Source organism: Pelophylax lessonae, assembly GCF_965119305.1.
Source record: "Pelophylax lessonae genome assembly, chromosome: 10".
NCBI classification, from domain to species: domain Eukaryota; kingdom Metazoa; phylum Chordata; class Amphibia; order Anura; family Ranidae; genus Pelophylax; species Pelophylax lessonae.
The window spans coordinates 161,115,213-161,187,301 of NC_138777.1; the positions used below are offsets into that span (position 1 = coordinate 161,115,213).

Here is a 72,089-nt window from a genome sequence, read left to right on the forward strand (position 1 = left end):
AAAGCAGCTCAGCACCTTGAAGTCCAGAGTTGGACGCACCTGCCTTTCCTCCCAGGGACTGTAAACTGGTTTGAGTAGAACACTTGAAAACGTTCCGAACTCCGAACCGGGACTATCACCCGTAAAGAAAAGGTCTTGCACCGCCCCAAAAAGAGCCTGTAAGCAGACGAGGGACAGTCACACGTCGGAAGGAAGAACCTTACCGGAGGGTAAGACCGAAACTTTAGCCGGACCGAAAGACCTCATGGACCCGCTTGTTCTCACACCAGGGTAGTCCAGGTGTTCAGGAACCAGTGAAGACACCCCCCCCCCACCCCAGATAAAAGTGAGAGCACACTTTCCTGCTGAAGGGGCCTTGTTCGCGGATCTGGAGAAGCCAGCACTTGACTTTCCAGACGAAGTTCGCTTGGATCCTCCAGAGGCGGCACCCAAATGGCTCCAATCCCTTGTCAGTCGACCCTAAGGGACCAAACAACTTCCTATGAGCCGAGAAGAAGGGCCCATGTCTACAACGAAGGTCCTTGCCCTCAGCAGCCTGCGGTAGAAAGGTACTCCTCCCCTCCTCTGTGAGAACTTTAAGGATGTCATCCAGGGTAGCACCAAACAGGCGATCTCCTCGAAAGGAAAGATCAGTCAAGGCCTTGTTAGAAGTCTGGTCCGCAGACATTTGAGCCAAAAAATACACCAAAGGACCACTGCCGAAACACAGATCCTAGCAACTAGGGGAGCCACATCCAAAAAAGGCATCACAGATAAACTGCAGCTCCTGGACCAACTGGTTCGCCAGGTCAGCAAAGGCAGGGGGGAGCTGCTCCCTCTATAGGTCACAGCATAAAAGCTTAGCTCACTCTTTCAGTGTCTGCGACACCAGGACAATGGTGAATATTGGCCCCCGCAGCCGCCAATGGTGAATATTGGCCTCAGTGCCGAACCAGCCAGGGTGTAAATAGTGCAGGCCACAGCCTCCGCCTTCCTGTCACCGGGATCCTTAAAAGCCAGGGACTCTTGAACAGGAATCATGGTTGCCTTGTTTAATCTGGAAACCGGAGGGTCCACCACCAGTGGAACAGTCCACTTCTTAAGAAGAGACTCCTCATAGGGGTATCACCTAGCAACTCACTTAGGGACCCCAAGGGAATGCTTTGTTCGTCCCCACTCTTCAGTGACAATTCTGCCAAAATAGGAGGGGAAAGGGAATTCCTTTGCCGCTCTGGATGGCTTGTAAGTGCCAAAGGGAACCTGCGTCCTCCAACTTAAAAGAAGTCTCAAGCACAGATACAATCAGTGCATCCACCAGCACCTTTTCCTCACTATCTGAGGATTCAGGCCGTGTGGTAGCAGACCCAGCAGGGTGACCCATGTCCGCGGCGGCCAAATCAGATACAGGATCTGACAAGACCGATGAGGCAGGGGAAGGCGGGGGCGCTTTTATGCCAGCCTGTCGCCCAAAAACCACCTTCACTCGGGACACAAGGGACTCCAGGATCATCATCAGTGCATCGATAGATGGATGGGACCCGGAGGGCCCCGCAGCTCCAGAGAGGGGATCAGGTGGGGAGATGTGCTCCAAAGACTCAATGAGTCACCAGGGGGACCCCCACAAAAAAAGTTTAAACACACTGCTTAGGGACAACCCCCACCGCTCTGGCATCTTTACTTAGTTGCCAGTCACAGAGCACCAATCGATCCTCAGCAGAGAGGGAGAGGACCCCAAAAACAATATCTCTCCTGCGCTCAAGTGGTATGCGGGAAGGTAAATCTAGGCGGTTTTATGACACAAAAGAAGTGGTCTTGCTGCCCCCCTAAGGACCAAGGGTATCCAAAAGGCACTACAAGAAAACAACAAGAGAAGGGCGCACCGACCTTGTGCATTACCACTTAAAAGTTTATTAAAATCAAAGGAGGGTAGCGTACAATATACTCACAAACGTAGCATATGAACAAGCATATAGGAAATGGGCACCGCTCGCTTCCAGGACACTTCTCTACTGCTGGATAGCGTGATGGCGTCCTCAAAACCTGCTCAGGTTTTGAGGACGCCATCACGCTATCCAGCAGTAGAGAAGTGTCCTGGAAGCGAGCGGTGCCCATTCCCTTTATGCTTGTTCATATGCTACGTTTGTGTGTATATTGTACGCTACCCTTCTTTGATTTTAATAAACTTTTAAAGTGGTAATGCACAAGGTCGGTGCGCCCTTCTCTTGTTGTTTTCAGGGAGAGGACCCCACCAGACTCACCACCCCACAAAAACCAGGCACCGCAGCCACCAGGAGAATCTGCACTTCACAAGCGGCGATCAGGAAATGAAGGGGTCCAGGAATCCGCACCAGGGGATGAGGAGGAGCTCCCAAATCGCTGCCCAGAGGGCTCCACTGTCATGGCTGTTGCTATTTTCAATGGCAAACCACTGCAAAATGGCCACCCGACTACATAAACATGGCCACCATGCATTGAAGCACACAGGCTACAAAAAAATAGCGGCACCACAAGGCTCCCAGGAGGGATTCCTAGGCCTCAAGGACAGGCCCAGGTGGGACAGGGGGCCCTGGTAGGAGCCCCCCCCCCATACAACCCCCCCCCGCACAGCTGCTCGTCTGGAGGCGGCCAGACCACCTAAACAGACCCAGCCTAAGTAGAAGGGGGGGGGGGGGGAGGGAGAGGGAGAGATAAAAGGGGGTTGCCTGACAGGAAGGAGGAGAACCCGGGGGTCCAACCGTCCCAAGGAGAAACAAAAAACTGAGTACATATAGCAGAGAGTGAGTATACCCTCTGGGACTGCCCATAGGCATAGCCGGATTCTACCTAGTGTCCTACTCCTGTAGTGGGCATTATAACCCAATGGTTATGAAGCTCAGTAGCGGTGTCCCTCAATGAACAAAAAGAGAAATTGAAGTTTTGTTCTGGCAAGATGGAACAAAATGCTATCTCCATAGTTTATTTCATGCTGTAAACTTATTGGGGGTGATTTACTAAAACTGGAGTGTGTAAAATCTGGTGTAGCTCTATATGGTAGACAATCAGCTTCTAACTTCAGCTTGTTCAATTAAGCTTTGACAATACAAATTGAAAGCCCGGCTGGTTTCAATGGAGAGTTGCACCAGATTTTTGCACTCCTAGTAAAATCAACCCCACTGTTTACAACTGTACCACTTGCAGCTAACATCATGGATGTAACAGAATGTTTTGAATGTCAAAATCAACAAGCTAGGACAACAAACAGAAAATATTCAAATGCCATGTATATTAAAAAAAAAAAATAAAAAAAAAAAATAAACACAGCAAGAAGAAATTAATACTGTTATTACAGACAAGAAAATGCACAACACTTCAATGCAATAAATATGCATATTGTATGCATGTTTTTCCTTTGCTGAGACATGCGCCATTTCAGCAGACCTATTTAAAAGTGGACTTCTGCAGAATTAAAAAAATAAATAAATAAAAGCTGCTGCTGCGGCTTTGTCTTTTCATAGTTTGGGGGGGAAATATTGCGAGATTGAGTTGTATTGTATGGAGTCATTGACCCATCTGTACAATGGGGGTGTTTAAATTACAAGAGTTACAGAAAATTAACTCAAGGCAAAAAAGGAAATAAAAGCATAAAGGAAAAGGAAGAAAAAAAAAAAAAAACCGGAGTAGCAGCACAAATGAGGTCATTACTCCTTCTGTCAGCATATTCTTTGTCAGCAAAGCTGGATTGGCTCAGGGTACTAACCCTCTCTCCTAGTTAGTGCTGCTGCACAGGATATTAAACTAAGCGGATATCAATGTCTCAGGTATTTACATTAGCTGTATTTAGAAATACATTTATGGATTTTGATTAGGAAAAACTACATAAAATCCTGTTTTGTTAGAACTGCACAGAGAACAGCTTTAAAATAGGCATCTGCCCACACCAAGGGTCCTTTCACGCGGGCTTTCCGCCCGGCCAACTCAGGTTTGCTCAGCGGGGGAATCGATCCGCCGATCCCCGCTGAGTAGGCGGATGACCGGTCCGTCTCTGCTTACTTTGCAGAGACAGACCTGTCAGATCCCCCGCTCTCCTCTATGGGAGATCAGATGATCACGAACCGCCTGTACGCTTTCATCTGATCAGATCCAATCCGATCCTCCAGACGCATAGAAAATAGGGTTTCCGTCCGTCTGGATTTCATGAACTGATTAGGATCAGATAGCAGCGGGTGTCAGTGGACATATCACTGCTGACATCCGCTGCTCCATAGGGGTGCATGGAGCATCCGATCAGGTCTTAAAAACTGACAGGCGGACCTGATCGGAAAGCCCGTGTGAAAGGGGCCTTAAGAACTGCGTTTTCCAGTGCCAAGATGCAGTGCAACTAAAAATGACAAAATAATGAATCACTTTGACTGTATTAACAGAAGATCATAATAACTGGCCAAAAAGGCAGAACTTTTAATATTAAATTTAAAGAAGGATCAGTGGTTAAATTTTTTTTTTTTTATATAGCCAAAACACCTCATGATTTCGATTTTATATTCTACTCTCTTTAAAGATTCCTTTTAAAAAAATAGAGAACTATAACAATATGGAGCACATGCCTGACAGGGCAGGCTGTTCCAGGAATCATTCCACTGGATTAGCTAAGATCTAAGACCACTGCAGGCCCAACTGTATTCTCTGTTTTGACTTCCTTAGAGAATATCATTAGAAAACCATGAAGATTGCCATTACTATCCTTTTTTTTTTTTTATAAAACTTTCTAGTTGCTGGACTTCTGAATCTGCAGACATGCATACCCTTCTCTGGTTCAGATACTCAGAAATAATTGATGCCAGCAGGACTCTTATGACGTTATACCTTTAATGTTACAAGCTTGTTGTGAAGCTTAGCTTGTACTTGCTTTTCAACATAAAAGTCATACACAGCCTGTAGCAAAATTACAGCAGCCTGTAGCACTCTTGTGAGTACAGTATAGGTCTTCAGAAATAGACCTGTACAAAACTTACACTACCATTTTACTGAAAGGGTCTAGAAATCTCATTACCTTTACTAACCAAATAAATAACCAGTGTATTGTCCACAAAAAACTAAAACACACACAGTGTGGGCTGATCCAACAACTGACTAGATAGACCTAGGAGAATGGAATATGAATATGCTATTAGAGTAGATCATATACTAAAATGTAATATAGCAAAAATAAATAAAACCTTCCCTTTGAACATTCTACAAATACAAAAACTTAACAATTCCTTTCGACTGCATGTACCTGTATATCCAATGCCTCTGTATATATTGTTCAGCCAAAAAAAAAAAATAAAAAGTGTTACATCTATTGATGACCAAACAGGTATCCATATGATCATTCAATATAAAATTGCAAACTGTAAGCCCCGGTTCACACTTCTGCGTGTGCGGGGTTCGCATGTAATGTCGGAGCGCACTGCTCCGACATTACATGCGATCAGCTGTGCGGTGCGAGTTTAGCCATACAGTTTGTATGGCTAAATTCGCATCGCACCCGCAGCAAACACGCACAGGAGGCATTTTTGCTGCCGCATCAGGATCGGATCGCACAGCGGTTCACACTTGTGCGATCCGATCCTGTGCGAACTGCACGATCGCACTGCGATATGCGATCAAACTGGGGGTGTCGTTAAGATTACATTGACACCCCCAGCGTATCGCATATGGCAGTGTGAACTGCCGGGGGTGCGTGTGCGATGCGGGAAAAGGCTGCGAATTCGCAGCCTTCCCGCATCGCATATATGTGAACCGAGCCTAAAACCTGCATTTGATTAAGTTAGTAAGCTTTTGATGGATTTGGATTGCAGAACTGTGTTACATTGTTCAATAGTTTAATCAATGAGAAGACTCGCTTGTTTCTAATTATTCATACTTTGATCAAGCACAGATCCTTACGTGTATGACCACATTATCCATTCCCTTTAAAATCCTAAAAAAGATTTTTGGAAAAAAAGTCACCAGTCCGGAGCAACTAGTTTTGTCACTACAAAAACATTGTTAAGCGAAAATAATAAATATGGTTTTATTAGGATTACACTTTGCTTGATAAAAACAACTTGACAGGGAATTTTAGTTGATATGGAAATGGGTTTGGGAAAATTTTGTTTAGATGCTTGGAAGGGTGCCTACCCTCCAAGCTCCCATTGTTAAAAGGCCAGATTAGAGTGCCTGACTATAACAAAAATTGTTCTCTTCTTTTATCAGTCTGGTCCCAAAAGAGCACACTTAGAAACTTAAACGTAAAATCTGGAACCAAAAACTCCAAAAGAACCTGAGAACAGGAGGGGGACTGTGTTGTATTTACCTCCTTTTAATTTGAATGCCTAGTCACATAACATTATGGCTATTTATCCAAGTGCTAACATACAATAAAGGACAATTAGCATTGTTAAAGTGTATTTCCAACCATTTTCTTTTTTTTGTTTGTCTTGGAGTGTATGGGAAATGGTTATAGGCTGTCAAATGTAGGTTTTTTGTTTATATGGTCTTCATTGGGGATATTTAATATCACTTCCTGTGCTATTGAAGGGGAATCTCTTAAATGGTGATGCCTGTTGCGATCAAGATACTAAAAACGTTTTCCACTTAACTAAAAGAATATAATCTGTTTACCGGATAAAAAAAAAAAAAAAAAAACTAAAAAAAAAAAAAGGTGGATTATATTGCTGTATTAAGGCCTGTTAAGAGGGATTTCCTCTTGCTTCCTTTCCCAGTGAGGACACAGACAGCAGAATATTCTAGCTTTTCTATCCAAAACTTGCTAGTTTTACTTTATTATTAACCATCTACATAGTGTTCCAGCCTAGGCCTGCCTCTCTAGGATAGTCTTGTATGCTCTCCACAACCTTTGCTGAAAAGTAGGCATTCAATTTGGAATGGCCGAACAAAGCCAAATACAGCCACTTCCAATATATTTTCGCATAGATTTTGCATGTAAAATCGAATCTAACCTATTGTACTGTATGGGCAAAATCACGTGTAAACAAATGTGCTAATATAGTATGCCTATTTGATAGATGTAGTTCCTATATACATAAATCCTATTTGTAGAAAGATCCTTAGATAAAATACTTAGTCCTAAATATGATACAGACTGTTCTATGCTATACACTACCTGTATAAAAACAATCCATTTTTTTACAGTTAAAATTACAAGCATATAAAAGCAAAAATAAAGGCAGCTTAACCAAGTAAACATTAAAATATGTGAATATCATCAGTAGTAGTTTCAGCTGGTGGCTCTTGACTGTATAAAATATAAGAGGCAAAACAGAAACCAAGCAGAATACTCTGGATAATAGGAGGAGTATAGACTGGTAAACACAGGCTGCAGCATTAGCTCATCACCCTTTTATAAAAGTTCTTTGAAGCCAAAGGATAAACCTGCTCCAAGTGAAAGTCCCAAAGCAAGGAAGAATGTCATGAGAGCACCCGTGGTCTCACTTTCATGTGGCAATACTTTCCTGGAACAGATAAAAAAAAATAAAAAAGTTACAGGATAGGTAAATTTGGTTAGGATCACTAAGCAACATCTTAATAGTGCAACAGGGTTATAGAGTAGATAAAAAAAAGGACTAAAAACACAGCCAATGCAGCACTGTCTCTAATAGGACTTGTTCAAGTGAAGCATATGCCCATGGAGAGAAGTGCTTACCCATACGGAATTGCACAGGTGTTCCATGCAGGCAGTCTCGATGTAAAATCAGGATGCAGCAGCTGAACAAACACAGCCGCTGCTCTAAGTTTATGGGTGTGTGTCCCAGAACGCACACGGTGGGTGCAGCAGCTGTATCTGTTCAACTGCTGCATCCCAATTGACATCAATGAGACTGCCTCCACAGGGAAACACAGACACCTGTGATCACCTGTATGCTTTAGTAGACCCCGTGGGAGGGGACCTGAACAGTTTACTATTATAGAAAACAACATTTTACTTACTTAGGAGCTAAGCACATGGGTAGGGATACAAAGTATCCATTGCTGATAGAAAAGAGGATCATGAAGATGATAAACCAAGCATCATTGTAGAAGAAGGTGGTAAGATACTGACGATCATCAATGTTACAGAACATGAAGAGAGGTACGAAGATAAAGCGGCTGGCAGCCAGCAGAGGTGTGTACATGCAGTCAGGACCAGGCTATATACAAAACACAATGTCATTAAGATGTTGTTGGTTACTGAGATAGTAAAAGCAACAGATTGATTTTTTTTACGTTGAAACCGATGAAATTACGTATTAAACAAAGCAGTAAAAAAATAAGAGTCTGAACCTCCTGCTCTAGAATTGTGGGTCGGCAAGCTCAGACCATGGAATGCCGACCCACAATCCCAGAGCATCTGTACAGATCTGTGGATGAAGCCAGTGCTGGAGGAAGTAAGTGTCTGTAGAGGGAGCAGGAGCCATATAAGCTGATGCTTCCTTTATAGTGCTGGCTCCTATGCCAGATGGAGGGATAACAAATGCACTCCACCTAGGGCAGCAACATTTCCTAAAGTCAGAGATGCCTGCAGCAAGTGCAGGATAAAAAAGGTCAGTTTATGAATATGACAGTAGTAATGGGCATATTATTATAGGTTTGCAATGGGCCTATATGAACAATGGACAAACTATTAGGCTGCTTTCACAACGATTTGCAGGTGCGGCGCAGTGCACCTGTGGCTTTCCTGTGGGTTACCTGCACTGAGCCACAGACTTCTATTCTATCTTGCAGATGTGGTGCACCTTCTGAAAGCGCACCAAAAACTCCTCAATGTGGGTGTTTTGGTGCGCCTTCAGAAAGTGCACCACATCTGCAAGATAGAATAGAATTCTATGGCAAAGTACAGCTAACCTACAGGTGCACTGTGCTGCACCCAAGGTGCGGGTAATCCGCAGTGCATCAGTGTGAAAGCAGCCTTACGTCTGGGCAGATAGGATCGAAGGGCCCATAGAGCAAAGTGGGCTGTGTCCACCCTACATATGGGTAGCGGACACGTATTGGTTATCTGCCCACTCCACTGACCCCGGTGAGAAAGGGGGCTCAGGACAGTTAAGGCATGTTTAATTTTGCGGCGGGGGGGGGGGGGGTCACTAAAGCTATTGGAGACGTGTTTTTACCACCATCACCCAAACTACTGGTGTTAAGTCAGGGGCTCATGTGGCTCCCCTGTCACATTCGGTTTTATACTTTAACAGGATGGGTGCCATATACAGGAACCAATCTGCTCTATTTTCCTCCTGCAATTGCTGAAAGACTGCTTCTTTTCCCCCTCCCTCCTGCTGGCATTCAGTGGCTGGAGGAGGAAAATCTTCATTACGCAATTTAAAAACAATTCGAAATTATGAACCTTTCATTTCATTACGGCACGTGTCTGTTTATCAAATCACTTAAGTGGCCCTTGCTCTGCAAAACGTTAGACACCCCTGTCCTTGTAACAGGTCTTTGGATGAAAGTCTCTGAAAACCCATCATCATAAACTGCAAAATTTGGTTGGCATGATCAGCTTTATTCAAAAAATGTATTTGTTCAGTTCTGGTTTGTACATGTGGCAACCATTCAGCATTTATACTTACTTGAGTCAGACCAGTACACAAGAGTCAGACCAGTACACAAGGTGGATTCTGATTGGTTTCTATGGATTACTATATTTAAGACACTGTCACCTTGCCTAGTTAAAGACAGATCCGTAAAGTATTACACCCAACTAGTTGCTATAGGTTACTCCTCCCTTTTTAAATTATTAAATAAGGACATGCAAATGGATACAGAATAGGCAGGAAGAACTTACCCACAGAGTTTTAGAAGTAATGCTACGCCCAATCCAGTCCATCACATTAAAAATCAAAAAGCAGCAAACTGGATTAAAAAATTTGCCTAAAAGAGGAAAACATGAATTCAAGAACAAATATTACATGGTTAGTCAGGTTGAAAAAAGAGCATCTGGCTCAACCAATAAAAAACAGTAAAGAAAACCCAACCATACAATCCCATATACACAATAATATAACTGCAGTTGATCCAGAGGAAGGCAAAAAAAACCAGAGCAAAGCATGATCCAATTTGCTACAGCAGGGGAAAAAAAATATTTCCTGATCCCACGAGAGGCAATCGGATATTCCCTGGATCAACTTTATCTAAAAAAAAAAAAAAATGCTAGTACCCATTTATATTATGTACACCTTGGTGCCCAAAACTGAACTGCATATTCCAGATGAGGTCTTACTAATGATCTGTACAGGGGCAAAAAGATATCTCTCCCTCTGGAGTCCATGTGTCTGTTAATACAAGAAGAGACTTTGCTTGCTATGGAAACCGCAGCTTGGCATTGCATGCTATTAAGCTTATGATCTACCAGAACACCCAGATCCACTGTGGATTCCCCCAGTTCTACTCCACTTAGTATGTAGGATGCATGCATATGCTTAGCCCCAAAATGCATAACTTTACATTTATCAACATTAAACCTCATTTGCCACATGGTTGCCTAATAAAACCGTGCATTAAGGTTGGCTTGTAAATTGGAGAGATCCTGTAAAGAAGTTATTCCACTGCAAAGCTTGGTGTCATCTGCAAAGACTGAAATGGTACTTTTTATCCCAGACCCTATATCATTTATAAAGGTATTAAAGTAAGGATCCCAACACTGAACCTTGGGGTACGCTATTGATAACCTTAGACCATTCAGAGTAGAAATCATTAACCACTACTCTCTGAATTCTATCTTTTAGCCAATTTTCTATCCATTTAGAAACTGATCTTTCCAAGCCAGTAGACTTTACCTTACACATTAGCCGTGTGTGGGGAACTGTGTCAAACGCTTTTGCAAAATCAAAGTGTACTAAGTCCACAGCCACCCCTCTCATCTGTCCAAGGTTTACATGCCTCCTCCTAAAATATTTTTTTCCAGCAAGAACTCATCTATGTGGTCTTTTATTAAACTCTCCAGTGTCTTCCCAACTATAGAAGTTAAACTAACAGGTCTATAGTTACTTGGCAAAGACTTTGATCCCTTTTTAAATTTAGGCACCACATTGTCCATACGCCAATCCAGTGGTACTATTCCAGTCCTTAATGAGTCCCTAAAAATTAGAAACTAAGGATTTGAAATTACAGCGGCGCTCAATTCTTTTAGGATGCGTGGGTGGATGCCATCTGGTCCAGGCGCTTTATCCACCCTTATTCTGTCTAAATATTTCTGGACCATATCACTTTTGAGCAATTGTGGATCATTTGGGACCGTTTCAATACCATCCTCATTATGGTCATGAGCTCCCCCATGCTCCTTTGTATACACAGAGCTAAATATTACAAAATGTGCTAAATGTGCAAAATATTAAAATAAATTCTGTTCTTGGAGAAAAAGTATAACAAGTGGAAACTTACTCCAGCTTTCATTGTCTTGTATATTCGTGCTAACTTTGGCAGTGATTGCTGGAAACACTGACAACGTCACTCCAAACGTAAGTACTATGGTCACAGCCATCACCCAGATCTAGAAGGAAGCGAAAAAGGAAAAAAAGATCAAACAATCATTATACATCATTACTGATTTACCAAGTATATTTTCACTTAAGATTCAGCTGTGCCGGTTCACACACATCCAATGTCAGACATCGCAGGTGATTCGCAGCGCACTGCTCTGCAAATCACATGCAATGTCTGTGCGTTGCACATTCAGCCATACACATTGTACAAAAACAAAAACGTAGGCAGAGGAATCTCCCAAATGCTTTCAAAAGGAGGTTTTTGAAGAACCGACAGCACCAATCAAGGTCCCATGGTGGTGATCGAGGTCGCACTGGAGGTACCAAGTGTCGAACTCCCTAGATGCCTTCAAGGGGACCCCTCCAGACTTCACCACGCAATCGATCAGCAGGTAGGCCCTGGAAGTACAGGCCCCCCTGCAGGATCGCTCGTGCGGCGCACCCCGCATGCGACCTGAGAATGTGGTCCCAGCCCCTGAGAGCAGGGCCCAAACAGTGCCCAGCATGGAGGGAGGGTTGCACAACAAGACAGAGGGGAACCCAGGATTGTGAGGGTCCGACCATCCCAGGGAGAGGCCTGCGTCCACCCCAAAATCCACCAGGGGGAAAAAGGGGGAGGGGGGACGACGACGACATTTACTCATCATACCGGGAACACAGGCGGGCACCACCTCCTGACAGGACCCCTCTCCGCCGAAGTGGGGGGGCTGTCGGACAAATAGGAATGCTGTGACACAGGCCTAGGCTCTGTCGTGCGCGACCTGGCGAGACGTTACAGTGCGGAGCTAAGGTCTGCGTGCGCTCGTTGGCCGGCTGGGGTGACCACTGGATCTATACATCGAGCCCTTCGCCCAGATCCAGCATAGTTGCTTGTGGATCTCTCAGGAAAAAAAAAAAAAAAACAGAAAAACTAAAAGGACCAGAGATCCCAGCAGGGAACTAGGTCCTTACTTCAGATTAGACAGATTAAAAACGGACATCCTATGCAACACAGATTTCTGGCATCCCCTGCAACAAAAATTTAATTTTTGGTGAGATTCTCCCAAATAGGAACGCTTCTAAAAAGGATGCAGGCCCAGCAGCTTTCCTCATTAGTGCTCTGAAGCTGCCACAGCTTATAAATAATTATGAAACCACTCCCATTTGACCTACTCAGCACAGAGGAACAAATAAGGATTTCTTCAGAATAACAAAAGGTAGGAATCTGCAACAAAGTTTGTTAAAATCCCTGCAATGTACAGAGATCACGCAGCGGAGAATGTTTTCTTCTCAACAGCGGAGAATGTTTTCTTCTCAACAAAAGTGGAGTTCACTTTAAAGTTTTAAAATATGTCTGAGGCAATTGAGTCGGTAACATTTGGAATTTGTACAGGATTTTCGGTAGTATTACTATCTTCACCATATTTATCCTTCCTATCCAGGAGAGTGGTCTTGATGTTATCTTTTTAATATCCATTTTAATAATGGGATATAGTTTGCTTGATAAACATTTTCAGAAGATGGGGTTCATTTTATTCCTAGGTATTTTAACTTTTTTCTTCATGTAAATGGAAATTCCCTTTGTAATATTTGTTCATCTTTCTTACCCAGGTTTATATTTAACATCTCGGACTAAAGGGTTGAATTTTAGGTTTGATAATTCTTCGGAATATTTCAACACTTTCATTAGGCTTGGGAGTATTATTCCAGGATTGGAGATGTAGAGTAATAGGTCATCTGCGTATGCTGAAACTTTATGCTCCTCATCTCAAATCTTCACTCCTCTTATATCCATACTATTCCTAACGGTTACTAGTAGTAGTTCCAATGACAACACGAATAGGAGGGCTGAGAGCGGGCATCCCTGTCTTGTTCTTTTGGATATCTCGAAAGGTGGGGACACACTCCCATTAATCTTTAGCTTCGCTGAGGGGTGGTTATATATGTTTTAATCCATTGTATCATCCTTGGTCCGTATATATTGCCTCTAATGTGTTTATAAAAAATCCCCAGTCTACCCTGTCAAATGCCTTTTTTTTAGCATCTATTGACTGGAATAGAACTGGGATTTTTCTCTGTTAAGTTTATTTAACAGGAGAAATGTTCTCACTCCAATATCTTTTCCTTCCGCACCAAGTATGAACCCGACCTGGTCCACATGGATCCATTCTGGCATCAGATATTTTACCCTGGAGGCCAGAGCCTTTGCATACAATGTGTCTGCGTTTAACAATGATATTGGTCTGTAACTAGAACACAAAGTTGCATCTTTTCCCTCTTTAGGTATACCTGTAATAAAGGCCAGTAGTGATTCACTCCTCATTTCATAGTCTTAATCTAACCCATTTATGTATCAGCATAACTTTGGTATCAATTGTTTTTTAAATTTCTTATAGTAACAGACCGTAAACCCATCGGATCCTGGACTCTTCCCTGTTGCCACATCTTTTAAGGCTGTTTTAATCTCATCCTGTGTTATAGGATCCTCCAGGGCTAACAATCTTCCCTCTGGTATCTTATGCAAATTTGCCTCCTTTAGATATTATTGTATTTTTTCTGTTCTTTTAATTTCAGTATCCTGTGGTCCCTTTTCCTTTACGGAATATAATGTACTACAATATTTTTAGAATACCTCCGCAATTTCTGGACTATACAATCTCCCCTGTGTTATTTTTATTTTACTGATGAAATTAAGTTACTAGGGCATGTTGTATATCTTGGTCTACTTTTTTTTTTTTTTTATGTACTTGCTCCAACTCCTATTTATTTTTCTCATTTTACTCGCCCTTTCTTTTGGGCCCCAATTGATAGCAGGATGCCTCTTATATTGGCTTTGTAGGTTTCTCATAGCGTGGCTTCCGATACTTCTTGGGTTTTGTTCAAAAAGAAATACTGTTCTAGTTCTTTTCTACCTTTTTTTTTATCTTGCATCAGTTCCTCATTTAACCACTTCTGGACCGGAAAGGATTTCCCCCTTAATGACCAGGCCCTATTTTGCGATTCGGCACTGTGTTACTTTAACGGACAATAGCGGACGTGCGACACTGTACCCAAGCAAAATTGATGTCCTTTTTTCCCCCCCACAAATAGAGCTTTCTCTTGGTGGTATTTGATCACCTGTGCGATTTTTTCTTTTTGCGCTATAAACAAAAAAAAAAAAAGGAGCAAAATTTTAGAAAAAAAAAAATCCAATATTTTTCACATTCTGCTATATGACATTCTCAAAAAAAAAAAAAAAAAAATTTAAATTCTTTAACATTTTAGGCCAATTTGTTTTCTGCTACATATTTTTGGAAAAATCGCAATAGTATTTTGATTGGTTTGCATAAAAGTTATCGCGTCTACTAAAAATTGATTCCAATAGTCTATACTATATTATATATATATATATATATATATATGTGTAGTAAAATCTAACCTTGAGTACGTCCCATGCACAGGGGAACAAAATGTGTAGTCTTTTGCTATAGGATGTTGAACTCTTCATACGTCTACCATTTGACATTGGTATAATTTCTTCTTATTCAGCCTCAGTTGATGATTTCCAATCCCCCGTGCATGTGACGTACTATCTACCTTGGGATCCATGAAAAAATTCAAGTCTACTGCCAGTATTAGTTCTCCTGTCTTAAAATCGCATTCATTTTCCCAATACTCCCTTCAAATAACTAGCCGGTAAAGTGTGCAAATTAGCCATTTTATTGACACAGATATTAATCAATCCTAATATACTTCAGGTATGTTCTCAGCTAATTAAGCTGCGTGGAAACCATACTTGCCTTTCTTAAAATAGTGCAGATAGACACAGTCCGTTTCTCTTCCACTACATGACCAGCTTCTGCCTCCTTCAGCAGTAACACCGCTTTTTTCTGTCCTGCATCTCCATTTTCCTCTCCTAAAGGAGTAAACATAACAGTGTTATGTAATGGTGATGCATTTAACAAAATTGTTCCTCTGTACAGCTGTAAAAAAAAAAAAAAATATATATATACCACCGAACCTGGATGTAACAATTCTGTTTTTGTCTCCATTTCATAACTCTTTGAACTGTTTGTGTTGGATTTAGAGAGATAATACTGTGCAAAATCCTAAGTAAAAAAATTATAAAGATGAAATAAACTAAATCAAAAATTCCATGACAGAGCATCCAAAATCCACAAATAAAACATAGTACTTACTAGACGAGGAAGTAGGAGGTAGCATATGATTGAAATGGAAGTCCCAACACAGGGGGTGATAAAATAACCCAGAGCAACAGTCTCAAGCTCAGCACCACCTAAAGAGTGTAGAAATAAGGAAAGTAAACAAGTTTAGCAACCAAAGCGATATGTATATCTCAATTTACATGCTTCTTCATATATTAAGAAATCAGATCAAGAAATAAAGGATATCCAAGCAAAAGAGAAAAAAAAAACAAAAAACTTGCAGCCTACCAGTCCTTAGCTGTAAGTCTCCATTCACACTGGTACGACTTGTCAGGCGACTTGGTCAGCCTGACAAGTCACGCACCGTCGCGTGCCATAGTGTAGTACAGGACCGGTTCTAATAGGAGCGACACAAGTTGCTCCGACTTAGAAAAAGGGTCCTGTACTACTTCGGGGCGACCTGGAGTGACTTGCATAGACATTGTTTTAATGAAGTCTGTGCAAGTCTGCGCTGCACGCGACTTCACAGGTCGCCCCCTAAGTCGGAGCGACGTAGTGTGAACCGAGCCTAATGGCTACATTGTTTCTTTCAGACTAAGAACATTTTCAACAAGTACAGTGAAATAAAAAATTATTTGATCCCCTGCTGATATTGTACGCTTGCCTACTGACAAAGAAATATTCAGTCTAAAATTATAATGGTATTTTTTTTTTTTTTTTAACAGGGAGAGAGAGAGAGAGAGAGAGAACAAAAATATCCAGAAAAATGCATTTCAAAAAAAGTTTAAAATGATTGATTTTCATTTTAAATGAGTGAAATTAAGTATTTGATCCCCTATCAAATCAGCAAGATTTCTGGCACCCAGGTGTCTTCTATACAGGCAACGAACTGAGATTAGGAGCACTCTCCTAAGACCCGATCACACGACTCCGACTTGTCAGGCGACTTCTGTGCAATGGAACCATTCCAATCAGAGCGACTCAAGTCGCTCCGACTTAGAAAAAGGTTCCTGCACTACGTCTGGGCGAAGTCGGAGCGACTTGCATTGACTTCTATTATGAGAAGTCGTTATAAGATAATACTCGTTCTTCTGCTAAGGGGACAAGACAACTTCACGGCATCAAAAAGGGATGATGGACGGGACCGTCTACTGTCAAATCTTGGGTGAGAACCTCTATCCCCTAGCCCCAGGGCATTGCAATGTCGTGGATGGGTATTCCAGCATGACAACCCAAAACACACGGCCAAGGCAACAAGGGAGTGGCTCAAGAAGAAACACATTAAGGTCCTAGAGTGGCCTAGCCAGTCTCCAGACCTTAATCCCATAAAAAAAATATGTGGAGGGAGCTGAAGGTTCGAGTTATCAAAACGTCAGCCTGGAAACCTTAAAGTGGAACTTCATTCTCCTAATCCTAAACAGTGATTTTTTTTAATCCTCCTGCTGCTAGCATTAGTTGATAGGAAAGTATATTTACTCGTTTCACACTTTTAATTTTAAATTTCTTCAATTACTTCCTAGTTTCCTGCCTAGGCAAATAATGTCATATGTCCCAGGAGTCTTCAGGAGGGGAGATGAGAAGGGGTTTTCTGAGCTGAGCACACTCTCCCGTATGCATACTTGAGCTAAGGGCAGGAAGTAAAATGCTACATGAATCATTTTCCCTTACTCAAGATTGCCACGGCCAAAATGCTAGGGCGTGATTTTCTCAGCATAATAAAGCTATGGAGACATGGCTGGATGGGGGGTGTTTGCTTTGAATAATAAAAAAAATAGCGTTTTTTTTTTGGTTGGTGGTACTTCGATGCAGTGAAGAATTGCTTTAATGACTTGGAGAGGATATGCAAAGGAGGAGTGGGACAAAATCCCTCCTGAGATGTATGCAAACCTGGTGGCCAACTACAAGAAACGTCTGACCGCTGTGATTGCCAACAAGGGTTTTGCCACCAAGTGCTAAGTCATGTTCCGAGAAGGGGTCAAATACTTATTTCATTAAATGTAAATTGATTTATAAAAACTTTTTTGAAATTCTCTTGAATGTTGTTGTTATTCTGTCTCAATTAAAGACTGAACATGTCAGTGGGTACAAAATCATCAGGGGATCAAATACTTTTTCCCCTCATTGTACAACTTTTTCCCCTCATTGTACAGACCATACCTACTGGTCTTGCCAGAAATTCAGTGTCCTTGTCGCTTCCTGTGAGCTGAACTGAAATCCCAATCAGTATTCTCTTCTTTCCAGCCTACAATCTTTAAACTACTGATTCCCCTGTCCCCATGTAATCGTGAAGAAGAGGAAGACTTGAAGTCCAAATTGTGAGAGCAGTCTAGTGACAACCATGGAGTGAAGCCATGTTGGTTATTCACAGGATTACTAGGTGAAAAACAGCCTGAAAAAATGCAGCTGCCTCATCTAAGGTCTGGTAAACTAATATATAAAATATTTGTTTAGGTGTTTTGATAGGCTTTAAGCATTTTCAAGTGCTCCCTAAACCATTAGCATTGCATTAAAATGATAATGGATAGCAGAGTCCATAAACACTGACACACTAGTAAGTGGATTTGATTTACTAAAAGGATAAGAATGTTCACTTCTGTTAAATTTGAGTGGAACACATCTTTTGAAATGCATAGCATAGTCTTCTATCCCCCTACCTATCGGTCCAGGCTGCCATGAACACACCCCTCTGGACACACATCACACAGCGTGGGCTCACAGTATTCCTGGAGGGGGGATGGGGAGAAGTTGGAGTTCCATTTAAAGGATAAATTCACCTTTTGGAATAGGTTTTATGCTCTATCCGTTTCTAGGGAGGAACATGTAACATGTCACCGCTCCTGCAGCCTCTCCCTGATCCCCCTTGTAATTGTGACAGTGAGCAGAAGATCTTCGCCCACACATCCGTATCATCCATTCACATTTATTCTGTAAATGAATGAACTACAATTACTGGCAGCCTTCACAGCTTAAAGCTTGTAGTTCTGCTCAATTAACTACCAGGGTGCTGATGAGCGCTGTAGTTAGTTCATTGATGCTTCCTGTCATTTAGCAACTGCATGCCCGACAGCTACACAGACAGTCTGCAGGAGCCTGAAATTGCACCTGTGATCTGCTGATCACAGGTGCAATGCTTTACAGGCTCATAAGAAAAAAAAAAAAAAACCTGGATTTTTGACTTACCGTAAAATCTTTTTCTCTGAAGGTCATTGACAGACACAGCTCCATATTCTTAATGACCATTGGGTTATGCTGCCCCCTACAGGAGTAGGACATTAGGCAGGAAAAAAAAAAATAAATGAAAAAAAACTTTATCACGCCTATGGGGCAGTCCCTGCAGGCATTCACCCACACACTCTACTATAGCCTTCAGTTTTGTTGCAAGCAGTGCTTAGAAAAAAAAAAAAAAACCCCATACCTCTCATAATTAGAGGGACGGGGGCTGCGTCTGTCAATGAACAAGAGAAAAGGATTTTATGGTGAGTAAAAAATCCAGTTCTCCATTGTTCTCTGACAGACGCAGATCCATATTCTTCATGACCATTGGGACATCCCAAAGCAGTATTTGCATGGGGGGGGGGGGGGGGGTGTGGGGGAACCACAGAAAACGCAATTCCCCAAAGCCTACACTTAGCCAACCAGTGAACATGGAGCTCAACCACGTACAACTGGAGCTCACCTAGAAAACATACACCCTCAAAGAGAATATTTTCTCTCTTAAACATCAGCCTGCATAACCTTGCGGCAAAAAGAAGCATCTGAAGATGCCAACACATCTACTTTGGAGAATTTTGTGAACGTGTGCACAGACTACCAAGCTGCCGCCCTGCAAACTTGCATCACTGACGCCTGATGGCGAAAAGCCCAAGAGGCACTCAGCGCCCTAGTAGAATGCGCCTTCACAGGAAAAGGAGGAACCTGACCCTTCAGTGAATAAGCCTGTACCACCTATGTCTGATCCATCTGGATATGGTCACAGCAGACGCAGCCAATCCCTTTCAAGGTCCTTCGGTGAGGACAAAAAGTCTGATTTCCTGAAAGATTCAGTAGCCGACAGGAAACGAATTGCTCAAACCACATCCAAAGAATGCAAAGCAATTTCCTTCGGATGCTTGGGCCTAGGACACAGTGAAGGCAGCACAATGCCTTCATCCAGATGGAAATCAGAAACCACTTTAGGAAGAAACAACTGGTTAAAGCGGAGTTCCACCCAAAAGTGGAACTTCCGCTTTAGGTGTTCCTACCCCCCTGACATGCCACATTTGGCATGTCATTTTTTTTGGGGGGGAGCGGGTACCTAGTTTTGACAGGTACCTAGTTTTGACAGGTACCCGCTCCCACTTCCACTCGGAGCGCCGCGGCGCCCTGAGCGGAAGTTCTCCTCTCCCCCTCCATCCCTGCAATCTTCTGGGACACGTCAGAGGTCCCAGAAGATTGCCGGCCAATCACGGCGCGCAGCGCGACTCACGCATGCGCAGTGGGTACCCGGCTGTGAAGCCGCAAACTGTAACAGCCGGGTGCCCACAGCAGTGATGCCGGCGCCGAGGGAGAGGATCGAGGTTTCGGGCGGCCGCATCGCTGGACCGTTGGACAGGTGAGTCAAATGGCTGAAACTTCGCTTTAAGTCGAAGTACCACTTTATCTCTGTGGACCACAAGATAAGGTGAATGGCAGGACAATGCAGCCAATTCAGATACTCTGTGGGCAGAAGTAATAGCCACCAAAAAAGCAACCTTCTGAGATAGTAAGCAGAGGAATCTCCCCAATGTTCTCACAAGGAGCGTTTTTGAAGAACAGACCATACCAAATTAAGATCCCATGAAGGAAACAGGGGTCGCCTCGGAGGAGCCATATGGCGAACGCCTTTTATAAAAGTATGATTTAAGGCATGCGTAGCCAAAGCCAGCCAACACTTGGCCTTTGATAGTGCCCAAAGCCAGTCGAAGTTCGACCCCTTTTTGAAGAAAGGTCAAAATCCTAGCCACCGGAAAAAAAGGTGAGGATGCACCTTCAGCGATTCGCACCATGAGATGCGATTTCCATGTACGATGATAGATCTTCCCAGACGTAGACTTTCTGGCCAGTGTCGGAATCCCCCAGTCAGAAAGACCTATCCTCCAACACCTGGCTTTCAACAGCCAAGCCGTTAAAGCCAGCGACTGTAAAGCAGTAAGGAAGATCGGCCCTTGAGACAGCAGATCTTCCCCAAGGAGCATCGGCGACCAACCTTACCATATCTGCGTACCAAGACCGGCGGGGCCAGTCTGGGGCCACCATAATGACCGGAATCCCTTCCACCTCTATTCTGCGCAGTAGCCGGGGACAGTGTAAGCAGGGGACTCTCCCGAAGATTCTGAAAGGGGGGCTTCTCGAGGACCGAAAGCACCAAATTGAGGTCCCAAGGTGGCAAAAGAGCCCGCACTGGAGGAACTGAATGTAGGACACCCTGAAGAAAAGTTACGCACCAGGTAGTTTGTGGCCAAAGGTCATTGGAAGACAACCGCCAAAGCCAACACCTGGCCCTTGATGGTACTCAAGGCCAATTTCTGTTCAACCCCCATTGAAGGAAGGTCAGGATCCGAGCCACCGAGAACGAGTCAGGATGAACCCAAGGAAAAAAAGCAATGGAGGTCCTCCACGTATGATGGTAGATCCTCCTAGAAGTAGATTTCCTACCTGTTAACAGTGTAGGAATCACCGACTCAGATAAACCTCTATCCTTCAGCACCTGGTGTTCAACAGCCAAGCCATCAAAGCCAGTGACTAAAGCAGGTTGGAAGATCGGCCCTTGGGACAGCAGATCCTCCCTGAGAAGAAGCTTCCAGGGAACGTCGGCGACCAGCCGCACCAGATCGGCGTACCAAGCTCGGCGAGGCCAACCTGGAGCCACTAATATGACCGGAATCCCTTCTGCCTTGATCCTGTGTAGAAAGCTTGGCAGAAGCTTGAAAGGGAAGGCGTAAATCAGACTATACTGACCACATGGCCACAAGCGCGTCTGTGGCATGCGCCAGAGGATCCCTTGCTCAAGCCACAAAACTCTGCATCTTTCTGTTGAGCCGAGACGCCAACAGATCCACCTCGGGGGTGCCCCACTGGAGACACAACTGATGAAACCCGACCGGATGAAGGGACCGCTCCTTGATCCAACGCCTGCTGACTGAGGTAATCCACCTGCCAGTTTTCCACCCCGGGAAGGTGTACAGCGGAGAGGGCTGGAACGAACTGTTCTGCCCATCTTAGAATGCCAACTACCTCCAGACTTGCCAGGACACTTTTTGTGCCCCCTTGGGGCTTCGCATTGTTCGACTGAATGCGCACTGGACAACCCTAAAGACGATGGTCCAGACACAGTCTGATCGCTTGGAGTTCCAAGACAATGATCGTTAGTCTGGGCTCTTCCACGCATTCAGATCCCCTGAGCAGAAAGCTTGCTGAGGACACCTCCCTAGCTGGACAGGCTGGCATCTGTGGTGACCACTGTCCAATACAAAGGAAGGAAGGAAGGATTTGCCCAGCCGAAGCGCCGGAGAATGAAGCGCCAGAGAATGAAGCCACCATATCAGGGACTCCTTCGTTCTCCCACTCGGATCCAGATTGTCCAGACACAGCGGAATCTTGTCCTATTTGGTTTGTAGGGACCTCGTATGGAACTGTGCAAACGGAACCGCCTCGAAGGTAGACACCATCAGGCCCAGCATCCGCATGCAAGTCTGTAGGGATGACCATCTGTTGGGACAGCATGAGACGATTTGCAGCCTGCTATTTCTGGAGTTTGTCAAGAGGAAAAAGCACTCTGGCTAAGGCCAAGTCCAGATGGTCCAGCTTTGTGGACAAAACCAGGGCAGACTTTAGAAAATTCAGAAACCAGCCAAACTCCCACAGAGTTCATATTGTAATCTCCAGGTTTTCCACCAGAGCAGGAGACTCCGCTTGCAGAAGGAGATCGTCCCAAGTAGCCCAGTACCACGATCCCCAGTTGGCGTAGCAAAGCTAGCACCAGGGTTAACACTTTTGTGAAGACCCAAGGAGCAGAGGCGAGACCAAAAAGGTACCACCACAAACTGCTAATGCTCCTCTCCCACAGCAAAGCAGAAGAAGCGCTGGTGACTGGCACATTTTGGAATGTGAAGGTAAGAATCCTTGATGTCGATAGGAGGCGAGGAAATCACCCTGATGAAGGGATGCCTCCACTGTGTGAATGGACTGCATTCTGAACCTCTGCACCCTCACAAAGCACTTCAGCGCCTTGAGGTCCAGAATTGGACGCACTTTGCTTTCCTTCCAGGGAACTGTGAACAGGTTTAAGTAAAAACCCTAAAAACGTTCCGAAGTCGGAACCGGGACAATCACCCCTTGATGTAACAGGTCTTGTACCGCCCCAAACAGACTCTGTAAGCAGTCTGGGGACAGGCACAAGTTGGAAGGAAATAACCTTGCCGGCGGACAAGAGCGAAACTCAATCTTGTAGCCGGACTGAATGACTTATGCTCGGTTCACATATATGCGATGCGGGAAGGCTGCGAATTCGCAGCCTTTTCCCGCATCGCACACGCACCCCCGGCAGTTCACACTGCCATATGCGATACGCTGGGGGTGTCAATGTAATCTTAACGACACCCCCAGTTTGATCGCATATCGCAGTGCGATCGTGCAGTTCGCACAGGATCGGATCGCACAAGTGTGAACCGCTGTGCGATCGGATCCTGATGCGGCAGCAAAAATGCCTCCTGTGCGTGTTTGCTGCGGGTGCGATGCGAATTTAGCCATACAAACTGTATGGCTAAACTCGCACCGCACAGCTGATCGCATGTAATGTCGGAGCAGTGCGCTCCGACATTACATGCGAACCCCGCACACGCAGAAGTGTGAACCGGGGCTGAGTGGACCCACTTGTCTTGCACCATGGATTTTTTTTTTCCAGGAGGCCCTGAAAGGCTTTCAAGCCCCTGTCAGTTGACCCTGAGGGGAGAGGGGAGGGGAAAAAAAAAAAAAAAAAAAAAAAGAGCCTTAAAAAGGAAGGCCCACGACGACTCACGACGAGGTTCCTTGCCCTTAGTAGACTGTGGAAGAAAGGTACTCTTCCCCTCCTGTGAGACCTTTGTGATGTCATCCAGGATAGCTCCAAACAGGTGATCTACTTGAAAGGGAAGAGCAGTCGAGTGCTTTTTGGAAGTCTGGTCTGCACACCAGCATTTAAGCCAAAAGACACGCCGAAAGGACCACTGCCAAAACAGAGCAGAGCCACTAGCTGAGCCGCATCCAAAGAGGCATCACAGATAAACTGCAACGCCTGGACCAGCTGGTCTGCCAGCTCAGCAAAGGCGGGGGGGGGGGGGGGGGGGAGGTGTTCTCCCACCATGGCACAGCGTAAAATCTTAGCCCACTGGGTAAGAGTTTGCAACGCCAGGGAAAAAGGTTAATACTGGCCTCAGTGCCGAACCAGCCAGAGTGTACATTTTACGAGCCACAGCCTCCGCCTTCCTGTCAGCCGGATCCTTAAAGGCCAGGGACTCCTAAACTGGAATCATGGTTGCCTTGTTCAATCTGGAAACCAGTGGGTCCACCACCAGTGGAACAGTCCACTATTTAAGAAGGGACTCCTCATAGGAGTAACACCTAGTAAAGGGCTTAAGGACCCCACAGAAACGCTTTGGATGTCCCCAATCTTTAGCAACAATTCTGTCAAATAGGGCGGGGAAAGGAAACACCCTTGCCGCTCTGGATGACTTGTGAGTGCCAAAGGGAACCTGTACCTCCGTTGCAGCTGCATCCTCCATCTTCAAGGTTTCCCACACAGATACAATTAGTGATTCCACCAGTGCCTTTTCACGTGCGGTTGCAGACGTGGAGTAATCATCCTCACTATCAGAGGATTCTGGGTGTGTGGTTGCAGACCCAGCAGGATGACCCCCTTCCGCGGAGGGCCCCGCAGCCTTTGAGAGGGGATCAGGTGGGGAGATGTGCTCCAAAGACTCCATGAGTCACCAGTGGGACCCCACAAAAAGTATACAACACTGCAAGGGACAAAACACCCACCACCCTGGCAACACCACCCGGTCGCCAGGCAAAAGCACCAAGCGATCCTTGGCAGAGAGGGAGAGGATCCCACCAGACTCACCAACCAGCAGAAACGAGCACCTGCAGCCACCAGGATAATCTGCACTCCATGTGCAGTGGTCAAGAAGTGAAAGGATCCAGGAGACAGCACTAGGGGATGAGGAGGGGGCACCCACTGCCGAAATCGCCGCCACCATTTTCAATGGCAAACCACCACAAAACGGCCTCTGAACTACACAAACATGGCCGCTGCGTATAGAAACACACAGGCTACAACAAAATGGTGGCACCACAAGGCTTACAGGGACCCAGGCAGGACAGGAGCCCCACCAGGCACAATCCCCCCACACAGTCGATTGTCCGGTTCCCGGCGGAAACCGTGGGTCTGACTGTCCCGAGGGGCCCACGCCTACCCCAAAACCCTCCAGAAGGAAAGGGGGGGGCGCCACTCACCAGGCGGGCACCGCTCTAGACAGAACTAAATGGGGGAGACTGTCAGCCAAGAGGAACGCTGCAACTTGGGCCAAGACCCGTTCGTATGCAACTTCGCAAAGCGTTTAGCTCGCAGGCCAGCCCCGTCCAGTGGGGCTACGTCGCGCCCGACCTAGCGCGGAGCTGAGGTCTGCGCGCGCTCGCTGGCCAGACTGGGGTGACCAATGGATCTAGATTATCCAGCCCAGCAGTTGATTGTAGATCTCACAGGAAAAATCCAGGATCTAAGGAAAAGATTGCCAGGACCAAAGATCCCAGCAAGGAACTAGGTCCTTACTCCTGACTAGGCAGAAAAAAAAAAAACTGAGTGCCTATAGCAGAGAGGGAGTATACCCCTTGGGACTGCCCATGGGCGTGGACAGACTTTTCTGCCTAGTTTCGTACTCCTGTAGGGGGCAGTATAACCCAATGGTTAGGAAAAACTGAAGCTGTGTCCGTCAATGAACGAAATAAATAATATTTCATCCCCTGCAGATTTTGTAAGTTTACCCACTTACACCTATGATAAAAATTATAGACCCTTAAATTTCTTTGTATTGTAAATGATGGACAGAATATCAATCAAAATCCAGGAAAAAAAAAAAAAAAAAAACACCACAGGATACAAGTGTTCTAAATTGAGTTGCAGTTCAGTGAGCAAAATAAGTATTTGATCCACAAGCAAAACATGACCATACTTGTGTAGAAGCCCTTGTTGGCAAGCACAGAGGTATCTTATAGTTGGTTACCAGGTTTGCACACATCTCAGGAGGGATTTTGGTCCCTCCAAAATGGATCAAGCAGCACATTAAGGTCATGGAGTGGCCTAGCCAGTCTGAAGACCTTAATCCTATAGAAAATTTATGGAGTGAGCTGAAACTTTCGAGTTGTCAAGCGACAAGCAAAAAACCTTAAGGATTTAGAGAAGATCTGTAAAGAAGAGTGGACCAAAATCCCTCCTAAGATGTTTGCAAACCTGGTCACCAACTACATGAAGCGTCTTACCTCTGCTTTCAACAAGGGTTTTTCCACCAAGTACATGTTTTGCTTAGGGATCAAATACTTATTTTACTCACTGAACTGCAACTTAATTTATAGCATTTGTTTTATGGTTTTTTTTCTGGATTTTTGGTTGATATTCTCTAGAATTTAAAATATACCTTTAATAAAAAATATAGACCCCTGCATTTCTTTAGAACTGGGTAAATTTACAAAATCTGCAGGGGGATCAAATAATGGTTTTCCTCATTGTACAAATGCTCATGTTACAAATCCATGGTTTCTAGCTAGACTAAAGCCTATCACACGTTATATTCGCTGTAAAAATCTCCTTTTTATTTTCCAAAACTATGTAATGAGGCCCTACCTAAACTTTCTATTCAGTCTGAATCCGATCAGGCAGGCCCTTCTACAACATAATTGTTGGCAGACAAAAAGGAGTTTGTACAAACTGTAAGAAGAGGGGATCTTCAGACTGGCCAAACAACACAGTTTCAAAGCTGCTATCTAGGTACTAGAGAGCTGTGACAGGAGCTGTAATAAAGTGCTTGCAATTTATGCACAGCTAGTGTTGAACAGAACAGCAACAGGAATAGTGGGGGCACTTTAAAGTGTAAAGCACATGAGGTTATTACAAACCCTGCATAATACTTACTTGACATTGACAGGATCATAGCCAGAGCTGCAAACATTCCAGCCATTCCTTGACCACTGAGGAACATGCTGCTATACTGCTGAGGGAAGAGAGTCAGAAGTCCAAACAGACTGCCCTGTAGAATTGCACAAAATGCTGCAGTGTTGGTGAAAGGGACAAAGAAAAAAAAAAAAAAAGAATTAGATTATATCCAAAATAAAGTATAATTAGAAGTAAAGCTGTGCCCAGACTATGCATGCTAAATATTTTAAATACCGTATTTTCCGGCGTATAAGACGACTGGGCGTATAAGACGACCCCCCTAATTTTCAAGTTAAAACATAGGTTTTGGGCTATACTCGCTGTATAAGACTACCCCCCCTTCCGAAGCAAGGCAACACCATTGAAAAACATCAGATTTCTCATAGCTCTCCAAGGTACCCCAAGTACTGTAATACCAGATTTCTCATAGCTCTCCAAGGTACCCCAAGTACTGTAATACATGTAATCTCTCATAATATCTCCAAGGTACCCCAAGTATTACCAGTAGGTGTAATCTCAAGACGCTGGCTGTGTGGGAATCCTGTACGGGTATACCGTATCTTCAGCTACATACAGTATACCGCGCTGATCCAATCACAGTGAGCAATGTATTCTATTATTGAATGCAAAGCCTGCTCGGATTGGCAGAGTCAGAGAGGCGGGCTGATGTTACTCCGCCAATCCGAGCAGGCTTTGCATTTAATAATAGAATACATCGCTCTCCCTGATTGGCTCAGCACGGTACACTGTATGTTGCCGAAGCTACGGTACATACGGTATACCGGTACAGGATTCCCACACAGCCAGTGTCTTGAGAGATTACATCTACTGGTAATACTTATACTTAGGTTACCTTGGAGATATTATACTCCGGATATAAGACGACCCCCCATTTTTGGGGGATTTTTTTGAGGTTCAAAAGTAGTCTTATACGCCATAAAATACAGTAACTAGAACAAGCAATAATGCACTTTAACACCTGTCTGGCTTATAACAGATTGACGGCCGGGTCTTTCGTCCCTCTGAGTGGACGACATGGGACGTCAGAAGGTGCCACACAATCTATCACCGGCTGTGTCAACTGGACACAGCCGATAAGTGATCACTATACCCGCATGCTGCCAGTATTATGAGATCGCTGTGACCAATCACAGCAGAGCAGATCACATCTTTGGCTAATCACAACAAAAGACATGGAATGAATCAGTTTCGTTCCGTAAAAATAGTTGCTTATACCAATGAAATTCATTGGTATAAGCAAGTATGGTAACTGTATTGCTCTGGTCACAGTGTGTTAAGGAAATGTACGGTAATTAAAATATATATATATAATAAATGTATTTTTTTTTTTTTTTTTTAAATACTGTCACCAGTGTCCCTGATTACTGCCACACCATTTATATAAAAAAAAAATAATAATTTACAAAAATTTATAACAGAAGAAAATGCTTTATTTTTTTTCAAAATTCTTTGGTCTTTGTTTGTTTATTTAGCAAAAAATAAATAAAATTAAGACCCAGTGGTGAATACCACCACAAGAAAGCTCTTTTTTTTTTTTTCCACAAATAAAGGATACATTTCGGCTGGGTTTCCACTAGTGCGACTTCAAAGTCGCGCGTCTTCAATAGCGACTTTGTACTTTGATAAACGCGCGACTTGTGTACGAATTTACAACGACTTGTTGCGGCTACGACTTGTTGCGACTTTGATGTATGCGACTTGCACATAAAAGATTCCTTTTCCTGCTAGTGATGTAATTCCTTTTCCTGCAAGTGATGTAATTTCCTGTTTTGGAATAGTAGTGTATGTTGCAGGAAACATGTTGGCTATGCAGTATGTTGGAGCAGCAGTAATTATGGCTGCTGTAGCAGCTGTTATTGATGAGGAAGAAGAGGACAGGAGAAGGAGAAGGCATCGCTTCTGGATCCATCCTGTCATCTCCCAAAGGGAAGAGAGAGGCCAGTTCAGGATCCTTTATCATGACCTCCGTGCTCATGAAGACAAATTCTTTAATTACACACGGATGTCAATTAAAAGGTCAGAACATATGTTCATGTCAACTCTTTAACAAATATGTCTCTATGTATGTTATTTTTTACATGGATAATGTTGATAAATGCCATATATGTGTTTTTTTTACAGTTTTGATGAATTGTTGGCTCTGCTCTCCACACATCTAGAGAGACAAAACACTAGATTCAGAAGGAGTATTCCGCCCATAGAAAGACTGATTATCACATTGAGGTAAATTTTCCAACCTACTTACCTCCTGAGGCATTTGGAGAGACACATTATCATGTAATTATCATGTGACATATATGTAGTAGTGGTTGTGATTATGTTTGCCATGTTTTTTTCAACAGTGTCTTTCTCCTGCCTATCTTCTTCCTTCATTTTCTCAGGTACCTTCGTCCAAGCCAGTTTATGCATCATTCTAACATTATTTTTTTATTTTTAGGTACCTGGCAACTGGACATACCTTTACAAGTTTACATTATGAGTTCTTGGTTGGCAAAACTACTGCCAGCTATATTATCCATGATACCTGCAGAGCCATCTGGAATGTTCTTAAGGATTTGGTCCTGAAGAAACCCACTACAGAAGACTGGTGCAAGATAGCAGAATATTTCTGGGACCACTGCAATTTTCCAAATTGTGTTGGTGCAATTGACGGAAAACACATTAGAATATTGAAGCCCATTGGCAGTGGAAGTAAATTCTTCAACTACAAAAAATACTTTTCTTTTGTCTTACTAGCAGTGGCTGATGCCAAATACTGTTTTAGCTATGTAGACATAGGTTCGTATGGAAGCAGCTCAGACTCGAGCATATTTGCGAGATCCACATTCGGAAGAATGTTGAGGGAAGATGGACTTCAGCTGCCACCGGACTGTCCACTACCAGGGACAAACGGACCACCACAGCCATTTGTTTTTGTTGGAGATGAGGCTTTCGCTCTCAGTCATCATCTCTTAAGGCCCTATTCAAATCGGTCTCTGACTGTGGAAAAAAGAGTTTTCAACTACCGCTTAACCAGGGCAAGACGAGTTGTTGAATGCGCCTTTGGAATTTTAGCTAACAAGTGGAGGTTCCTGCACACATCTAACAATTTAAAAATGGATAATGCAATATGTGCAGTCAAAGCAGCATGTGTTCTTCACAACTATGTTGCACTTCGTGATGGGTACAATCATGAAGATTGTGGCATGAATGACATGGAGGGTGCAAGTTTGAGTGCCAGTAGGGGCACAAGCAATGGTGCTACTGTGCGTGAGGGATTCACATCCTTTTTCATGTCTGCTGCTGGTTCTGTCCCCTGGCAGCTGGACGCTATTTCATAATGTATCACACGTTCCAACACAGTCCAATTTTGAATAAAATTCTGTTATGTTTTCCTTATATTTCTGTGCAATTATAACCAAAGTCTGCATATTGTTCCAGTTCTAGCTATAATAAAAATACATTGCTTAACCTTCTGTTTTGCTGTTTTCTACTGTAGATATAATTATATAGCATACACACATTATTGACAGTACTATAGAAGCAAAAATAATCCAAACAAAAACCACAGAGTAGAGTAACAAGGTAATTTTTTTTATTTTTTTTTTTTTTCAAAATTTAGAAAAAAATAAACTTTTTATAACAACATCACCAATGTTTTGGAGATACCAGCACCAAAACAATGAAAAAATAAATTAACAGGTAAAATGTTAACAACACCAAAAACAAAAAAAATTACAATTCCTGGTATATAATTGGAGATTCAGTGGACCCAGAATGAGAAATATTTGATGGGCCAGATGGGCTTGGGTAATCACTTGCAGATCCCTGACGGTATTGCCTTTCCGGGAAAGGCGTAACCTGCATGGGAGCAGGTTGGTAAGGTCTTGGTGTGCCAAGGGTGGAGGCAATAGGGGGCGGTATTGGGTGCAACATGCGGGGCCTGGAGATATTCGGCATGTTGCCATACTCATCGTAGTATGGGCGATTAACTTGGTGCCCATACTGTGAACTTGGTGGTGGTGGTGGTGGTGGGTACTGGTAATTGGGGGGATATGTGTGGTGGGGGGGGGGGGTTTCCATACATGCTGTAGAGCTTGCCTCCCCAACCACAAAAGATTGGGCGGTTGACATGAGAGCCATCCTTAGTGCATACTTTTTCTCAGGGGGGACCTGCTTGCACATACCCAACAACACGGTCATGAAAGCAGTGTCATCACACATGCTTTCCTTCATGTGTGCGTTCATTTCCTTCACCACCTTCAGAACCTCCTCCATGGGTTTACCACCCCTAGGATTCGCCCTTGATGAAGACCTTGAGGAAGATCTTCGTGAAGGCCTTTGTTCTGTACTAGGCCCTGGTTCAGCCTCCACCGCAGCAGGAGAATCAATAATGGACAATGGTCTTGATATTACTCCCTCTGATTCCTCACCATCAGGGTCAGGGTCACCAGGGTCTTGGCATCCCTCCTCCTCCTCCTCCTCCGCTGCCGCCTCCTGTGACCCCTCCTGCTGTTCAGAACCAAGTGAGGAGTCTTGCCAGCTTGCTTGGGTTCTGAAATATAATGAATACATTTCAAATTTTAGGAATATTAATATATTTTATATGTCAACTACAGTATCTAAAAAAATGCTGACAACTTACTCTCGCATCTCCAACACCGGCCTTAAAAATTCCAGCTCCTGGGCATGCGCATAGGGGACAATCCTGGAGGACCCAGAACCACTCCTTGCTTCTCGTAATTTTCTGAGATAGCGGTTATAGCAGTCCTTTATGCTTCGCCATCTGGTTTGTAAGGAGTGCACTGAAAAAAAGAAAATAACGGTACTGTACTGTACATATGGGGGCAAGCAGCAATGTGATAAATTGCATATATGAAACACTTACATTTTTCAGTCCGTTCTGTACTTGTAAGACAGTCCCAATTTTCAAAATAGATCCTTGCAATCTCCAGCCATGCTCTCTCCTTCCTCACATGGTCCTTATATAAGGGGTCTCGGGTGTCGTATATTGAGGGGCGAGCTCTGACCAGACGTATAATCTCCTCATTATCATGAGAAGTTCTTTTATTCTTCCTGGATCTTGGCATGCTTGCTGTATATAACACTCTCCTCTCCTCTGCTAACTATGGGAAGTGATGTTCTTGGGAGGTGCAGAGATCATGTGATTTGGGGCGGAACATAACAATAAAAAAAATTTACTGTAAACTTCCGTGCAAATCGCAACGAAGTCGAGACGAAGTCGCGTTCAAAACCGTGTACTGCGACTTCGTTGCGACTTACATTACCTTCTATGAGGGACATATCGCACTAAAGTCGGCCCAAAGTAGTGCAAGAAGCAATTTTGAAGACGCTGCGTCTTGAGTCGCAGCAGTGGAAACGGTCCATATTGAAAACAATGGGTTTTGACTTGTCATGCGACTTGACATGTGTCAAGTCGCACCGCAAGTCGCACTAGTGGAAACCGAGCCTTCATGTGGGTACAGTGTTGCATTACTGTGCAATTGTCATTCAAAGTGTGACAGGGCTAAGAGCTGAAAATTGACCTGGGCAGAAAAGAGGGTAAAAGTGCCCAGTATTGAAGTGGTTAAAGCAAGCCTTCATTCACCTTTCAAAGTTCACAGGCACAGGAAATCTTTGTATTTTTCCTGTTGCTTTCTCTTGCAACAAACCCCTGGCAAACCTGCCAGCCCTTTAATGCAAGCAAAAATTAAAGAGGTTGTAAACTCGTATAATGTTTTTTTTTTTTTTTTTTACACCCTGCAAAAGAAAGACATAATGAGCTAGTATGCATCGCATATTAGCTCATTATGCAATACTTACCTCAGAACGAGCCCCCGCCGTGCCGCTCACTCACCTCTATGACGGGCGACATGTCTAGTCGCCCGTCTTCCGGGATCGCGGCATCCGGCCATCTGATTGGCCGGAGCCGCGGTGACGTCACTCCCGCGCACGCGCGCGGGAGCAGACAGTCACGGCACGGGGCTCTGAAGGAACGGCACGATCGGCCGTTCCTTCAGAGCGCATGCGCCAGTGACGTCACTGGCGACATGTAAGGTAAATATCTCCTAAACGGTACATGTTTAGGAGATATTTACAGTACCTATAGGTAAGCCTTATCATAGGCTTGCCTATAGGTACAAGTTGTAGAGGAGGGTTTACTTCCTCTTTAAGTGTTTCTAAGAGGTCAAAAATGGTCTGAAACCTGACTTTAGGGTGAATTTACACAAGCCTAGTTCATTGGCCAAAAAAATAAAATAAAATAAAAAAAAAAAAAAAAAAAGCGTCACAATGCTAATGCAAAAAAAAAATGGAAAAACTCATTTTTAAACGCAGCAATGCTACTGGTGTTTTTATAATGTCCACTGTGCACGAAGCCTAAGAGCTAGGAATGGGAATCCAATACTAGCACTAGGAACAATAAGCCTGATAGAGGATAAGAACAGGATCTGTCTTCCAGCAATTACAGCACATGAAGGCCTGCAGACGTACACAATCCCACCGAGAGTAAAGCTGGATACACACTATACAATTTTCTTTAGATTTTTTTTCCTTTAGACTTACCAAAAACATATAATATGAGGCCAGACCTAAAGACTTTCAATTTGTATACAAACAGGCAGGCCATTGCACTACATAGTTGAAGGTAAATCTAAAGCAAATCTACCAACAAAAGTTGTATATAGTGTGTATCCAGCTTTACACTGAAGCTGGATAACCCTGTCTTGTCTGCTGACCCTCAGGGAGGTACAGGACCAATAAGAGATTAAAATATATTCCCTTGTGGGAAGGGAGGGAGGCACACTCCCATGCATGACCTTCGCCTTGTGGGAAGGAGGAATGACGTTCGCCATTTACAATGGAGGAACATCGGATGCAGTGATCCAGAAGCAATACTCAAGTTTAGCAAAGAAAGCAGCGTGTAAGTACAAAACATACAAACAACACTCAATATTAGTGGAAGTTTAGGAATAGGTAGATCTATCTGTAAGGAGAATACTCCCAGGATCAGAAATCAGGAAAAGGGATAATTCCCATCATCTTGGCTAGATTCTGGCAAATAATTAGCTAGACTAAGTGGTCCAAAGAACCAATTTTGTGCACTGCCCAAATTCTTAATTCTCCAATTCAGGAAGAGAATTTAAAAGTACTGAGGGACAAACACAAAAAGGGGGACTATGTGAAAAGGAAACCATCCCACAAGTATTTTAAGAGGTACATGGGAGAGGATCTACTATACCCCGAGGGTAAACATATTATGACCATTGGTTTAGCAGGAACTCCGAATCTAAAGCACCGATTCTTTTCACAAAGCGTCACCTGGGCATTCCACAATGGGAAACAGTGTGCATGTGTGGTGTAAAATGGGGGAGGGGGTGTAAAACTACTGAAGTACAGTGAAGAGTTTAGAGTATCCCAATAGTAAGGGAGTGGTGGGAGCTGATCTGTTACAAAAATCGGAGGAACAGCGCTTGAAGAGTCAAACATCGAGTGCCAACCAAAGATAACGGAAAAGGACTCCACCGCAGGAGAGAAATGTGGGGTTGAATGTGATAGAACTCTACACTTGAGAGAGGGATCAATGCAGGAATCAGAGATCCCAGGCACTACAAGGCAATAAACCTGTAAGGAAATTCAGCCGGAGAAACCACACTCCCGCTTTTAAAAGTGGAAAGGTACTTTTCATGGTTAGGGTTAGCAGATAAGCCAGAGGACTTCTGACCTCAAGAGCTATGGCTTGAGTGGAAGGTAGACTGATGATCTATGAGGTACAATTAAAGTAATAGATAAAGAATGAGGTTCCTCCACACCGTTACAAGACCTCCTGCGTGGAGGCAGGCACACATCCTGCACACAAGAATTAGTTCAGTGCATCCTTGGTGTACTAGGCACCCCTACACATCTGAAAGGATGAGACCATCACAGCTGAAACAGTGCTGCAAACAGTTGTTACAGAAGCTGTTGACCCACAGTCCCATAGATTCACAAATCTGAGCTACTACCAAAAAAGAATGAATATTTACACCAGAGAACTCAAACAAAGATCTAAGCAGAAAATCCAACTGATGGTCAGTAAAATCCCTAAGGGAAGATCATGATCAACGTGCTTGGTGGTATTTTTGTGAAGGTGGATGACTGGAGCATCTACAGTGGATAGAAACCATTATTATTTTCCTTTCAAATGGAAAAGGCTCCTTCCCATTGTCCTGGGAGAAGCCAAGACTCCACAGGTTGGTTCTATGCCTCTGGGGTATACAGAGTTTACTGGGAAGGTCTTCAGAGCAACTGTTCTAAAAAGACCCTATGCCTGGAACAGCAGGCTAATCTACTCTAAACACTAGGTAGAACACACTGCATTAAAGGGTCAGGGACTCCTTGTACAGCTGAGTCATGGGAACTTGCTGAAATATAGGCAAGGCTATATAGACAATCAAATATTGCAATACAGGCCACAATGTAGAATCAGTCCATTGCCTGGAGACTAAATTCAAGACTAACCCCACAATCTTTGGTTCAGCGGGGACAGAGCACGACCTCAACAGTTGAGGAGGATATGCCAATCTGGATAACTACTGGGTATAGACTAGCTCAAGAAGCGTTTTTCAAAATTTTGATTGAAGATGCTGAAGGAAAAACCATCTATCGACCATCATAAAACACACATACGCACACGCACGCACGCACAATTACAGTTCTCTCAGCAGAGCAAATGATCCACCTAGGACATTAACAAAAAAACAGGATGGTTGAAGGCAGGGTTATACAGTGACTGGCCTAATGTTTTTTGCTTGCCAGAGTCCAAATCTCAAAGTAATTCTTGTACCCCTCAATAAATGAAGAGGGTGGCCCACAGACACATGACTCTGCTGTAGATGCTGAGAAGCGGGTAACTCCCTGACTAAAGCAGGCCATACATGAGTACATTTCAAAGAAGTCTTGATGAACTGGCCGAAATTCGCCTAGTAGGTGGCCCTGCTGACTCTGTTCTGTTCAAAAATAAATAAATCATAGCTCAATCGACTTTTGTCAAAGGAGCCTGCTGGACATTTTTTTTTACCTTAAAACATACAGTGCATTTAGAGAAAAAATGCTTAGGATTTAAATACACTTTTGGCATCCCCAAAAAGCCAATAGAGCCAGCATTCTGGGGGGAAGAAAATAAAATCTAAGTGCAGGGGTGAGACTCAGTCAGTGTCTTGAATGATTGTTATCTATCCTAGGTAGTAAGAGTCACTCTGGAAGGGGATGGAGGAGCTGCTGGACAAAAAAAAAAAAAAAAAACAAACCTCTCCAACTTACAGGTCCTAAAAGAGGCAGACATTCTCTGGATTTAGGTGCAGTATCCCAGCCATGTCACTGTTCTAGCTCCAGCTCCACTTTGGGGGAGAACGACCCTTACAAGAGACTTCAAAGAGGCAAAAGTTAACTCTGATAATCTGGGTGGTTCCAAGTAGGTAGAAGGTAGTGAGCAGACTTTTACCCAAGAGTCCGCAAGGATCAAAAATGTCTCCCACTTGTTCTTTTCCCTGGAGGATTTCTCGGCCTCCTAACCTACCTCCCGCCCCCCTCCAAAAAACACACACACACACACACACACACACACACACACACACACACACACAAACACAGGTGTTTAGACAAACTTGCAGTAGACAAGCAGAGATGCTTTCAGCAGCCCATCACAGCTTTGTAAGGCTCAGGACATCTGCTTCACAAGCTTTATCGGGAGAGGATCTGCTGCTGATGTGGGTAGATCTCTTGAGGTACCATTCTATGATTTGACAAATTAAAAGCAATGGGCAGAATACTATATAGAGTGAAGGGCCAGGCCTGCCAGTAACAACTGAGTTACAAAGAGGAATTCCAACTGCCAATCATTCGGGTTCTTTTAAAGGAAGAACCCACTCCATTGCCTTAGTTCTGTCCCTGTTAAAATGCACCACTGACGAATCACTTTTGACAAAATCCCTTCCAAAACAGAAGCAAATCCAGAAAGCGGGGGGGGGGGGGGGGGGGGTGGTATCAAGGACACATCTGGGTAATTTCTACCTCTATATAGAATACTTCAAAGAGTTGGTGCATTTGACAGGTCTGTGCAGCTGTAGCTTTGGTTAACTCCACTGAAACCTTTTATACTACAATCTTCAATTTGGGGAAGATTTTTTTGCCACCTGTCCTGATACGTTTTGATTGAGACTTTTTAAGGTGGTGATCGGCTGGGTCATTCTGTGGGGAGGTTATTCAACCCTTTGTGCTAGATCGGATGCGGTCAGGTAAAAGGCATCCATACTACGGATGCTGTCAGTTATAGGCATCCATACTACATAATTTTATGCTGAGTAACTATGTATCATACCATTATACCAAACCCCTGAAGAACACTTCTAACTGCCGAGTTAAATAGGTACAACTTATGTAGAAGGATGTTTCATCTCTGTGTATTACCAGCCTCATAACTGGATATATGTAAAGATTTTCTGTCAATCTTTATAATTAAGATTTTATATAACAAGAAAAAATATATTGTGGAGTAGCAAAATTGGTACAAAATGTAACTGCCTTCATAGTCAGTATACAATAAGGGAAGTTGGTGACAATAATAAATGAAGCCCCCGTTCACACATTGGAGCTACTTGTCATGTCAAATCACATGACAAGTTGCACCCTATTGCCAGCAATCGCACTGTTCAAACAGATCCTGCACTGCTTTTGGCGATTTCAGGTGCGACTTGCATAGACGTCTGTGCATGAAGCCACACAGATGTCTTCCAAGTCGCACTGATATGCAGCTTTGAAATCATGCAATTTCAGATGAAGTCGCAGTCAATGTGAATGCGGGTGGAAGATGAGGGGTTCGCTATGAACTCATGGAAAGTCCATAAGTAGGCATGGGAAACTATAGCCAATGGGGTCGACCAAAAGGAACCATGATGGTACCAAACAGTTACAGTATCTCACAAAAGAGTACACCCCTCACATTTTTGTAAATATTTTATTATATCTTTTCTTTTCATGTGACAACACTGAAGAAATGACACTTTGCTACAATGCAAAGTAGAGAGTGTACAGCTTGTATAACAGTGTAAATTTGCGGTCCCCTTAAAATAATTCAACACACAGCCATTAACCGCTTGCCGACCGCCGCACAACTATTTACTGCGGCAGTCAGCCCCTCACAGGCAAAGTGACGTAGTACTACGTCGCTCGCCTGTGAGGCTCTAGGGGGGCGAGCGCGCGCCGCCGGAGGTGCGCTCCCGCCCCCTCCCTAAGCAGTCCGCCGGTCACTCACGATCTCCCCGTGGAGAGGGAGAAAGGCAGGCGGCTAATGTAAACAAAGCCGCCTGTCATTCTCCCCTGTGTAACAACAGAGATCATACGGTCCTGCTATGATAAATTTGCGGCATCCTCCCATAAAAGGGGTAAGTATGGTTGTGCAAGATAACCTGTTACATGCCCGTTTTATGCAGAGAACCAGTTCATGAAGACCAGAGGCCTAACTAGAACCTTCAGGGCCCCAGTGCAAGAAACCCTGAAGGGCCCCTCAGACCCCTTGCCGGGGCCCTCCCCTTCAAGCCTGGGGCTCTTCCCACTGATCCTGGGGCCCTTTATTACGGTCCCGCAGTGGAACCCTTTCACAAATTCTGCAGTGGGCCCCATTCCTGTCATCTTGGGGCCTCCCCATGGTGGTGGAATGCCAGGGCCCAGTCACAAGTGTGACTTTTGCGATCCTGGAAGTTCACCCACTGGTGTCAGTTTTTATTTTTTGGTATTTTAATTGTATTATATTTTATCATTTTATTTTATTACAATGTCACTGACTATGACTGTCCATTCAGAAAAGGAAGGAGCTGTCCATTGCGACGCCTCCCCTGCAGCAGCCGGCAGAAGAGGGAAGGGAGCACAGTGGGGAGGGAGCACAGTGGAGCACACAAGTGAACTGGATAGGAGGAGTGGCAGCATACAGAGGAACCAATCTCCTCCCATTTTCCTCCTGCAGCTGCAGGAGGAAAAAGCAGGACAGTGATTTCTCGACATGCTGCCCCCGCTGCCCCTCCTATCCAGATGTACAGGGGAGCCGCACAGGACCCCTGGAACATGGGGCCCGGTTGCAATTGCAACCCCTGTAATTACACCCCTGATGAAGACACAGATTCTGCGGTGATCTAATTTGTCCAGGCCAAACAGGAATCTTATGCACCATGTAAATGAAACACTATGTGTTTTGCTTAAAGCTTCTTCAGGGAATCCTATTGGTACTGGGAGATACAGCATAATTACTATATGGTTCAAAATACATGAATCCATTTCCACATATTACATTTGTTAATAAATGGGTCATAAGTTCCAAAACAGAAAACATAATATGGAAGCAAAAATATTTGACTACTACTCAATTAGGTACCTACCCAAACCCAAAAGGGGAACATAAGGCAGCCAAGCCAACGTGGCACCGGGGGAGGTCACATGTAAAAGCAGCTCCACGAAGAGCATACATCAGACATCATACAGCCAGAACAGAGAAGTCTTGCCCTGGGACTACAAAAATCTGACAAAGAAAATATAATGTAGGTACAGGTCAATCTATATGACTGCATTGTTTCAAGTGGAGGCATTTCCCCGTAAATTACAGAGAAATAAAGCCACTTACATTACACAAAGGGATGACTACATAAAGGGTTAGTCTCTATGGGTCTTCTAAATATTTGTTAATTCAGGACTCACTTGACAAAGTGGCCACAAATGGATAGGCTCAAACTTTCAACGTAAAGTGGCATCAGGACCATCCCTCCATTTCTGAGGGTCCATTGTGTGCCAATTTCCCTGTAGACATACTGTATCTCACAAAAGTGAGTACACCCCTCACATTTTTTGTAAATATTTTATTGTACCTTTTCATGTGACAACACTGAAGAAATAACACTTTGCTACAATGTAAAGTAGGAAGTGTACAGCTTGTATAACAGTGTAAATTTGCTGTCCCCTCAATATATCGCAACACACAGCCGTTAATGTCTAAACCATAGGCAAGAAAAGTGAGTACACCCCTAAGTGGAAATATCCTAATTGGGCCCAAAGTGTCAATATTTTGGGTGGTCACCATTATTTTCCAGCACTGCCTTAACCCTCTTGGGCATGGAGTGCACCAGAGCTTCACAGGTTGCCACTGGAGTCCTCTTCCACTCCTCCATGACATCACAGAGCTGCTGGATGTTGGAGACCTTGCGCTCCGCCACATTCCATTTGAGGATGCCCCACAGATGCTCAATAGGGTTTAAGTCTGGAGACCATGCTTGGCCAGTCCACCTTTACCCTCAGCTTCTTTAGCAAAGCAATGGTAGTCTTGGAGGTGTGTTTGGGGTCGTTATGTTGGAATACTGCTCTGCGGTCCAGTCTCCATAGAGAGGGGATCATGCTCTGCTTCAGTATGTCACAGTACATGTTGGCATTTATGGTTCCCTCAATGAACTGTAGCTCCCCAGTGCCGGAATCACTAATGCAGCCCCAGACCATGACACCCCCACCACCATGCTTGACTGTAGGTAGGACACACTTGTCTTTGTACTCCTCACCTGGATGCAGCCCCACACGCTTGACACCAGCTGAACCAAATAAGTTTATCTTGGTCTCATACGACAACAGTACATGGTTCAAGTAATCCATGCCCTTAGCTGGTCTTCAGCAAACTGTTTGCAGACTTTCTTGTGCATCATCTTTAGAAGAGGCTTCCTTCTGGGACGACAGCCATGCAGACCAATTTAATGCAGTGTATGGTCTAAGCACTGACAAGCTGACCCCCCACCCCTTCATTGTCGACAGCAGTGCTGGCAGCACTCATACGTCTATTTCTCAAAGACAACCTCTGGATATAACGCTGAGCATGTGCACTTCTTTGGTGGACCATGGTGAGGCCTGTTCTGAGTGGAACCTGTCCTGTCAAACCACTGTATGGTCTTGGCCACCCTTCTGCAGCTCAGTTTCAGGGTCTTGGCAATTTTTTAATAGCCTACAGCATCTTTATGTAGGAGCAACAATTTTTATTTTTTATTTTTTTATCCTCAGAGTTCTTTGCCCTCAGGTGCCATGCTGAACTTCCAGTGACCAGTATGCGAGAGTGAGAGTGCTAACACCAAATTTAACACACCTGCTCCCCATTCACACCTGAGACCTTGTAACACTAACGAGTCACATGACACCGGGGAGGGAAAATTACTAATTGGGCCCACTTTGGACATTTTGACTTCGGGGTGTACTCACTTTTGTTTGCCAGTGGTTTAGACATTAATGGCTGTGTGTTGAGTTATTTTGAGGGGACAGCAAATTTACACTGTTATACAAGCTGTACACCCACCACTTTACATTGTAGCAAAGTGTCATTTCCTCAGTGTTGTCACATGAAAAGATATGAATGAATAAAATATTTACAAAAATGTGAGGTGTGTTGTTATATATGGGAGGAGAAAATGGCTGCCAGGGGTGACGCTCCTCCTCCACACCCACCGTGCTGCTGCTCCTCCACACCCACCGTGCTATGTAACTAGCGGCGGGATTGTGGGCAAGTACGGTATGTCTCCGGGGGTATGTCAGAGGCCGCGCATGACCAGAAATGGCGGGTCAGAAAAATAATTCACTCCCTGTGCCACTTCCAGTTAGGATCAGCCAATCCCAGAAGTGGCATGTGCCATATTGCGCAAAGTTCACAGGCTGGGGACACCGGAGTACAACATTCCCGTCCCGCCAAGGACCGTAAACCGATTCCTATGCGATCGCACCAACATACATCACACGGCAGCCCCTCAAACAACGGCCTTGATCACAAAACAGACAAACACGATAACAAAAATAATAAAAACAAAAAACACAAAGATAAACCAAAAATGATTAAAAATAAGATAAAAAAAAAACCCCCAAACACACACATCGCACACGCTCGCTCTTGGGCAGCAAATCTGCCCTGCAGCCAAACTAAACACGGGAAGGGGATGCAGTCCTCATACCTACTGCCTGAGGAAAAAAAATAAGAATTTCCGGTGTCGTCTCTGTTGGAGGACTGCTGCATGGAAACCCCACTCCTAGAACCCCCTGCTGGCTCCCCGGGTGCCCTCTGCCCCCAAGGGTAGGGTTGTATCATATACCCATAATATAATCCATACTGGATTCTAACCTTGCAATTATTTGCAAAATAACTTGTACAGGTGATTACAAGCATTAAATAAATAACAGAAAACTGCAAACAAAAAAAAGCCAGGAGGCCAGATACAGCAAGACAATGGCTATTCTTATCTCTTTCATCTATCTGAATCCAAGAATGTCAGGACATCAGCTCCTGGCATCAGTGGATTCCATAGAGGTGAGCACAGCCAAAATAATTTCATTTTTATATAAATGAAATTATTACAGGAAGGGTTTATAGCGAATGCATTCGTTCAAACCTGGGGATCTTGTGGCTTGTAGGGTGACTATCAATTTAGGTCTCTAATCTAAGGAGTTGTGGGGTCAATATTCCCCCCCTCTCTCAGATGCAGGGACATATTAGAGACTGACCATCTGTTATGTAGTCATCACTTTGTGTAACTTAAGTGGCTGTATTTCTCTGTAATTTATGGGGAAATGCCTTAATTTGAAACAATGCAGTCATACACACTGATCCGTACCTACATTATATTTTGTCAGGTTTTTGTGGTCCCAGGGCAAGACTTCTCTGTTCTGGCTGTATGGTGACCGCTCTACGTAGAGCTGATTTACATGTGACCTCCCCCTATGACACATTGTTGGCTTGGGTGCTCTAGGTTTCCCTTTTGGGTTTGGGTAGGTACCTATGAGTACTCAAATATTTATGCTTGCATATTAGGTCTTCTGTTTTGGAGTTTATGACACGTTTATTGAAAAATGTAATAGGATGCATTAATGATGTGGAAATGGATTCATGTATTTTGAACCATATAGTAAATATGCTGCATCCCCCAGTACCAATAGGATCCCCTGAGGAAGCTTTAAGCGAAATGCGTAGTGATCCATTAGCACGTGGTACATAGGATTCCTGTTTGGCCCAGACAAATGAGAACACCGCAGATTCTGTCTCTTCATGAACTGGTTCTCTGCATATAATGGGCATGTAACAGATTATTTTGAACAACCATACGCATCTCTTTTATGGGGAGATGCCGCAAATGTATCACTATATTATTTCTTATGAAATGGTTTTAACAATTTTTATCACTCTGTCCTAAAAAAAAAAAAAAAAAGTTCTAAATTTTTATTACATTGAGTACTCCTTTTTTCCTTTATGGGATTATTTGTGGCAACCTTTAAAGTCCTACATATCTTCTTTTCATGTTTAGATACATATTCATAAATAGAACACAAATCACAAATATAAAGCAGCTACTTTTCGTAAGGCATTTTAGGTTTCTAGGTCAAACAAGATCAATAAAGTTGTTCACAATGTTGATATCACAATTAGATAATTTTAGAACACTTAACATAAAGCACGTTTTGTTCAGTCGGTGTATGGGAATGTTTATATACATATTCGGAAACACTGAACAGCTAACTTTTTTGAAAGGCATTTTTGATTTCTAGATCAAATACTGTCAATACTATACTTCAATACACAATAAATGTGATTGTTTTAGAATGCTGAATCAATCGTCAATACATTAACAAAATTATACATTTGCTTGAAAAGAAAAAATCACACCCCTTCATCCTAATGGAGCACAAGTGCAGAAGGGACACAATACTTATACCCATGTCACATTTCTAACCCTACAAAAAGCTGGATGCCTTGGCAACACTGCCTATGAGTGCCTATCCCCACCAGGGTTAAAGAGGAACTAAACTCTAGAAGCGGTGTTTAAGAGAGGACGGCAGATGGCAAAAAAGACAAGTCACCTGTAATGCCTGTGGCATTCTAGCTTCTGATCTTTCCCCATGATTTACCTTGCTTTGCTCTGCACTGTGTCTCTGGGTGAAGGCAAGCCATCTTGGTAGAGGTAAGGCTTGATTTGTTCATGCCAGAACCTCAAGCAAGAATGGTGAGCAGTAATGACATCCCTAAATTGCACATCATATCTCCTGAGATTAGCAGTCACAGGCAGCAGTAAATATCACACAGATATACATATACAGTTATGCAGGCACAAAACCAGGGTACTGCTTAGGGCGGTAAATGAATTTTATTATTTTTAAATGGTTGCCTAAAACCTAGCAAATCTTTAACATTTTAAGTTTAGTTCCCTTTTAATGCATAGTCTTGTCATCCTCACCATTCATGTACAATGCTATGTAGGCACTAGGGAAGTTAAGAGGATGAGTATTAAACCCCTCAACACCCAAGTTTTATTTGCCATTTATGCAGATGATATTTGCAGTTCACTTTTATCTGCAACTTGGCTTAACCTTTCAGTTGGTATAGATATAACTTGACTGCTAGGCATTAGCAAATGATGTTGCCAACTTATCCCACAGGCATTCACATGCAAACACACGCATGTGTACGTAACCTGCTATCAACCACTTTAAAATACCAGACTTATAATTTTAACAATTACATTTTTCCCCTGATGCTGAAGAATGCAGCGGCAACCTAAATTACCCATTGACTCTTGTCATTATCAGATTCAAATAAAATCTCAGGACAGCAACCATCGAATATCTGTCCACCTTAATCGTCTAGTATACCCCCCATAATGTTCTAGTAAAATACTTCAAGCACATACAAGTACTATAATATTATAGTCATAAAACTCATTTATTTTTACAAAATCTATACAAGCCTTTTTAAAAATAAAGAAAACGTTACCATTGATAAACCAAATAGTGGCCAGGGTCAAACTGAAGAAGGTCTGCGCCGTCATCACAACTTTTACCAAAACAGCAGTGAAGATAAAGAGAGACAAGATAGCCAACATGCTGCCCGCTATGCGAATCCTTTCAGAAATGCTGGGAGAAAAAAAAAAAAAAAAAAAGACATTATATAAGAAGTTTGGCTATACAGAAAACATTGGCAGGTTGGCAAAATTATCTGAGAATCAGTTGTCATCCTAAAGGCTCCTGCAAACCGGCTGCCTAAACCTGTTCAACGTTAATGCCAGATGTATTACCTCCAGCCCAGCAGCCCAAGTACAGAATACAGCCTGCCATTAACATGAATGGCTCTGCACCCCTGTCCTCTTGTATACGTGCCATTGGAAACATTAGTATAGTGTACAAGCATTTGCTGAAATATGCCGGGCATCACAAATGAACAAGCCCAGACAACCCGTGTAGAAGAGTCTTTGAAGGGAATTTTCAATTTGTCTAAATGTTTACATGCAGGCTTGCTCTGTCTACCAGAACAGCTCATTAAATCAGAATAAGGAGGAATTGCATAAATTCTCCAAAAAAAGGACAAATTCCAAATGCACATTTTCAGACAAATTTTTAAATTCTTCAATAAAAACGTTTTTGCTCCTCTCCAGCTGGCATGATCACATGTCAGCAGGAGTGAAAATGTAGAGATCATTGAATAGGTGCCTCTGCTATAGGGCTCCACCTGTATGAGCCAACCACATTTTATCAGTGTATTCTACTTATTGGCCATTAGTTGCTTGAGACATAAAACCTCACTTATTTTTTTAGAGCGGTTTTCTATCATAAATTGAATGTGGCTAATGCCTTTTGCCGCTCAACCTTCTGGGGAACTGGCAAACACCAGCTGCCTAGAACATCCTGGTCATAGCCAAACCAGCACTGCAGTAACACTCTGTGACGTGGAAGTCCCATAAGTTCAGTTCAAGCTGGTGTGGTGGCTAGCACAAGTAGCGTCCCGCAGCCACCAATAATTCAAAGACAGGCCCATAGAGTCCTTCCTTATTTGCTTGCAAATTCTGTTTGGGAGCCCACCACTTCTGCAGCGCCCATACACCCCCCCCCCCCCTTCACTGGCCAACCCGGAATTCAAGTGGAAAGAGCCAATTTTACTCCCCTTGGTTTTTATGAGATCTATTATGGACTAAAGCAATTTATATACCGATCAATTCATAGTTACATAGTTAGTGAGATTGAAAAAAAGACATCAGTCCATCCAGTTCAACCTATGATGTGTTTGTGTTTGCCGTTAACCGTACATTGTATACCCCTGTATGTTGTGGTCTTTAAGGTGCCCATCTAATAGTTTTTTGAAACTATTGATGCTCCCTGCTGATACGACTGCTTGTGGAAGAGAATTCCACATCCTTACTGCTCTGACAGTAAAGAACCCCCTACGTACTTTAAGGTTAAAATTCATTGTCGCAAATCCAAATTTGACCCATGCCAGAAAATTTGCATGGAAACGTATCACTGTTTTCAAATTTAAAACCTTTCTGGGCCTATCCCTCCTCATGGGCATTACTAAAAAGAGTGAGTTGTGGTCATATTGGTCCACTGACCCAATTTATCATATGGCAGTGTTCTCCGCTGCCACAGCCAGGGCTCGATACAAGCAAATCTTGCGGATCATTCACTTCAGTGACAAAGAACGCTGTCGCTCTCGTGGTGACCCTGGATATGACCGGCTCCACAAAATTCAGCCGCTTGTAAATCACCTCAACCAGAAGTTTGCAGTCTTGTATACGCCCCAACAAGCTGTCTGCATTGATAAATCCCTGATTATATTTTTCTGCCTGCTTTGCTTTCAAACAGTTTCTCCCCTGCAAGCGTGCCAGATATAGGGTCAAGAAGTATAAGCTCTGTGACAGGGCAACAGGCTATACATGTAGTTTCCGGATTTACAAGGGAAAAGATAGCAATGTGGAGCCCCCCAAACTGCCCAGACTACATGGGGAGTGGTGGCAAGATAGTTTATGACTTGGTGTCACCCTTATTTGGAAAAGGGTACCATTTATACGTAGTAAAATTATTATACAAGCGTGACACTTTTTAGTCACCTTTTTGACTTTGGAATTAGCGCATGTAGGACCGCGCGAACAAATCGCCGGGGCTTTCCCTAACGCCTTGTAGATTTCTGACTTAGATGGGGGTAGAGAGCCTGCTTGAAGTGTAATAAATTGCTTGCAGTGAAGGGGAGGGACACATGGAATGTTTTCATTATGTCCTCTATTCACGCAGATACGACAGTCTAAATTGTAACGGCGACTGGTGTTGAGAAGCCCCCCTCTGTGTCTCGGTGCACTTCAATGACCAAATGATGGCAACGTACCTAAACTGCCCGTAAGGCCAGACACTGGTACAAAAAGTGCCTGTATACTTATTCCAATTGGCTCCTTAATCGCTATTGTGCTAAACAACGCTTATGTGCTATACAAGCTTCAGGAAGAAGTGGATACTTCCTAAAATTCCAGGAAGAGATCATTACAGCCCTTCTGTATCCAGAAGGTGCTGTGGCCCAAATTCACAATCCAGATGCAGTGAACCAGCTGCATGAGAGGCATTTTCCGGATGTCCACCCTGGTACAGCTACCCAAAAAAGCACCTCAAAGAAGATGTAGTGTTTGTAGAAAACACAGATATAGGCATGACACCCGCAATTTTTGTTCCTCCTGTCCTGGCCAACCTGGTTTCTGCATCAGGGACTGTTTCTGTCGCTACCACACACTAGCAGACTAGTAGTAGAGGCTACAGCACAGAACAGTCTAGGGCACACTTTCACACAGGGTCTCAAAAGAGGTTAGATGGCTTTCGAATTTTGAGAGACCCTAGCCTGGAACAGTTTTTTTTTTTTTTTACAGTTAAAAAAAAAAAATTTAACATAAAAAAGCCAAAAATACTTGTCATTTTATTGAGTTAATTTTCGGTTCTTACTCTTTTACTGTACTTTATAATATACTGTTATACTGCAATTTTTTTATTGTTAACGTTTTTCATTTTTAACCATAGTTTTCTTTGCAAATACCACCATTCTACTGTACTTTATGCTATAATAAATGTAATGTTTTATTGTTTGTGTTTTTCATCGTTATCAAAAAAAAAAAAAAAAGGAGCATAGATGGCGAAGCATAGGGGATGGACACAGGTATTTCATGGCCTCCGAAACTGATCGGTAGTGAGGAATAAAATCAACAATTTACGCCCTTAGGGCTCTTTCACACGGGCGGTCCGATCAGATCCGCCTGTCAGTATTTTAGGCGGATCTGATCGGATCCTCCATGCAGCTCTATGGGGCAACGGGTGTCAGCGGAGGTCACCTCCGCTGACACCCGCTGCCATCCGCATCCGATCCTGTGCTTGAAATCTGGACGGATGGAAACCCTATTTTTCCATCCGTTCAGTAATCGGAGCGGAGCGGATCTGATGAGAGCGGACAAGCGGTCCGCTCTCCTCCGATCCCCCATAGAGGGCAGCGGGTGCTGAGACACCTCCCTCTCCGCACTGCAAGCGGAGACGGAGCTGTCATCCGCCCGGCTCAGCGGGGATCGCGGATCGATCCCCGCTGAGCAACACGGATCCGCCTGCGGAGGCGGACCGTGTGAAAGAAGCCTTAGAAAGCATGAAGGCAGTGATTGGTTTTCGGGGGTCCTGTAAGCGGCTAGACTGCCAAAAAGTCAGAAATGAATTTTGGGGTGTCATTTCACATATACTCATGGCATGTTTGAGCAATATATCATTTAAGTGACAACTTTGTGTAAAAAATAAATAAATAAAAACGAAAATGCAATTTTTCCAAAACTTGGCAAAAATATAAAAAATATTCCATGGATTCAACATGCCTCTTAGCAAATAGCTTAGGGTGTCCACTTCCGAAAAACTGGATTTTTGTACTTACCCTAAAATCCATTTCTCAGAGTTCGACGGACACAGCGCTCCATAAATCATAGGGGTGGGTGCTGTGTCTGTCAATGAACTCAGAGAAATGGATTTTACGCCAAGTACAAAAATCCCATTTTCTCTTTCGTTCATCGATGGACACAGCGCTACATTATTCATAACTAGTGGGACATCCAAAAGCAGTGCCAAAAGGAAAATGAGGGGTAGGGAAAATAACCCAAGGCTAAAACATAACATCCCTTTAACCAGAACACAGGAGCCTAAACCAGGTCACAGGAGCCCAGTCTAAAAAAATAAATAAATAAATAAATAAATAAATAAAAGGTTTAATGAAAAAACATCCCTTAAGAGGGAACAGCCCCTCTTAACAGCAGCCTTCAAAACTTTGGGGCCAAAAGAAGCATTCACAGATGCCAAAGTATCTACCTTATAGAATTTTGTGAAGGTATGCATGGACGACCGAGTAGCCGCCTTGCAAACTTGCAACATTGAAGCCTGACAACGGAAGGCTCAAGAAGCATTCACCGCCCAAGTAGAATGCGCCATACAGGGAAAGGTGGATCCTGACCTTTAATGGAATAGGCCTGAGTCACTGTCTGATCAATCTGGAGATGGTAGCCAAAGAAGCTGCCAGGCCTTTTCTTGGTAAAAGCGAGTTTGACCTTGGAAAAGACTCAGTTGCTGCCAGATACACCCAAATCACACAAACCGCATCCAAGGTATGCAAAGCAAATTCCTTGGGATGAGCCGGCTTGGGACACAAGGAAGGCAACACAATGTCCTCATTCAAATGGAAGTCAGACAACTTTGGGCAGGAATGATGGACAGGGGCGAAGAACCACTTCATCCCTATGGATCACCAGATAGGGACTGAGACAGGATAATGCCGCCAATTCCGATACTCTGCGGGCCGAGGTAATAGCACCTAGAATGTCAACTTCTGGGATAACCTAGACAAGGGAACCTCCCAAATATTCTCAAATGGAGGTTTCTGGAGAACCGAAAGCACTAAACTTAAATCCCATGGCGGCAAAAGACCGTACAGGTGGAGCCACATCTCAAGCCCCCTGAATGAAGGTACGAACTAAAAAAAGAGTGCATGGCTAGGGGTCGCTGAAAGAAGATTTCCAAGGCAGACACCTGGCCCTTGACGGCACTGAAAAGGCCAACTTCTGATCAACGCCCTGTTGAAGAAAGGTTAAGATCTGAGCCACAGAAAAGGATCGATTCACACCAAGAAATGTACGCTTTCCACGTACAATGGTTTATCTTGCTGAAGACTTCCTCGCCTTCACCATAGTAGGGATCACTGATCCAGACAGACCTATATCGCCCAGTACCTGGCTTTCAATAGCTAAGCCAAATAAAATCTGAGACTGTAAAGTAGGATGGTGGATCAGTCCTTGGGAAAACTGGTCTTCTCTGAGAGGAAGCCCCCAAGGGATGTTTACAGCCACCAGGATGATTGGAAGATCCTCACTCTTGATTCCTTGCAGGAACTGCAGAAGCCTTAGCCGAGGATGATACTGGCCTTACCGTGGCCCTTGGACGCCTGTGGTGTGTCAGAGGACCCTGTAACCTTATCAGGAACTTCGGTATCCTCCTGTGGAGCCGAACTTGCTAAAGGAGCTGCATGTAGGACTATGCAAATAGAACTGTCTTAAAGATGGATATCACCAAACTCAGAACCTGTATGCAAAAATCGGGAGAGAGAACTGTCTAAGACATCAGCCGGTGAATCACAGCATGTGGTTCTTGAAATTTGTCAAGAGGAAGGACCACCCTGCTCAGAATTAGTCAGACCTAGATAATTCTATTCCCTGGACAGGGATGGGGGGGACCTTAGGTAGTTCGGAGATTACCTGAACCTTTGCAGGAATTAAAACCTTTTGCGGATCTCCTTGACGCTCAAAGTTGTCCATGGGGTCAGAAACCAGTGAGGATGTCTCCCCACCCCAATATTGGGTGAGGGCAGACCTTCATGCTGAAGGGGTCTTGTCTGCAGGTCTGGAGAAGCTAGCTCTAGGATTACCAAACCAAGGTAGCTTGGAACCTCCCGGGGAAGATTTAAAAGATCTATTTCCTTATTCTCCATCCCAGAAGCACAAAATCATTTTCTATGGGCTGAGGAGGGCGAGGCTCCTTCCCTTCCCTTGACTGTGGCAGGAAGGTACTCTTCCTCCCCCATGATACCCTTAATGATATCATCCAGGGTAGCCTCAAACAAGTGATCACCTTGAAAGGGCAGATCAATGAGAGTTTTTGTTAGAGGCTTGGTCTGTGGACCAATTAAGCCACAGCACGAGCCTAATCGCCACCGCTGAAAACAAAACGTTTGCACAGCACAGGAGCTATATCCAAAGATGTATCACATATAACCTGCAGACCATGGACCAACCGGTCCGCTAAATCAACATAAGCAGGGGGGACCTGCTCACCCTCCAGGCCCTGGTGCAAAGTCTTGGCCCATTCAGTTAGGGTCTGAGACACCAGGGCTGAGGCAAAGACTGACCACATGCCGAACCAGCCATAGTAAACATGCTGCATGCCACAGCCTCCACTTCGTCAGCCGGGTCCTATAAGGACGGGGATTCCTCTACTGGGATCATGGTTGCTTTATTCAACCTGGAAACAGGTGAACTAGTTCACTTTTTTAAAGTGACTCCTCAAATGGGTAACATACAGCAAAACGTTTGGGGAGCACAAATGGTAATTTTGGTTGTTCCAAATCCTTACCAGGAAAACCTGTCAAAAAAGGACACATAAGGAAACACCTTAGGAGTACGATGCGACCTGTGCGTACCAAATGACACAGCCACATCCGTGGCTACATCAGCCATATCCTCCATTTTTAAAGTCTCATGCACGGCAGTCATAAGTGCGTCGAACACCTTTTTCATCCGTTGCTGCGACCATTAAGGAATCATCCTATCGGATGGATCAGGGGGTGTGATATTAAATCCCAATGGACGGGCTGAGCCAACAGCAGCATCAGGCTCAGAATCAGAGGAGACAGACTGAGCAGGGTAAGGCGGGGGGGGGGGGGGGGGCGCTTCCTCCTGGGCCTTTGCCACATGCCACTTCCACCTGGGACACTAAGAACTGCAGGACCACTGTCAGTGCAACAATGGGAAGCTGGGGTTCCGAGGGACCTGCCACCTCCATGGGGGTTCAGTGGGGGGGGAGATGTGACACTGAGGCTCCATAAGGAAAGGAAGACCTTGCAGTACAAAAACAATCTTTTGGCACCACTAAAGGATCCCCTCAAGGCTCAGGGTACCTATCAGCAGACAGAGAGAGAGAGATAACAGGGACCCCCCCAAAGACTAAACCTACTGACCGGAGGAGTGTCAAGAATTCAAACCCAGCATCATCATCGACGCTATCCCTGTTTATATGTCCCGGGCACAGGAAGAGGAAACTAAGGAGGAAGAGGAGGAGCTTCAGCATCCCCATGAGGCTTCAGCTATTTTTGACATCATCCGACTACACAAACATGGCCGCAAACCGGAGACCAGCCAGACTAGATGGGAAAATGGCCACCATCAGCTACAAACACTAAAGCATGCTTCCAGGATTTTTCCTGCACCCTCTGTAAGGGAACCGCCCCTGAAGGTAAGACACAGGTTTAGGGGAAACTCTGCTGTGCACTCTGCACTGGGAACCCCCTGCGCTATACCCACACTGCAAACAGCAGGACATGCACCTAGGGTGTCGCCTACACTGGGACCCTTCCAGACTACCAGGAACAAAAGAGAAAGGGGTCAATTGGAGGAGGTTGTGCTATCTTGGCATTTCATGACCGCTGAAACTGATAGGCAGCGAGGAGTGAAATTAAAAAGAAATTCCAAAAAGGGGTAATTTTGGGGGGGGGGGGGGGGGGCAGGGTTTTGCACTACCCTGCCATTTTAGCACTTCAAGAAAAGAGATAGGGAGTCATAAAGTAAAAGCTGCGTAAATTCCAGTATATACATCATTGTTTGAAGATGCAAATATATAAACTTTTGCGCAAACCAATATACGCTTAGAGATTTTTTTATTTATCAAAGACATGTAGCTAAATACATTTTGGCCTAAATGTATGACAAAAAAATTGAGTTTATTGGATATTTTTTATAAGAAAACTAGAATGTAATTTTTTCTCAAAATTTTCAGTCTTTTTTCATTTATATTGCAAAAAATAAAAACCGCAGAGATCAAATACCACCAAAAGAAAGCTCTATTTGTGGGAAAAAAGGATATAAATTTAGTTTGGGTACAGCATTGCAATCAGTTAAAGTCACGCAGTGCCAAATTTCAAAAACTTACCTGGCCATTAAGATTAAGGGGTAACACCTTCTGGTCCAGTTTTAAAAAACGTGATTGTAAGTACAATTCAAAAATCAGTCATAAAATGATATACCATTTTTTTTTTCACATAAATAAAAATTTTGCAAGGGCCTGACTAACAAAGTATAACTAAAGTTTTTTGTTGTTGTTTAGAATAGAGTGGAGAGGGATTAGAAATCTTGTCGGTTTTTATTGCGGTCTGAATCCCTATTAGGGAGATTCAGCCTCTATTCCAACTGTTTATCACTGAAAATAAAAGAAAATCCCAAATTTTGGGTTTAAACCAGAACAGTAATAGAAGGGAAATCTTTCAATGGGGACACTAGTTCTGGTGACACCCCAGGATTCCCTCTTTGGAGGGATTTCCACTCACCTGTTTTGGTGATGAAACAGGAAGTGAAGGGAATTCTCCCCAAATGGAGATTGATGGCAAAAAAAAAAAAAAAATTGACAGGGGTTACAACCCTCTAATACAATACCAAAATGGAAAAAAAAGTTTTGTCTTTAGTTACACTTTAAATAGCGAATATTAACTAAAATGGTAGCCACTTACATGATCACTGACTGTTCAGGCTCCTGAAGAGGGACAAGTACACAATGACTCCCCTGTGCTTTACAAGTCCCAGCATTCATCATTATTATCAATGGCTCCTTTTTAAAGTCTCTTTAATAAAAAACCTACAAGGCTTCCAAGATAAGTCTTGGCTTTTAATGAAACCGTAAACGGGTGACCATCCTAACAATATTACTCTTACCTTGGTTATGATGTTCAATTTCCTAAATTGCATGCCTTTCAATAAAGTACTGCTGGCTGGTCACATATATTGGCATACTCAAAAAAAAAAAAAACACCTCTTAATCTCTGTGATTGCAGCATATAAATATTGATACAATATGTATCTCACCATTGATAAATGAATGAGTTGAGGAGTGTACAAAGCAGTAAAGGCAGCTGCGCTAGGAGGCTCATCCAGTTATTAAAATTAAATTCATCCTTCCCACTCTTGTGTTCTGAATCCGACATATTCCCATTCACAGAGAAATTCCCATACAGGCGGCTATGGAAATACTGAGACAAGAAAATCAAGGTTATACATGCGATTAAACTAATAAAATTACCCATTTTAAATTGTCTGCAAACATTTGCAAATACAATCAAAATATAATGTGTAAGACCAGTTAAACGTACCATTTGTGGCAATATTTTATATTACATTACTCATTTCTTTATTACACTAGAATTGTGCATAGCAATATATTGAAACTTCTAAATGAAAAAAGACAATACAAAGAGGAAGTGAATTTTTTTTTTTTTTTTTAATTTCTGTAGTACCCACAGTAAAGCTGAAAATGACAAACTGTTTTAATTAAAAAAATATATATATTCAAGTATGCATTAACAAAAGCTGACTTCTTGTTATTGTGTTCCACTGTATGTTGGAACATAGCCACCCTCTCTTGCTTACTCCCTAGATCAGGGTCTCCAAACTATGGCCCTTTAGTTGTTCAGGAACTACAATTCCCATTAAGCCTAATCACGTCTGTAAATGTCAGTTTTACAATGCCTCATAAAACATGCAGTTCTGCAACAGCTGGAGGACCATAATTTGGAGATAGCTGCCCTAGATGGACTAGGGACTATGGGATTTGTAGGAACATGCACTATACATTCAAATCAAATGGAAGCAATGGGGAAAAAGAGAGGTTCGGAAGCTCAGGGAGGATGTAGGCAGAAACACAGTATGAAACCACCTCATGAAAAATAGTATACAAAGCCACTAGGTAGCTGATTTAATAGATTATTTTAAAAGAGTAAGAACATTTAGTGTCACTTGAAGTTCAGGTATGATTTTACTTGCGTAGTTACATTTGTTCAGCTTGGACCAATGTAAACATGCAAATTGCATTCCAAACCAATCCCTGTGTAAGCTGCAAATCACTGTATTAGTTGCTGCTACTGCAGTAATAGCAGCAGTCAAGTCCAGTGCAGAGTATCTGCCCTTCTGCATTGTACCCACAACACAGTGTTCACTCAGCACTGCCACCATTCAGAAAAAGCCTAGTTTTTTTTGTTCTTTCAATGAAAGAAATGTGTTCACATTGGGTGAGGTGGAAATCCTGACGTAACCACCATGCCTGTGTAAACAAAATCAGGTTTACTGTATATATATTTGTGTTACAGGTGGGGGAGTGCAATACCTTTTCCACAGCCTGGCTTCCTCTACGACTGTCAAATCTGGTAATTTTTTCATTGCTATAATAAACCTTAATTACTCAGTACAGCAAAACCAACTGTAATAGCTGCCCCCGTATTAAAATTAGGCTTTTGGATTTCAAAATAAATAAAAAATATCTTTTAAGACAAGTTTTAAAAAAAGAGATCCACTCTTCATTTGGGTAAAAACAGTACTGCTCTGGCCTGAAAAGGTGGATCTCTAAACCTTGCCAGAAAAACATTGTAAATACAAAAATCACACATTGCACTTCATTACTACAAGTGGACGTAGGCAGCTTTCACCCTAGCAGTTTAAACCAAAACCACCCAGTTCCTTCTCCATTGCTGTGATGTAGCACAGAGAGGACTGCCTCACTAATAAACGTTAGACCTGTCACTATTTACAAATGTCAAACGACCTAATTTATGTTCCAATAATGCTCAGAAAAATAAATTACGAGAATTCATACCACATTTCAGCTACAGGGTGAGATCGGCTGAGGCAAGTGTTCTAATTCTTGGCAAAGCAGAAGAGCTGTCAAAGTGGTCAGCTGTAGCTGGAAATCTGATTAACCACTTCCCGCCCGCCCTATTACAAAATGACGGCGGGAATGTGGTTGAGTTATCCTGACCGGACGTCATATGACGGCGGCAGGATAACACCGCTCTGGGCGCCCCCCGGGGGCGCGCAGAGCGGCGATCGGTGATGCGAGCTGTCAGTCTGACACCCTGCATCTCCGATCTCGATAAAGAGCCTCTGACGGAGGCTCTTTACCATGTGATCAGCCGTGTCCAATCACGGCTGGTCACATAGTAAAAACAGGAACAGCCGTTGATTAGAGCTGCACGATTCTGGCCAAAATGAGAATCACGATTTTTTAGCTTGGAATAAAGATCACGATTCTCTCACGATTCTCTGTGTAACAAAAAAAAATTGGGATAACTTTACTGTTACGTTTTTTTTTTATTCATTAAAGTCTATTAATTGCGTTTGAAAGACTGCTGCGCAAATACAGTGTGACATAAAATATTACAGCAATCGCCATTTTATTCTGTAGGGTCTCTGCTAAAAAAAATATATAAAATGTTTGGGGGTTCTAAGTACTTTTCTAGCAAAAAAAAATGATTTAACTTGCAAGCAACAAATGTCAGAAAAAGATCCAGTCTTTAAGAGGTTAAACTTCCTTTCTCCCTGGCAGAGGGAAGGAAAAGATACAAATGTAATCATTTTTGTTTATAGTTACTGGGAGACTTTGCTGATAGCCGTTTGCCGGGAGGCTTTTTTTTTTTTTTTTTCCACAGCTGTTCTCTCTGCTATGCAAAGAATCGAGCATATTTCAGGGTTAGATCGTCGGGAGGGGTGAATCGAGATCGCGATTTTCATACGATTAATCGTGCAGCTCTACCGTTGATCGGCTTTCCTTAGTTCGTGCCTGACAGGCATGAGTAAAGGAGCGCCGATCGGTGGCTCCCCTGACAGGGGGGGGGGGTGTCGGCACTGGTAATCAGATCATTGATTACCAGTGCAGACCCTCGGGGGGGGGGGGGATGCCACTAGAACCACCAGGGATGCCCACTATGACCCCAGGGATGCCCACTATGGCCACCAGGGATGGCAATCAGGGCTCAGGGAGCCACCCATTGCCCTCCCCATCAGTGATGCCCACCAGTGTCCTCCCTATCAGTGCTGCCCACAAGTGCCCATCATTGCCATCCTTTAGTGTCGCCCACCAGTGCCCATTATTGCCCACCAGTGCCGCCTATCAGTGCCCATCAGTGCCGCCCGTCAGTGCCGATCAGTGCCGCCCGTCAGTGCCGATCAGTGCCGCCCATCAGTGCCCACCAGTGCTGCCTATCAGTGCCCATTAGTGCCCGTCAGTGCCACCTATCAGTGCCCGTCAGTGCCACCTATCAGTGCCCGTCAGTGCCACCTATCAGTGCCCGTCAGTGCCACCTATCAGTGCCCGTCAGTGCCACCTATCAGTGCCCGTCAGTGCCACCTATCAGTGCTACCTATCAGTGCCACATATCAGTGCCTATCAGTGCCGCCTATCAGTGCCGCCTCATCAGTGCCACCCCATCAGTGCCACCCCATCAGTGCTCATCAGTGCAGGAAAAAACTTATTTATTTACAAAATTGTATAACAAACAAAAAACTTTTTTTTTTTTTCAAACTTTTCTGTCTTTTTTTATTTGTTTAGCAAAAAGTAGAAATCGCACAGGTGATCAAATACCACCAAAAGAAAGCTCTATTTGTGGGGGGAAAATGATATAAATTTGGTGTAGGTACAGTGTTGCATGACCGCGCAATTGTCATTCAAAATGCAACAGCGCTAAAAGGGGAAAATTGGCCTGGGCGGGAAGGGAGGGAAGTGCCCTGTATTAAAGTGGTTAAACTAATTTTTTTTTTTTTTTTTTTTTTTAAGTGCAAACGCTAAAATAGATTTGTTACATTACACAGAGATAATCCAATATTGGCATATATTATTTTGCAGTGACTAATTTTGTAAACATGATAAAAAAAACACATGTAAAACTCACTGGAATAGCTGTAATAAAGAAGTTCCATGGCAACAGAGTTCCAAGCCCCAGGATAAAGCAAATAATCCTGACTGAGTAGGCCCTGTGTAGAAACAAATAATGAACTATTAACTATGTGTGAGATATTTAAGAGTTAAATATGGAAAAGTAAAAAATCTGTAAATAATTTAATAATTTGCATGCAAGATCTTTAGAAGGGAAAAAGTAGAAGAAAAAAATAAATAAATCAAACATGTCAGAGATTGGGACAAACTAAGAATTCCAACATTGCCAGGTGTGCTTTAAGTGGTCACCTTTAATTCACATGGTTATACTAATTCTATCCTAGGGACAGCCCGAGTATCCTCTCAATAAACATACAATGCATGAAGGCCATCTTCAAAACATTTAACCCTTTGCTAGGACAGGGTGTTCACATTTATTAACAATTATATAAAATCTTGCTGCACAGTACACACAGAGTTAATCAAGAAGGCTGGCCATATATTATAGAATTTACCTTTAGATTTACCTAAACCATATAATAGGAGGTAAAACCTAAACACTCAATTTATATGCAATCAGGCAGCCAGTTGGCACTACATAGTTGAAGGTAAATCTAAAGGAAATTGTATAATGTATAGCCAGCTTAGGATTAGTAAAATTGAACAGTACTGAAACTTCCAGAAAAGGACAAAAAAAAAAAAAAACCCAGGCTTCAAATGTTTAAATATTTTTTTAAATCGCTACTTGACTAAAAACTGTAAATACATGTAACCAATACTTTATAAAGTATGGCTTATCCCAATCTCGTGCAAAAGTGGAAAAACACTTTGGATGGTTAAATTAATAGATCCCATGAACTGAACGGGTTACATTTCCCTATATTTAAAATTAATCTACACCCAACCAGTGCCAAGTCATAGAATATTTAAATACAGGATAGATTGCTTCCGGGCTGAGTGTTCCCATCAAAACACAGCAGTAATGTAACCCCTTCCAGTTCAATGGAACATGGTGACATAAGAGGTTACAGACGTCCAGCACAGGCTGATTGATGTTTGCAGCACCAATACTCAAGGTCACAATTCAGGAATTCATTTGTCCAATGCAATTGAAGGTGCAAGAAAAATTACATTTTTTTTTTTTAACAGTAAGACAAAGCCAACTGGTTTATCCAGAACCTGTTACTTGACCCACAGCCACACACACACACACACACACACAAGCTATGCAAAAGCAGAAATGTACTGCTGGAATACTATACAGAATGGGACACTGTCTAGGGAGGTAGAAAAACCCAGAGAAATATGAAAGTAGACTTATAAGAGGGACGGTTATTAAAAGACGATACAGAATACAGGAAAAGCAAGGAAGAAACAGAAGATGTGAACAGCAGTGAAACAGTTCAGACACTTACTTGTCCTGCGGCTCATCTTTACGAGACATCTTGCAATTTCTGTTCTCTGGATGCTGGAGAGTCTTGCCTATTAAGCTGGAAAGGCTAGAGGAGGAGAAAAGATCATCACGTGGATATTAAAGCCTGGAAGTGAGAATAATAGGCCTAGCTGTTTTCAGCTCCTCCCTGTGTGCTTTCCTAAATATTCCTTCCAGTGCAGCCTTCCCTCCTCCCTTACAAACCTGCCAGTCCCTCCTCTGCCACACATTTCTTCACTCTCCATGCTTCCATAATCCCGATTTGTATTTCCCTTGACAAGGATTCCCATTTTGTTAAAAATCTGCTCTTTTTGTGTACAGTTCCCCTCTCCTCACACACTCATTCTGCTAACAAACAGCTGATCACTTTTTGTTAACTCCCAACCCCCTACCTATATTCTCACTGGTGTCACTAGCCCATCCCTTTCTCCAATACACATATGTCTACTCACACCAACTGGCTTTTTTTCAGTAACCATGAATTGTAAGGGTCGTGCAATTTTCATGACAAAAGGGTTCATTAAGTGGGAAATGGCTAGTATTTCTCAGATGCACATAAATACAGGAAAATAAATGCAAATAAAATCTGCAAAATAGATACAAAGGGTAGAAAGCACACATGTAAAATGCCCCTAGCATTTAAAACATATTTCAGACAATAAAGGGAATACTGTTGGTTTTGTAATCACCTTAACAAATTGATTTAAACTTGGCAAACAATTAGGCTCAGTTACTGATTAGTAAATTCAATTTTCTTGTTCCCTGCAAACCACGGCTATTGCACATTCACAAGGACATAAAGAAAAACCTCTTTCTTGGTTAAACTAACAATTTTACCCTTCCTAATGCAATTTCATACATTTATTGCAACATATATTTATAGAGCAGTGAATGTGAAATGCTCAACAACTGAATTAGTCACTGTACTTTAAACACATCAACTGGAAGATAGACTTGCAGTGATGTTTAGTGAATGGTGTATATTTATGAAGCAGTAAATGTGACAAAAGACTTGGGCTGGTTCACATCAACAGACGCATCAAAAACGCAGCCACTGGGGTGCGGGAATGATAGCAGTGTAGATGCGCTGATTGTTTTGAAGCAAACTTTATTGAAATGTTCATTAAGTTCTAAGGATTGTGTTGCACTGCGCAGGAAAAAAAAAAAAAAAAAAAGTAGTGGATGCAGTACTTTCAGCACATAGCACTGCAACACAGTGCTGTGAACTTGGGGGACTTGGTATTTTGCCTTGTCTAGCAGTGGGACAGAGCTGGAACAGACATCCAACTGTCTTACTGCACCAGATTTAAATCAACCCTAAAAGAAACCAGTCAACATTTGCTGGCAGAAGCATTGAAATATCAATGTACTTTTTAATGGAAGTTCCTTCTCCACAAAGCACAGCAATTCATTCTTACAACTTGTGGCTCCTAAAATAACATTTGGAAACCACCATCTATCCAACCACATGAATGCAGCAATAGCCCTCTCTTGTTCTGGGAGCGTCTGATTACTTTCAGTGCTGGCCAATCATCTCTACCCCTATCCTAACATCCTTACAGAACCTTTTTTATAGCAGCCATGTGAGGAGTAAAGCAGAATACTGTAGAGCAGGTGTCTCCAAACAATTGCCAGTTTATTGTCCACACTTTGATGGGGAGTAGGGGCAGACTGTGGGCAGTGCGAGTAGAAAATGTCCTTGGAGTAAACAATGCCCCATTTTTGGTATCAGTGGGAGAAATAGTGCCCCATTATTGGTTGTCAGTGGGAGGAAGAGTGCCTTTTACCAGTGGCAGGAATAGTGCCTCAAGGACCAGATAAAAGGCAAGCAAAGGGCCAAATCCAGGCCCCCATGCCACATTTTGAAGACCACTGCTCTAGAATGTCAATTGAGTGAAAGCTCGGAGTCTGCTGGGGCTGCCGATTTCAGATCCGAGATGGTGGTGCCCAGCAGCAGTCTCAGGGTTTTTGGAAGTCTACACAAGGGAGGATTTATCAGGTAAATACCATCGCTAAAATATGCTAAATGCGCATACGTTATGGAAAGATTGCTGTTAAAATAAACAGGGTCTCTCTAAAGATTATGTAAATCCTTAAGCGCTCATTCAGACTTGAGCTGTGGTAAAACACACTGCACAAAATTGCCAACGCACCCCACATGCTGTGTGTTGTAGTTCTATGAATTTCTAAAAAAGGGATCAGAACCTTCCTCTCTAGACCAAAGCATCCACTTTCAGTGTCTCCTCCAAAACTGCATTAGCAGGGCCCTGGGATGGGGGACTTCATATCCCAGCTGCTCTCTGTACACTGGGGGACTGGTCACCTCACTGTTACCCTGCAGCAGGGTAACAACGACATCAGAACAAATAAATAAAGCGTTCGTCTAACTAGGCCTCCCCTTCCTCAACCCTTCCAAATCCACTCAGCATACATTTTTTGTTGCCCTGTGATGACACAAATCTGTTTACATCTGCAGCTCCATAGAGGCGAAGGGAGGGTCCAATTTGGTGCACCTATAAAAACAGACAGGCGGACTCAGACCAATCATGTGAAAGGTGCCCAAGACTGCTTTTCAGATTGATGCGCTGCAGTTTACCTGCAGCGCAGGTGTAGCACAGTGCACCTGTGACTTTCCTTCGGGTTAGCTGCACTTTCCCATAAAATTTAATTATATCCTGCAGGTGTGGTGCACCAAAACTCCTGTATTCAGGAGTATTCAGGCAGAAGCCAGGAAAATTCCTTTTAAAAAGGGATTGGGAAGTTTTGAGGATTTTTTTGGATCTGTACCATCATGCTTTAGACAAATTGGAATGTTAAATTTTAATGTTTTTATTGCTTCTTCTCTTTATATATTTGCAACACAAGATAATGCATATTGGAGACAAGATTTATAGTTGTCATTTATGTGACAAATGGTAGGAAATGTTGGAATTGTGTTTTATTTAACCACTTGCCGACTGCCTAACGCCGATCTACGTCGGCAGTCAGCCCCTCACAGGCAAAGTGACGTAGGGCTACGTCACTAGCTTGTGAGGGTCTAGGGAGCGAGCGCGCGCCCCCGGAGGCGTGGTCACGGACCCCCCCGCGCGTGTGACTGGCGGACCCGATGTCCGCCGGTCACTCGGCGATCGGCGGGGGAGAGGGAGAAAGTCAGGCGGCTTGTGTAAACAAGCCACCTGTCATTCTCCTCGGTGTAAAAACACTGATCACACGGATCTTCTATGTAGATCCGTTGATCAGTGTCCTTACAGCTCAAGCCACAGCCAATCACAGTAGAAAGCACGCCCCTAGGGACACACACAGCCCCTCCCTCCCAAATAAAGTTAACCCCTTCACTACCAGTGTATTTTTACAGTAACAGTGCATATGTATAGCACTGATTACTGTAGAAATGTCACTGGTAACCCCAAAAGTGTCAAAAATGTCAGTCAAGGGTCCGATCTGTCCGCCCCAATGTCCCAGTACCGCAAAAAAAAAAAAAAAAAAAAAAAAAAAAAAAAAAAAAATCGCAGATTTTGTTTTAACGCATTAAAAAAAAAAAAAAAAAAAAAAAGACAAAAATCTTTCCCTTTGTTAGTAAACGCGATAACTTTTGCGCAAACCAATCAAAATACGCTTTTTGCGATTTTTTTTTAGCAAACATAGGTAGCATAAAACAAATTTGTAAAATAAAAATGTTAAAAAAATCTGATTTTTGTAAGATCTTACCGTAAAATCCTTCTCTCTTAGCTCATTGACAGACGTAGTCTTCTTGATTCACAAGAACTGGGTTATGTTGCCTCCGCAGGAGTAGGACTAGGCAGAAAGAAAAAACGTTCTGGCTCCACCCTAGGGGCAGTCCCAGAGGGTATATCCTCCCTCTCTCTGCTACAAGGCATCAGTTCTGTCACAAAGCAGCAACAGAGAATTTAACCCAACCCAACTCAATGATAGAGGGGCGGGTACTACGTCTGTCAATGAGCTAAGAGAAAAGGATTTTACGGTAAGATCTTACAAAAATCCGATTTTCTCTGTCGCTCATTGACAGACGTAGTCTTCTTGATTCACAAGAACTGGGACATCCAGAAGCAGTGCCACAAAAGAGGGGTGGGATTGACAGAAATCAAAATCCAATCTAGAAGGCCCAACCGGAGCCAACCAGAAGTATCAAAGGACTCATCGAGTAAACAGATGAGACCTACCCCACAAATCCTCGAGGTAGACCAACAGTCTCCTCAAACAGTGGCCTGCAGGAACCTTGCGGCCAGAAGAGGCATCTGACGATGCCATCACATAAACCTTATACAATATTGTAAAGGTATGAACCGACGACTAAACAGTCGCCTTGAAAACCTGAACCACTGACGCCTGATGGCGGAAGGTCCAGGAAACTCTAAGCGCCCGAGTAGAATGCGCTTTAACAGGGAACGGGGGATCCCGACCCTTAGATAAAATAAGCCTATACCACCGTCTGTCTGATCCATCTAAAGATGGTCGCAGCAGAACAGGCAACCCCTTCTTAGGGCCATCCGTGATCACAAACAGTGAATCCGTCTTACAAATTGAATCCGTAGTATTCAAATATATCCTGATCGCCCGAACTACATCCAAGGAATGCCATGCAAATTCTCGAGGATGATTGGGCTAAGGACATAGGAAGGACAATACACTGTCCTCATTCAATGAAACTTTGAAACCACCTTAGGAAGGAAGGATGGATTCCGATGAAGAACAACCTTATCCCTATGAACCACCAGATCTGGGGAACAACAGGATAATGCAGCCAGTTCTGACACCCTGCGTGCAGAAGTGATAGCCACCAAGAAGGCCACCTTCTGGGATAAAGTAAGCAAGGGAATCTCCCTGATATTTTCAAAGGGAGGTGTCTGAAGAACCGACAGCACCAAATTAAGATCCCAGGATGGTAACGGCGCGTGCACTGGCGGAGCCAGGTGTCGCACCCCCTGTATGAAATTCCGCACCAAGGAATAAGTAGCCAAAGCCTTCTGAAAGAAGATAGCAAACTAGACAGAAAAAAACTGATGCCTTGTAGCAGAGAGAGGGAGGATATACCCTCTGGGACTGCCCCTAGGGTGGAGCCAGAACGTTTTTTCTTTCTGCCTAGTCCTACTCCTGCGGAGACAACATAACCCAGTTCTTGTGAATCAAGAAGACTATGTCTGTCAATGAGCGACAGAGAAATTTTGATTTTTAAATTTTTTTGGGGGAATTTCATATAAAAAAATGTGAAAAATATTGCTATTTTTGCAAAATTTACGCAATTTTTTTGTTTATAGCGTGTGATCAAAAAAATCGCACAGGTGATCAAATACCACCAAAAGAAAGCTCTGTTTGTGGGAAAAAAAGGATGTCAAATTCGTTAAGGTACAGCGTCGCACGACCGCACAATTGTCCGTTAAAGTCACGCAGTGCCGAATCGCAAAATACCCCCTGGTCGGAATGGGGGTAAAATCTTCCGGGGCTTAAGTGGTTAAATGTAATATAGTCACGCTTAATTAAATGAGTTATACTTTAAACCACTTGCCGACCACTCACATGGAGCGTACCGCGGCAAAGTGGCTCGTCCAGCGACGTAGGTCTACTTCGCTCGACTCCCACTGGACACAGCAGTAGTCGGGCCAGGGGAGGAGAGGCGGTGATCACCGCCGCTCTTCCCAGATTGTCGGCGATCAAGTGAGGAGATCCGCCCGCTTGTGTAAAAGCGGGCGGATCGCCTAAGTGACAGAGCTGAACCTGCGATCTGTGCCTGTGTCACAGTCCCCTCCCCCCCACACACATCAGTAAGCACCAGGCATACATTAACCCCTTGATCACCAATAAAAAATGTAACCCCTTCCCTGCCAGTGTCATTTTTACAGTAACAGTGCATATTTATAGCACTGATTACTGTAGTAATGTCACTGGTACCCCCAAAAAAGTGTCAAAAATGTCAGTTAGGGGTCCGATCTGTCCCGCGCAAAAAAAAACAAACAAACAAAAAGGACATAAATTTCCCGTAGTTAGTAGCTGCGATAACTTTTGCGCAAACCAATCAAAATAAGCTTATTGCGATTTTTTTTTTTTTACAAAAAATATGTAGCAGAAAACAAATTGGCCTAAAATGTTAAAAAATTTAGATTTTTACATTTTTTTGGGGGGGGAATTTCATATAAAAAAAAAAAAAAAAAAAGTGAAAAATTATTTTTTCAAAATTGTCGCTCTTTTTTTGTTTATAGCGCAAAAAGTACAAATCGGACGGGTGATCAAATACCACCAAAAAAAGCTCTATTTGTGGGGAAAAAAACAAAAACAAATTTAATTTGGGTACAGTGTCGTGCGACCGCGCAATCGTCTGTTAACGCAGTGCCGAATCGCTAAATTTGAGAATTTTTTTGTCAAAAGACATGTAGCTAAATACATTTTGGCCTAAATATGACAAAAATTGAATATATTGGATATTTTTTAACTGTCAAAAGTAAAAAAATATTGTTATTTTTTCGAAATTTCGCTTTTTTTATTAATATCGCAAAAAATGAGACGCGCAGAGGTGATCAAATACCACCAAAAGAAAGCTCTGTTTGTGGGAAAAAAATTATGTTAATTTCGTTTGGGTACGGCGTTGCATGACCACGCAATTGTCAGTTAAAAGTCGCACAGTGCCGACTCGCAAAAAGTGGCCTGGACGTAAAGCAGGAAAATCCTCCGGTCCTAAAAAGGTAAACTTTAACTTTACTAAAAATCTCTCGCTTTGTAACAGACATTTTTGCTGTTGAGGAAGTAAATTTCCTCCCATAGTTTGAGTTGTAAGAATATTTTTGGGTCGCATAGTATTTTGCTATTCTGAGATATTTATTTTCCGAGTTTGCTTTCCTGTTATGTATACATCAGTTTCCTACTATGTATAGGTTATGTCCATTGTGCTTAAAGAGGAAGTAAACCCTCCTCTGACAATTCCACCTATAGGTAAGCCTATGATAAGGCTTACCTATAGGTACAGTAAATATCTTTTAAACATGTATAGTTTAGGAGATATTTACCTTACATGCAGCCAGTGACGTCACTGGCGCATGCGCTCTGAAGGAACGGCCGATCGTGCCGTTCCTACAGAGCCCCGTGCCGTGACCGTCGGCTCCTGCGCGCGGGAGTGACATCACCGCGGCTCCGGCCAATCAGATGGCCGGATGCCGCGATCCCGGAAGACAGGCGACTGGACATGTCGCCCGTCATAGAGGTAAGCGAGCGGCGCAGCAGGGGCTCGTTCTAAGGTAAGTATTTCATAATGAGCTAGTATGCGATTCATACTAGCTCATTAGGTCTTTCTCTTTCAGGATGTAAAGAAAAAAAAGAAAAAATTTTCTCGGTTTACAACCTCTTTAAATATATGTACATTTTAAGTTGTTCTGGGAAAAGAACGTTACGTCCCCTTTATGATCTGTATACAAGCTGTCCTGACCAGAATGCCTTTGAATACAGACTGAAAGACCGTACCTGTCTGGATGTCTTATTTCTGAGTGCTCGTAAATTCTTTACAGGTTGAAGGGAGGCTTACCAGCAGAAGTGTACCTACCAAGGGGCATTACCTTTCAGAACTGGTGATCAGAAGTGAGCTGTGACTTCACCATCAGAGGTAAGTGAGACTTCTTGTCTTATGACACCCTGATTGCGGGCACATTTCAAAGAACCCTAGTGCTGTGGGAGCACAGGACATAGGTCTGTTTGAGCAGAGGTAGCTCACAGATTATTAGTCTAATGGGCCATACACACTATAAGATTTTCTAAAGACTTTTTCCTTTAGATTTACCAAAAACAGATAATATGAGGTCAAACCTAAACACTTTCAATTTGTATGCAATCTGGCAGGCCCTTGTACTACATAGAAAAAGGTAAATCTGAAGGAAAAAGTCTTCAGAAAAATCTTAATAGTGTGTATGGCCCTTTAGAAGAGAAAAATTTGGCCCCCCCCCAAGGGACTTTGGAGAGAGAAACCCAAATACAAAAGAAACTACTCTACGTGTTTCGCAAGACCCCAGCTCGCATCTTCAGCTCGCATCTTCAGGAAGTGCATTGAGGAAAATCGGTAAATAACCGGTACATTAGACAGTCATAATAAAGTATAGGGAAAAAAAAAAAAGGGGATGGGAGTGGCTCTAGTCTCAGACTTGCATCAAAGGTTTGTGAAAGATCTTCAAATGGTACATGGTGGACCCTAGATGGTCATAGAAACGTCTTCTCAAATGACTAGAGGTATTAAAAAGTCGAATGGCGCACACCCTTGGTAATCTCGTATTCCACCCAGGATTTGAGGAAGGAGGGGGGGGGGGGATAAAACGTCAAATACCCTGTAAAAAAGGACCACTGGACTGACCAGTAAAGAGTCTGTACAAAAAGAAAAAGGACTCAGTAGATCACAAAGCTTGGTGAAAAAAAAAAAATGAAAGGAGGGAATGTTCCAGAAGGGGGGGGGGGGGTGACACCCCACTAATAAATGGGGATTACCGAGGCAAAAAAAATCAAATGCTCCAGTGACAAGCACAATAGAAAGAAAGACATCAGTGAAATAAAGAAAACTGACCACAACCCCAAAAAAGAACACACCACCATGTACTAAGAGTGCAAGATGAAAGCGAGAAAAAATTAAAAAAATATTAAGGGCAGCAAAAGCACACATCCCGTATGTGAAAAAAAGGATAATGCCCTCGTGCGTACAGAAAAAGGAATATGAAGGTTGCAAAAAATAAAAGCGACTAACAACAACAACAATAGCGACAATGCTTCTGAGAACGTGAGATGCGTTTTAAATCAACCAACCAATAGATAGCAAAGATAACTAAATATTAAAGTGTTAAGGTGACTGAAAACGAAAAGGTGAAAGGCAGGCAGACAATACATGTCAGAGTCTGCTAGTACAAATAAGTAAGGTGAAAGATGAGGACAAAAAAAAAAAAAAGAAAAAAAAAAAAAAAAAAAAAAGGGAAAACGTGAATTGCAAGTTTATAAAAAAAAAAAAAAAAATCATCCATACATCTCCAAATAAAGTGCATAAAAATGAAGCATATAAACGCATTACCTGCAGAACTACAGAGGATAGGGTATAAGTCAGAGCTGCACGATTCTGGCCAAAATGAGAATCACGATTTTTTAGCTTGGAATAAAGATCACGATTCTCTGTGTAACAAAAAAAAATTGGGATAACTTTACTGTTACGTTTTTTTTTGATTAAAGTTTATTAATTGCGTTTGAAAGACTGCTGCGCAAATACAGTGTGACATAAAATATTACAACAATCGCCATTTTATTCTGTAGGGTCTCTGCTAAAAAAATATATAAAATGTTTGGGGGTTCTAAGTACTTTTCTAGCAAAAAAAAATGATTTTAACTTGCAAGCAACAAGTGTCAGAAAAAGGTCCAGTCTTTAAGAGGTTAAACTTCCTTTCTCCCTGGCAGAGGGAAGGAAAAGATACAATGTAATAATTTTGTTTATAGTTACTGGGAGACTTAGCTGATAGGCGTTTGCAGGAGGAAAGATACAATGTAATCATTTTGTTTATAGTTACTGGGAGTTTTCCACAGCTGTTTTCTCTGCTCCCTCAGCTATGCAAAGAATCGAGCATATGTCAGGTTTAGAATGTCAGGGGGGGGTGAATCGAGATCGCGATTTTCATACGATTAATCGTGCAGCTCTAGTATAAGTTTGCAGTTTTCAGGTCCGGCCAGCTAAAGGACGAGAGAGTTCTGGGCTAAATAGCCCAGCTGTAGAATTCCCTCCCCTCCTGTGTCACAATGGCAGGAATCACCAAAGGGCTTCAGCTGAAATGGTGTGTGAATCACCCACCCGATGGAAGTGGTGACGTATAGACATGGTGCCGTCCAGCTGAATGATGAAGCCAACAAGTGCTCGTGTGGGTCCCGCACATGCGCAACTCAACTAGGTGAGCGGCGCGTGATGACCAAAGAGATCCCTCCAAATATGGTCACGCAGGTGCCAGACAAACCAAAACACGGGACAGAATGCGATGTGGAGAGTCGCCAGGACAACCAGCAAAGATTATTAGCCTAGGCAAATTTAAAGTGGTAGGGATACTTCCTTCAACCTGTTAAGAGTGATATGCATGTTTTGCTTATTGTGCTGTTAGAATTTTTTGTATTCTTGATAGCCTCAAGATGTACCATCTCTCTGGCTAGCTTAACGGCTGTGACCCAGAAGGTGAAACAGGGTTCATACACATTTTCACCAATAAAATTCCATGACTTTTCCATGACTTCACGTAAATATTCATGACCTAATGTTTCATGAAATGCCTATGTTTACATGTCAAATAAGAAGAAAATCCATGTCACACCCAGCATATTTTTACTAAAATAAAATGACAATCTTTGTAGTGTACAGTACCTCTGCAGTTAGGGTTTCATTTCTGGATACAGCGCGACTCAAAATGGTCCCTTTTTTTACAGTGGATGAGATGGAAGCACCGCTGCCGCAGCCGGGAGCCGGTGTCACTTCAGGCGCACGGGTGAAAAAGCCAGCGATCGGATTGGAAGCTGTCAAGCACGCAGCTGCAGACTGGTGCTTTGCACCTTTAGCGTGGCTAGACAGCGCTGCCTCTCCCATGTTTGAAATGTCAAACGTTTTACGACACACACTGTACATTTAGCGGACTTGATACAGGAGAAGGTCAGAGGCTGCGGACATGATACAGGAGGTGGTCAGAGACTGCGGACATGATACAAGAGATGGTCAGAGACTGCAGACATGATACAAGAGGTGGTCAGAGACTGCAGACATGATACAAGAGGTGGTCAGAGACTGCAGACATGATACAAGAGGTGGTCAGAGACTGCAGACATGATACAGGAGGTGGTCAGAGACTGCAGACATGATACAGGAGGTGGTCAGAGACTGCAGACATGATACAGGAGGTGGTCAGAGACTGCAGACATGATACAGGAGGTGGTCAGAGACTGCAGACATGATACAGGAGGTGGTCAGAGACTGCAGACATGATACAGGAGGTGGTCAGAGACTGCAGACATGATACAGGAGGTGGTCAGAGACTGCAGACATGATACAGGAGGTGGTCAGAGACTGCAGACATGATACAGGAGGTGGTCAGAGACTGCAGACATGATACAGGAGGTGGTCAGAGACTGCAGACATGATACAGGAGGTGGTCAGAGACTGCAGACATGATACAGGAGGTGGTCAGAGACTGCAGACATGATACAGGAGGTGGTCAGAGACTGCAGACATGATACAGGAGGTGGTCAGAGACTGCAGACATGATACAGGAGGTGGTCAGAGACTGCAGACATGATACAGGAGGTGGTCAGAGACTGCAGACATGATACAGGAGGTGGTCAGAGACTGCAGACATGATACAGGAGGTGGTCAGAGACTGCAGACATGATACAGGAGGTGGTCAGAGACTGCAGACATGATACAGGAGGTGGTCAGAGACTGCAGACATGATACAGGAGGTGGTCAGAGACTGCAGACATGATACAGGAGGTGGTCAGAGACTGCAGACATGATACAGGAGGTGGTCAGAGACTGCAGACATGATACAGGAGGTGGTCAGAGACTGCAGACATGATACAAGAGGTGGTCAGAGACTGCAGACATGATACAAGAGGTGGTCAGAGACTGCAGACATGATACAGGAGGTGGGCAGAGACTGCAGACATGATACAGGAGGTGGTCAGAGGCTGCGGACATGATAGAAGATAGAAGAGCACAGGGGAATTAGAGAGCACTGGAGGAGCTGAAGGGCACGGGGGGGGGGACTGGAGAGAATTAAGGGGGGGTTTGGGAAGCATTGCAGGGGGTTTGGAAGGCGCGGGGGGAGCATGGAAAACCAGGGGGATGGAGAGCACAGGGGGGGGGGGGGGGGGACTGGAGAGCACTGTCTGGGGGGAACTGGAAATCACTGAGGGGGGAGCCAGGGAGCTGGAGAGCACTGGAGGAGCCAGAAAGCATGGGGGGGGGGGGGGGGGAAGAGATAAAAAGCACTGTGGGGAGCTGAAGAGCACCCGGGGGGGGCTAAGAACACTGGGGGGGCTAAAGAGCACGGGGGGGGGGGGGGGCATTTTTACATTCAGTGTATAGCACTGGTACAGGTAGGTGTCCTTTCGGTTCCGCAGTTTGCCCTTACTGTCAGTAACTGGCCAGCAGCAGCCGAGGAGATGATCGCGAACCAATCACTGGCAGTGGGGAGGGCCGGCCGCGGTTTGCCTGGATATGACTGGCCAGCAGCAGCAATAACAGCCGGGAGATAAAAAAACAATCACAGGCAGAGGAAGCGTCACTGGAGGGCGGGCCGGCCGCATGAATGTGATGACGCGGGGGTTCGGTAACCACAGACTAGCCCTCGCAAATCAAGGATTAAATATCCCACAATGTCACGGATATTTCCCATTTAACTATTTGGGAAACCCGTCATTCGTGGTGCCTCCATTAGTCTAGCCTTGCACCACAAGAGAGAGACATGCCAAAATTGAGACTTGACCAAAAATTGGAAATTTTCCTTCAAATCCACTCCGTGTTACAAGACAACCCTACCCCCACTCGCAAACAGGTCCTAGATAAGGCCAGGCTTGAACTGGACCTTACTTAACTGAATAGGCTGAAAAAGCCTTACGTAGGTCCAAACATTTTTTCATCAAGGCGAATAAACCGGACACCTTTCTCGCCCTCTTTGCAAACTGGACAGCCCACACAAGCCGATTTGCCTACAGATGTCTCCCGACTCTCTTTCTCCAGTAAACCCATATACTCACAGAAGTGTACTCTGTGTCCTCTCAGTTCAACGAAGCCCATGCGTCCAAATTCTTCTCTAATATCTTACTCTCATCTTTGTCACCTTCCCAGCGGGCTAGCCTTGAACAACCCATACCAGAATTGGAAATCCAGACCGCAATTCAATCCCTGGAATCCAATAAGGGGCTAGGCCCTGATGGGTTTACCGCTTCCTACTACAAACATTTTGTTGACCTCTTGGCCCCTCTGCTAAGGCCTTCAATTAGATCCTAAAAGGTCACCCTTTCATGCAGACTCCCTCTTGGCCATGGTCTCCATGCTATCTAGG

The 72,089-nt window shown here is 43.5% G+C and overlaps 1 protein-coding gene across 1 annotated transcript; it reads right to left on the bottom strand.

Annotated features, from left to right (window-relative positions):
- Positions 1-6,936: 6,936 nt before the first annotated feature.
- Positions 6,937-59,091, bottom strand: SLC29A2 (solute carrier family 29 member 2). Its single transcript, XM_082269710.1, has 12 exons — positions 59,012-59,091; positions 57,613-57,694; positions 53,762-53,925; positions 44,584-44,723; positions 26,760-26,894; positions 15,611-15,708; positions 15,433-15,520; positions 15,212-15,327; positions 11,353-11,461; positions 9,758-9,843; positions 7,927-8,126; positions 6,937-7,451 (listed from the first exon to the last, which is right to left on the bottom strand). Exons 1-12 carry the CDS (start codon positions 59,038-59,040, stop codon positions 7,340-7,342), a joined length of 1,359 nt encoding a protein of 452 aa, XP_082125836.1. The 5' UTR covers positions 59,041-59,091; the 3' UTR covers positions 6,937-7,339.
- Positions 59,092-72,089: the final 12,998 nt, after the last annotated feature.

What these genes read in the sequence shown, in the direction of transcription:
- SLC29A2 (XM_082269710.1), bottom strand. Translation starts at nt 59,040, where the DNA reads ATGTCTCGTAAAGATGAGCCGCAGGACAA. An exon ending in ACCTCCTACTTCCTCGTCTA is followed by an intron (nt 15,521 to 15,610) that starts GTAAGTACTATG and finishes TTTTTTACTTAG; the next exon opens with GATTTTGCACAGTATTATCT. An exon ending in TTACTTCTAAAACTCTGTGG is followed by an intron (nt 8,127 to 9,757) that starts GTAAGTTCTTCC and finishes TTTTGTATATAG; the next exon opens with CCTGGTCCTGACTGCATGTA.